The 69,690-nt window shown below is 38.7% G+C and overlaps 8 protein-coding genes across 14 annotated transcripts in view; 1 reads left to right on the top strand and 7 right to left on the bottom strand.

Annotated features, from left to right (window-relative positions):
• LOC149379398 (Duplicated homeodomain-like superfamily protein) overlaps nucleotides 1-3,224 on the top strand; it is a 7,678-nt gene extending 4,454 nt beyond the window's left edge. The window contains exons 5-6 of one of the 3 annotated variants that reach the window (XM_089602893.1): nucleotides 74-1,822; nucleotides 1,912-2,289. In XM_089602893.1, the coding sequence (XP_089459019.1) occupies nucleotides 74-1,822; nucleotides 1,912-2,024 (1,862 nt within the window). In that variant the 3' untranslated portion in view covers nucleotides 2,025-2,289. Of the gene's footprint in view, nucleotides 1-73 lie in introns of all 3 variants that reach the window. The other 2 variants (XM_089602892.1, XM_089602891.1) reach the window with 2 other exon arrangements.
• Nucleotides 3,225-3,288: 64 nt separating this feature from the next.
• Nucleotides 3,289-9,163, bottom strand: LOC149379397 (Pseudouridine synthase family protein). 2 transcript variants are annotated; one of them, XM_089602894.1, is made up of 14 exons: nucleotides 8,788-9,163; nucleotides 8,595-8,652; nucleotides 8,291-8,318; nucleotides 8,156-8,205; nucleotides 7,980-8,070; nucleotides 7,681-7,831; nucleotides 7,373-7,460; nucleotides 7,117-7,201; nucleotides 6,868-6,943; nucleotides 6,630-6,697; nucleotides 6,202-6,271; nucleotides 5,691-5,775; nucleotides 5,168-5,261; nucleotides 3,289-3,909 (listed from the first exon to the last, which is right to left on the bottom strand). In XM_089602894.1, exons 1-14 carry the CDS (start codon nucleotides 8,894-8,896, stop codon nucleotides 3,835-3,837), a joined length of 1,128 nt encoding a protein of 375 aa, XP_089459020.1. In that variant the 5' UTR covers nucleotides 8,897-9,163; the 3' UTR covers nucleotides 3,289-3,834. The 2 variants fall into 2 exon arrangements, with proteins under 2 accessions (XP_089459020.1, XP_089459021.1); XM_089602895.1 differs by having other exon boundaries at nucleotides 3,290-3,909; nucleotides 8,159-8,205.
• Nucleotides 9,164-16,216: 7,053 nt separating this feature from the next.
• Nucleotides 16,217-17,567, bottom strand: LOC149379396 (uncharacterized). The gene is made up of 2 exons (XM_089604353.1): nucleotides 16,532-17,567; nucleotides 16,217-16,254 (listed from the first exon to the last, which is right to left on the bottom strand). The coding sequence occupies exons 1-2, from the start codon at nucleotides 17,058-17,060 to the stop codon at nucleotides 16,217-16,219; spliced, it is 567 nt and encodes a 188-aa protein (XP_089460479.1). The 5' UTR covers nucleotides 17,061-17,567.
• LOC149379395 (uncharacterized) lies at nucleotides 17,067-17,567 on the bottom strand. The gene has a single exon (XM_089604003.1). It carries the CDS (start codon nucleotides 17,565-17,567, stop codon nucleotides 17,067-17,069), a length of 501 nt encoding a protein of 166 aa, XP_089460129.1.
• A 19,656-nt stretch (nucleotides 17,568-37,223) lies between these two features.
• Nucleotides 37,224-39,986, bottom strand: LOC149379394 (uncharacterized). Its single transcript, XM_089603515.1, has 4 exons — nucleotides 39,802-39,986; nucleotides 38,913-39,069; nucleotides 38,458-38,751; nucleotides 37,224-38,097 (listed from the first exon to the last, which is right to left on the bottom strand). The coding sequence occupies exons 2-4, from the start codon at nucleotides 39,045-39,047 to the stop codon at nucleotides 37,474-37,476; spliced, it is 1,053 nt and encodes a 350-aa protein (XP_089459641.1). The 5' UTR covers nucleotides 39,048-39,069; nucleotides 39,802-39,986; the 3' UTR covers nucleotides 37,224-37,473.
• A 3,353-nt stretch (nucleotides 39,987-43,339) lies between these two features.
• On the bottom strand, nucleotides 43,340-50,517 carry LOC149379393 (alpha-taxilin-like protein). Of its 4 annotated transcripts, none has more exons than XM_089603658.1 (14): nucleotides 50,398-50,517; nucleotides 49,358-49,789; nucleotides 49,158-49,246; nucleotides 48,619-48,727; nucleotides 48,381-48,448; nucleotides 48,057-48,134; nucleotides 47,426-47,490; nucleotides 46,431-46,497; nucleotides 46,157-46,339; nucleotides 45,557-45,613; nucleotides 45,362-45,457; nucleotides 45,052-45,180; nucleotides 44,836-44,935; nucleotides 43,340-43,549 (listed from the first exon to the last, which is right to left on the bottom strand). In XM_089603658.1, exons 2-13 carry the CDS (start codon nucleotides 49,782-49,784, stop codon nucleotides 44,879-44,881), a joined length of 1,425 nt encoding a protein of 474 aa, XP_089459784.1. In that variant the 5' UTR covers nucleotides 49,785-49,789; nucleotides 50,398-50,517; the 3' UTR covers nucleotides 43,340-43,549; nucleotides 44,836-44,878. The 4 variants fall into 4 exon arrangements, 3 of the variants coding, with proteins under 3 accessions (XP_089459784.1, XP_089459782.1, XP_089459783.1); XR_016294210.1 differs by lacking the exon at nucleotides 43,340-43,549 and adding an exon at nucleotides 44,433-44,694 and having other exon boundaries at nucleotides 44,787-44,935; XM_089603656.1 differs by lacking the exon at nucleotides 43,340-43,549 and having other exon boundaries at nucleotides 44,433-44,935.
• A 616-nt stretch (nucleotides 50,518-51,133) lies between these two features.
• Nucleotides 51,134-56,615, bottom strand: GTE6 (general transcription factor group E6). The gene is made up of 9 exons (XM_089602199.1): nucleotides 56,490-56,615; nucleotides 55,661-55,798; nucleotides 55,354-55,569; nucleotides 54,724-54,801; nucleotides 52,787-53,011; nucleotides 52,621-52,719; nucleotides 52,033-52,091; nucleotides 51,783-51,933; nucleotides 51,134-51,686 (listed from the first exon to the last, which is right to left on the bottom strand). The coding sequence occupies exons 2-9, from the start codon at nucleotides 55,778-55,780 to the stop codon at nucleotides 51,477-51,479; spliced, it is 1,158 nt and encodes a 385-aa protein (XP_089458325.1). The 5' UTR covers nucleotides 55,781-55,798; nucleotides 56,490-56,615; the 3' UTR covers nucleotides 51,134-51,476.
• A 7,929-nt stretch (nucleotides 56,616-64,544) lies between these two features.
• LOC149379391 (uncharacterized) lies at nucleotides 64,545-65,584 on the bottom strand. The gene has a single exon (XM_089603584.1). The coding sequence runs from the start codon at nucleotides 65,503-65,505 to the stop codon at nucleotides 64,873-64,875; it is 633 nt and encodes a 210-aa protein (XP_089459710.1). The 5' UTR covers nucleotides 65,506-65,584; the 3' UTR covers nucleotides 64,545-64,872.
• Between the last annotated feature and the right edge of the window lie 4,106 nt (nucleotides 65,585-69,690).

Genomic DNA, 69,690 nt, shown 5'->3' with positions numbered 1-69,690 from the left:
CAGTTAGACTTCAAAAAGCATAACATGCCTGTGATATCCTCTCTTACCAGAATTTTTTGAATTCATTTCGCAGCAGGAAGTATAAGTCTGGTACCAACAACTGAAGTTATTAATTTCACAAAGAAGCTACTGGAGGAGTCGCAACCAAAGCTTTATCATGACACTTTGAAGATGCCTGCGCTCATCTTGGACAAGAGAGAGAAGATTGCATCGAGGTTTATCTCTGATAATGGATTGGTTGAAGATCCTTGTGCTGTCGAGAAAGCAAGAGCTATTATGAATCCATGGACACCTGCGGAGAAAGAGATTTTCATGGAGAAATTCGCCATTATAGGGAAGGATTTTAAAAAGATTGCCTCTTTTCTTGATCACAAGACGACTGCTGACTGTGTTGACTTCTACTACAAAAACCACAAGTCTGATTGTTTTGAGAAGAAGAAGAAGCTGGATGTAAGTAAGCAAGAAAAGTCTTGTACCAACAGCAATTATATGATGACGTTGGGGAAAAGATGGAATCGCGAGAGGAATTCTGCTTCCCTTGATATTCTCGGTGCAGCTTCGGCGATCGCTGCTAAAGCAGATAGCAGTATGAGAAACCGCCATGGATCTTCAAGAAGGCTGATTTTGGGAGGGTGTGGCCAATCAAAAGCAGCATGGGGTGATGATGGAATTGCAGAAAGGTCGAGCAGTTTTGACTTTGTTGGGAATGAAAGAGAAACAGCTGCTGCAGATGTCTTAGCTGGTATCTGCGGGTCTGTGTCATCCGAGGCAATGAGTTCTTGTATCACGAGCTCGGCTGATCCTGGAGACAGCTACCGGGACTGGAAGTGCCAGAAAAGTTCCACATTCCGACGGCCGTTCACACCAGATGTTATGCAGAATGGTGATGATGAGACCTGTTCCGACGAGAGTTGTGGAGAAATGGATTCTACTGATTGGACAGATGAGGAAAAGTCTGTCTTCATTCAGGCTGTTTCTTCTTATGGCAGGGATTTTTCGAAGATATCTCACTGTGTTAGGACAAGGTCCCGGGATCAGTGCAAGGTTTTCTTTAGTAAGGCGAGGAAGTGCCTTGGACTTGATCTGATGCATCCCGAACCAGGGAGTGAGAGAATGTCAGTGGGGGATGGGGGAAATGGAAGTGGAAGTGGTTCTGACAATGTGTGTGCTCTAGAAGTGGGCTCGGGAGCTTGCAGCGATAAGTCTGGTTCCAAAATGGACGATGACTTGCCTTTGAAGCCTATGAAGATGAACCACGCTGTATCCGATCCCGCAGAGACCGTCACTTCACAAACTGCATTGATCGGAGCAACCTTGAAAAGCGAGGAACCTGTAGATCATAATTCAGAAAACGTTGGAGGTCCAGAACCTCACGAGTCTGATGGTTCCCAGAGCTGGGGTCGGCCTAATGCTGTTTCCGAGGGTGACAGCAATGTTGTGGTCGGTGTCGATGATCAATCGGAGATGGTACTTGTGAATGAGAGTGAATCTGTGTTGGTCAGTTTGGACTCTGGAAGGAAAGACACGACTGAAGTTGGTGCGGAATCACAGTCTACTTGTGCAGAGCCTGTTAAACCTGTACCTACAGTAGATGCCAATCCTGTTACTGACGAAATGGAGGTTGATGAAAAGAGAAATGCAAGTCCGGCTAGGCAGAGTAGCTCTCTATGGGATGCAAAGTCAGCAGGAATTGCCTCACAGTTTGCTGCTGATGGTTCTAGTTTGGCTTTCTGTCTGAACGGGAACTATCAGAAGCATCCTATATCTCTTGCTTCGGTGTCAGCACAGAGAGAGAACAGTGTGGATTTTCAGGCTAGCAGTGGTGGGTGTCGCGTATCTACTATTTTTAGAGATGAATCTCGAGAGCATCTAACAGGTCTGCCTTTGTTAACCAATGCTGAATCCTCCCAGGTAGCTCTCGGGGGCTTCCCTTCCCAAATGCCAGTTCAGAAGGAGATGCACGGAGTGGTCAGCTGCAGAAATCTCGGTGTAGCTCCGAGCCTCTTGACTTCCGACCGGGCTAGCGCTGACCCGTTTACATCGCACGCTTACTATCTTCAGAAGTGTAGCACTACTTCGAAACCTCCATGTTCAGTCGCCGATTTTCCGCTCGTGTCTCAGAAGATCGAACAAGCGATGATCGAACGCTCAAAAGCCCATTCGCGAAGTTTGTCAGATTCAGAAAACTCGAGCAGAAGGAGCGGAGGTGACGTGAAACTATTTGGCAAGATACTGAGTAATCCCTCGTCGGGGCAGAAGGCAAATGGGAATCATTGCGAGAAAGAAAGAGAAGAAAGAGGAAGCCTCACTCACCACCACCACCACAAGTTAAGCAACAAGTCCTCCACAAACCTAAAATTTTCCAACCTCCACAACACAGACGGAGCTGTCTTTAAGTTCGACCCGAGTAGCTATCTGGGCCTCGAAAACGTTCATATGAGAAGTTATGCTTACTGGGATTCTGCGATCGTACTCGCAGAGTGCCCCAACGGTTTCACCAACTTCACCACCCCCGGTGGGAAAATCGACCATACCACTGATCGAGGCAACGTGTTTCCGGCGAGGGAAATCGGCGGGAGTGAAGGGTTGGTCGATTTCCGGCGAGGCAACGGTGGGAAGGTACAACCATACACGGTAGATATGAGAGAGGCTTTGGCAGGGTTTCAGCACCCGGGGCGGGGAGTTGTCGGGGTGAACATGGTGGGGAGAGGAGGGATTGTGGTCGGCGGGACCGGTGGGGTTTCAGATCCGGTGGCGGCGCTGAAACTCCACTTTGCAAAGACGGCAGAGACTCGCGGAGAGGAGGGAACTAGGGGGACATAGCCATAGTAGTCAGGTCACATGTTGTACTGAGATTGGTTTTCCCAGAACAAGGAAAAGAAAAGAAATGGAGGCCTTTCTTTTTGAAGCAGCAAGTATTCTTTAATAGATTGCTGCTGTGTATTATAGTGTTTTTTTATAATTTTTTTTTTCAATGAAATGATGATAGGCGATAGATGGTTCTCTCGAAGACCAATGTCTTTTTGGTAAAAAAAAAAAAAAAAAAATCTTCTGTTTCTGCTCCGTAGGTGCTTTGTAATATTCTAGCTACTTTGTATTTGTTGTATTTGATGCCAGGGAAAAAAAAATACACAATAATCTGTGAAAGTTGGGGAGAGTTTATTTTAGGTTATTTACACATTTGACGAGGCACCAAATCTAACGTTGATTGAGGATCTATTCTCCGCCTGTTCCCCTAGAGCTTAGATTCTACAAAGCAAACACGTGAATTGCCCATTTTTTATTTTTATTATTACTACTTCCTGCTTTATTCCCTTAAATAAATGGTTGGTTTTGTACAAATTCCCCTACTGCTTAGTCGTACAGTAAGCAAGTCATTACTGACGTGTCCAATATCTGGTAATTAATGTATATTTCGACACTTGCTAGATCTGGTAACTTGCTACGATTGTTTTCTATAAACGTGTAAAATTCTGTAGTCTTTCATCCTCATACTAGAAAACAAAAAAGCTGTCAAGCCGTCATCACCCAGTTTAACATAATCATATTTAAATGGCACTGATTATGGCGACTCATTGAAATGAAGGTCAAATTCGTTCACGTCGAACTACAGGTATACCTATACACACTACATAAATAAAAATTGATCGATGAGGTATTTGCGTGCACGTCTAACTGTGATTTATTATTTTTTATAATTAGAGGAAATTATAGATTCATTCTTCTAAACATTAGACGAAACTTTAAAGCTTTTCTAAAATGAAATACAAAATTCTATCAAAAGTTTGATTACCCGAAAAAAATAAAGGCTGCTTTTGGAGAAACAGACTTCTTCTATGAATCTTTAAACTCTTGAGCTTCTTGGCTTGTTCGGAGATTCTGCGGGAGAGGTGCCACGATTCTGATTACCTATAAGTCACAATGCCATTAGAACTGCATTCAAGGATTTAATGTTCGCTTTTTTACTTCATCAGATTATTACTAAACAAATTCAGAAAAATGACTAGTCACTGGTTTGACAATATTGCTAAGAAAAGACTGCACCCAAGACCATGAAGCTGCAAGGCCCAAGACGTGTAACTGAATCTCGATGGATCTGCTGACCGGGGAAGTTTTAGCCCTAGTCCCTATTTCGTGATGAGAGCGGAATAAATCGACAATATCTGACATGTTTTCCATCCCAACCATCTCCTTCAGGCTCGACTTGAAGTTACGATATCATAAAATCCACATGCGCGGCAAAGACATTTCCGAACTCACGAAGACCATAATGAGTTATTAGTGATGCCACTCAGCCTTGCCAACGAACCAACCACCTTCCAAGCTCTCATGAATGACATCTTCGGCGCTGATCTTCGTAAGTTCTTACTAGTAATTTTCAATGCCATTTTGGTTTATCGTCGATACTTGCACGACCACTTTGGTCACTCGGCCACCATGGTGAAGGCCCTCAACGAGCTCGTATCGTATATGCACCACGAGAAGTCAGTCCAGCTCAAGTACACGTGCAAAATTTGAAGCCATGCTCCATTGGACTGCACCGGTTATCATAGGCAAACGGTGGTGCATTATGGTCCACAGCTTAGACGGATAACTTCCAGTGGAATGAGAACTCGACACGCTGTTCAATTGCCGAAACCCATAATGATGTTTGTGCCCGTTATCAGCTCCCAAAATACAGACGCAATGCAACACCACCGACCCATCGCACACTTTAGCCATGCTGTCACCACGAGGCCAAGCTAAAATTCTTTTTGGAGCGAGAATTGATGGCGATTGTCTTGGAACGACCTTGTTCGCCACAAGTTTACCACCCGATTGGCTCAACGGAGCCTCAGAGTATCTTTGTGAGCGACTCGTTAAACGTGCTCCGTCCTGGGTTGACACGAAGGTGACATTCATAGCTTTGACCATCAGCGCTCCCGATTGTTGGATCACTTTCTGAGGCCCAAGAGTCCCAGGTATTTTCAGATCTTAACGAGGATTGAGATCTAAGAAGAGTAGCAGAGCCTCTCGGAGCCTTCCTTGTACTGTTCTTTGCTTTATATTTTTTCCTCTTGAATATAATATCTAGCTTTTTCCTACTCGGAACATCTTCTATTAAATATTTCATACCTGATCCTTATCAAGTCACATGCACTGTCGTTTAGAAAATTATCAGGCGTACCTCATTAGTTGTAGGGTGAGACAGAGTGACTTGATGAGCATGTAAGCTATAGCCACAATCTCCAGGAAGGGGTTTAGCTGGCCTCAGAAAACCTCTGCACATATATGATTCATAAGATTGAGGTAGAAAAATAAATTATGTAATGAATGCCATTATGTTTGTCCATACTCAGACATTACGAAAACAAGTTATAGAGTTTGAATAATGCATAATGAAGAGAAATTTCTGAAAAGATACCGTGAGCCTCCAGGACCAACATTTCATGCAAGCTTTTATAAGCAGAGCATTTTTGTCAACCAACATTACGAGTTACGATAGTAACGTAGAAACATGATGTCTGTCACTCTGAAATATACTAACCTTAATATGCTATACATGATCACAAGTTGGATCAGCACCCAATCTAATTATATGTGAAAACTTACAATCTAAATCCAATCAATAGTGATTGGAAAAAATTACTACTAATTCTACATGTGTGCACGTTTGTGTTCATCTCAAATTTAGTTCTAAAAACTCATACCCATCTGGTGCAAAACTGTCATCAATATCCACAGATTCACAGTCAAAACGCTGCGGTATTCCACCAACATCGTAAAGAGGGTCACCTGTCAAAATGGAAAAAGACGATTTGTAAACAAAGAAAAAAAAAGGCTGATATAAAAAAGCCAGAGCTGCAATGCAAAAATTATTTTAATTTTTCACATTTTTTTTTTGTTTTTGAAAGAGACCTTTCTTTTCAATTAGTTTTCTACAAAAAATATTTAGTTTTTGCAAGAGACCTTTCTTTTCAATTAGTTTTCCACAAGAAATATTTAGTTTTGGAATGGAACATTTCTATTTCAACAAAGGTACCTTACTAAGACAGATGACAACTATTAGCTAAAACATATTTGTTTTTATTATTATAGTAAGATAATACATAACTCCTTTATGTCTATTAGTTTCTAACATTTGATGAAAAACACATCTATCATGTGACTTTATCCTCTCTTCAACTGAAAGGAACTACATCATAGGATTGTGAAGTTTACCCTTCAGGGGATGTCCAATGAAAGAGAGATGTATACGAATTTGATGTGGTCGGCCCGACTGAATTTCGACCTGACATAGGAACACGATAGGAATAGCTTAGGAGTCTAATGAGTATCCCAAAGAACAAAACACACAAAAATCCTTATTTAAACTATATCTTGAAGCAGCATTATAAATCTCAGGTTGTGTTATCTAAAGGAATCTACACACTGAGCCAATATGATGAATTAGCGCCATTTATAGTACAGTGTCATGGGAATGGCAACATTTATGTTAAAATTTATATTCGTTGCCAATATTATGGTGTTATAGGAGTTCTTAAAACTTTGTTATGCCTTGAATTACTCTACTGAAGCATCTGCAGAGTGTTCTCAGATCTCATTAACAAATCGTAGTAATTAGAAAATTAAAGTATCATCTGGAGCACCTGAACCAGCGTACAGTTTTTGTCTGCATCTCTCTCTAGGACTTCAATTTTGCTAAGAGCTTGTTTTCCTGGACAGAGACAAAAAAAAAAAAGGAAAACGTACGCATGATTCATCATTTGAGCAAATATAATCCTTATAAGCAAACACGAGGTTTTTAAAATAATAGTGCAGAATCATGGACTAGCAAGTGCTACAGAAACGGAAAATAATTGAAAGAGATAAATATATGGAAGTAACCTGAGGAAGAAGCGACATACAATCCTTTTGCGACACCGGGATACTGTACTATTCCTATTGGCTGGTCAACGACAACCTGGTGCATTTTTTTCATAATCATAATCAGAAAACAAATTATGAGTCATGCACAAGAAATTTACCATCTTTATGGATCATCAAATATCTACTTAGGAATGGAGATAGCATTAATAGCTTGTGACAAGAAGGGGCAGTATGTAGATAATCACTACTCAGGGCCAAACACTTTACCTTATCATCACAGACTATTCCCGTTACGAGTGCTCGATAAACCTTTATAATTTTTCTTGTTGCCTTGTGTTCCTTACTGGTTTGACTGATTTATTGAAGATTAAGGAGCCAAAGTTATCAAAATGAATAAACAAACTAAGCAGTTCAATTAAAAACTACAGGCTTTGTAAGAGTAGTCGGATTTAAGGTAATCAAGCACCAATTGCCAATTCAAATCTCATCATAAATATTTTTATACCGGACATCTTTCTTTTACCTTCGATCTCCAATACAAGAAGTCCCATCAGCAAAATATGCTGCAAGTTGACTTTTGGAAGATTTGGTCTTTGCACAAAGCAAAATCCCTAAAATAAAATTTTAAACAAGTTAAGAAAGCTTAAGAATTGCCAAATAAATTAGTCTCATTGTTTCAGTATCTAAGCATATCTTTATTACGATAGCTGTTCGGATTATATGTTATCATAGGACAAAAATTGATAATCTCCTACAGACAAGCAAAGCTTCACAATGGTTATAATAATCACATAATTTCTTTGTCAAGCGAAAAAAAACTGATCAAATCACCTGATGTACCCCTTCCAAGCCGGTGAACTGGAGCGTTATGTTGAGAAGAGCTCTGCTTGGTTGCCCGCCATTGGAGCTGCATTAGAACTGTCCGTTGCTGAAAAAGACCTCCAGGTAACACTTGTAGTCCAGATGGCTTATTAAGAGCAATCTGAAACGGGAAAGAGAAAAATCATGACTGGCACCAAAAAGAAGCATTTTCAGAATAGAACATGTTTTCCTACTGATAGAATTATTAAAAGCCGAAAGAAAGAAAAAAAAAAATCTAAAACTACAAAATATAGATTTCAGGATGTTACCATATCATCATCTTCATAAAGAACTTCGAGCATGTATGGAGCATCGGGCTCCCTCCAGGGAAGCCTGTGATATCCGAGCTTCGAACTAGTCCTAAAATTTACAAATTCTCAGAAACGTTAACGAATTATAATATTTCCTGGATTGTACAAGTCAAATTTAATGTCCATTAACAGACAACCTGAGGATTGTGTCAGGACACCTAACAACACCACCATCTACTGTTATCTGCAAATTAAATCGTTGTCGGAATCATGCAACGCCACGTTTCCAATACCGAGAAATGTTCTGCTTTTCAGTCCTTTTATGATACCTGCCCGTTCACAATTCGCTGCAACCAACTGCTCATCAATCAGACCAAGATGGAAAAAATATGAACACACTGAATATAATAGCGTTAGTTGCTTGTCCAACACTCCTTTCTCTCTTAGCAATATTCTTAAAAAAAAAAAAAAAAAGATAAATATCAATTTCCTGGTTAATAGTCATCGAATTGAACTTTGAAATAAATCTCTACATTGGCTTTCTGAAATGAAATTGATACCATTTAATCAAATTTCAATATGCTCGATTTAGAGAATCAAAAGAGAACAATAGTAGAATTTGAGAAAACCAACCCTTGTAGTGGAGCTGAATTCTTGTACTTCCTTGAGTAAAACGCGATCAGCGTCGAATCTGTAAATATTCACAAAGCACTGAATTGCCACGTATAAAAATCCAATACACAAGATATCGAAAAAAGAAGGAAAAAAAATCAGATTTTCAAGGCTTTTCTTTCTCTTGCGAGAAGAGCAGAAACGGGAGAGAGACCTGAATCGGAGGGACGAACGACGTCGTTGTAGGTCAAGCCTTCATTAAGATCTGGCCATGGCAATCCGAATCTCGCAACACTATTACCTCCAGAAGTTGAGTTCGACATTTCCGTACGAAAATGAGCATTAAGAAACAAAACCTGAAGTTGTGGCAACTTACAAGCGACAACTAAACTGGGTACGGAGATAAATATATTTATTTCTTTTTTTTTTGAAAAATTTAATTTGCATTGGTCAGTCCGGGGACTGAAGGCCGTAAACAGCGTCGCGATAGGTGATCATTGAATCTGGATCGTGGATTAAGATTATACCGAGAAGTCTTTGTTCTCTTCTGAATGTTCGTCGTATGAAACTTTAGGTTGGATATTTAATGACCATATTGATGATTTTTGTAAGTATAATTAAATATTTAATCGAACTCTTATCATTATTATTTATTTATTTATTTGTCACAAACGTATACAAAACTTAGTAAAGATTAATGAAATCTTAATATCAAATCATGTCAAAATAACTATAAATTTGTAAAATAAAAAATATCAGAAACGATTCTCACCCTCAATTCCCCTCCCCCCCCCCCCCCCGGATAACTGCTAGGTCTGTCATAAATGATAACTTCCATCTAGCGCACCCATATTTATATGGTGAAGATAATTGTTACAACGTTGTTTTGCTACCAAAAATGGCAACAAGTACTTCGGAATACAAACTTCAAAGTTCCTCCACTGGAGACTAAAGCTCGTTATTTGGAACTCGGAAAATGGGACTCTCGGAATCGTAAAAAATGGTACCGAGAAATCTCGAAACCATTTTTCACGGTACCGAGATTTCCCGGTATCATATTTCGCGGTTCTCGGATTCCCATATTTATTTATTTTTTATTTTATTTTAATTATGGATGATAATTTAGAGATGATGGAGTGTTGCATATAAACAAGTGAATGAATAATACAATAGTCTGGTAGGACTTATATAGTCATATAACCGAAAAACCCTAAATACAAAGATTACTAAAATACCCTTACACAATAATAATAATACTAATACGCTAATATCCCCCCGCAAACTCACGATGCTCGAGCAATAAGCATCGAGAGTTTGTCAGATAAGAAACAGAAACGCGAAGTGGAGTGAGCCTTTGTGAACAGGTCGGCAATCTGAAGAGATGAGGGAACGTAAGGCAATGTGATCGTACCAAGTTGTAAATGATGGTGTGTGACATGACAATCAATCTCAATGTGCTTGGTGCGCTCATGAAATACGGAATTACGGGCAATCTGGATAGCACTCTGATTATCACAATACAATGGCGTAGGATGGCGAATAGTAATTCCCAAATCAGCAAGCAACCACCGCAACCAAACAATCTCACAAGTAGTCGAGGCCATGACACGATACTCAGCTTCTGTAGAAGAGCGAGAAATAACATCTTGCTTTTTACTCTTCCAAGAAATGAGTGAATCACCAAGGAAAATGCAGAACCCAATGGTGGACTTTCGATCCGTAGGATCACCAACCCAATCAGCATCCGAGTAAGCGCGCAACTCTAACGGTGATGAAGAAGGAAACAATAGGCTCTGAAACTGAGTGCCTTGAAGGTACCCGAGGATACGAAGAATAGCAACCCAATGAATTGTAGTAGGAGCAGTGACGAACTGACTAACCACATGGACGGCGTGCGCAATATCTGGACGAGTAACCGTGAGATAGACCAAGCTGCCTACCACAGTACGATATAGGCTAGGATTAGGTAGAGGAGACCCATCTGAAGGAGAGTAGCGAGCATTGCTCTCAAGAGGTGAGCCGTCTTGTTGTCAGTAAGACGTGAGGTCGAAGTACAAAACAAGTGGAACCAAAGACACGCATGGAGGAATAATCAGGTGCGGTTCCAAACAGTTTTTCAAAAGGAGACAAACCTGAGTTGTGAGAGGTCGGGATGCTATTAATGACATGAGCGGCTGTATGAATGCTTCCCCCCATAAAATACTAGGAACCTCGGCTGACAACAAGAGCGATCGAGCTTTTTCAACAAGGTGACGGTGTTTTCTTTCGGCAACACCATTTTGTTGAGGGGTGTCGGTGTATGAGGTTTGACGTATGGTCTCATCAGAAGTAAGTAACTGAGAAAAATCGTTAGAAGTGTATTCACCTCCCAAATCACAACGAAAACATTTAATGATAGCAAAATGTTGTGTTTTAATAAGAGCTCTAAAGTCACGATAAATTCCCAGAAAATCAAATCGACGCTTCATAAGATAAATCCAAGTGTAACGAGTGAAATCATCAATAAATGAGACATAATATCTGTGGGAGTGGATATCGCCCCCTTCCACTAGGCGAGTTGGACCAACTAAGCCCAAAGCAAGTTCAACCCAAAGGGGATGAAGACAATCGTTAGGTCGGCCCAAAGCCCAGTTCGGCCTAAAAATCCCAGGCAAACACTAGTACAAAAAACAGCATTGGGTGCGACTTTTTTCGCACCTAAAGGTCAAAAGTCGCACCCATTGATACCTTTAGGTGCGACTTTGTCGCACCTATCGTCGCACCCATAAGTCAGAAAAGATGTTCGAAAAAGTCCGCGGGAAGACCATTAGGTGCGACTGGTCGCACCCAATGGCCTTCGCGCCAAGTCATTGGGTGCGACCAGTCGCATTAGTCGCACCCGATAGTTGTTTTTAAGATTTTTTTTATTTATTATTTTTATGAATTCTATAATTGTAATCAAATAACTAAATAGTTTATTAATTAGAAAATTCATTAATTAATATTTATAATCATAATAAAAACTAACCATTTGTTGTTCGATTACAATAATTATTATAATGTACGACAAATAATTAAAATAAATGTTTGCCAGTAGTCGTGCAAGAAACACCAGCCAACTGAGCGAGTATGTCTTGCGAAGTCAACTTCTCGGGTTTATTTCGTTTCTCGTGCTTATCTTTGTAGTGATCGTTGCTTTTCCTCAATCGGTGACGCCTTTTTAAGAACCGACGATGGTCGTAGTAGACGATCCTGTTTCTGACTTTTAGGGACGGCGTGTCAAAGTTGCACGTAGGGCAAGCGAGATACCCCTGGCCGCTCCATCCCGATAAATACGATCTAGCCGGAAAATCGTTTATCGTCCAAAGTAACGCGGCACGCAACCGAAACACTTCATCTCTGGCTCCATCACGAACGCGGACTCCATTCTCCCACAGTTCTTTCAACTCTTCAACCACAGGCTGCAAAAAAACGTCCATGTCTTTTCCTGGTGAATGGGGCCCCGGGATCAGAAGCGTTAGCATCAGGTACTCTTTCTTCATGCACAACCAAGGCGGCAAGTTGTACGCCGTAAATACTACAGGCCACATGCTGTATGATAGGCTCATATCCCCAAACGGGTTGAATCCATCCGCAGTTAGCCCAAGCCGCACATTCCGAGGCTCTGCAGCAAAACCTGGGTATCTCTCGTCCAAATTCTTCCACGCGGTACCATCAGCAGGATGTCGTAGAACGCCAGCTTCCCTGACGCGATCTCTTTCGTGCCACTCCATATGAAGCGCCGTGTGTCGAGATGCGTACAGTCGCTTCAATCGATCTTTCAAGGAAAAATATCGCAATATCTTCTGCGGTATCTTCTTACCAGTTGGCTTCCATCTACTCTCGTTACATATCGGACACACGTCGACGTTCGCGAGATGTTTTCGGAATAGGACACAGTCATTAATGCACGCGTCGATCATCTCGTATCCCATGCCAAAACGCTTCAGCTTCGCTTTTGCCTCGTAGTGCTTCTCCGGTATTCGATTACCGACTGGATGAGACTTCCTCAAAAGCTGCAGCAGTTCTGTGAACGACTTGTTCGTCCAATGGTTCGTGACTTTAAGGTGCATCAACTGAACCAAGAATGACAACGACGAAAACTCCTTGCATCCAGGGTACAATTCCGCTTCCAACTCAGCGAACAAGTCTTCCACTTGCTCCTCCGCACGCACATCGCTCGGAGACGGCTCCGTAACACCATCGAAATCCTCGTGATCTCTTATATCCTCCACAGCAGCATGTATTCCTCCTACTCCTCTCTGGGCTGTTTCTCCGATGGGGACTTCTTCAAGATGACCGACGGAACGCACGACCTCGCCATGATGATACCATTCTGTGTAGCCCGGGGTAAACCCTTTGTTTAGCAGATGATGCCTTACAACCCCAATGTCGTGCCATCTCACGTTGTTGCAAGGCTTGCATGGACATCGATATTCGTAATTATCGTTCGGAAATCTTCGTACAGCACGGATAAATTCATTAACTCCGAGTTTATACTGCAAGGACAACCGATTGTTCTCGGTGATCCAATCTCTACTTGGATTGGACATTGATTTCGCTAAACGAAAGAGAAAATTAACAATTATTAATAGTTGTTGCTAAGGGACGAAGACGACTGAAATCGATTACTTATGTTGGCGCTGATGCCGAATAGTGCGGCTTAAGGGTTATTACTAATTAAGGGACGAAGAACTATAAAGGTGAAATTATGAATTTTATTTTATTTGAAGTCGAATTGAAAAAATTAGAGTTTTGAGAATAATTGATTGGAAACTATACCGAAATTTCGGCAGAATTTCCCCTATAATTCTAACAAACCAAAAACCTGCAAACTCATTTAAAAATCATATACAAATCATCCAAAACTATCTTAATAATCAACGAAACCCTAAATCGAACCTCCGTGGCTCGATTACAACAAAAATTCAACAATATCAACTCATCTATCAAACATATGTAAACTAAAACTAAATTATACAATAACTCAACTAAATTCAATTTCATGATTAACAATTGAACAAATAACTTAAATTGTATGATATTAACTTAAAAAATTACTAACTAAATTAATTTCAATTACATAAAACATTTTACCAATTTTACTAATTATATCAAATAATTAATTTCAATTACATAATTAACAATTTTTATAATTGTATCAAATTAATTTCAATTACATAATTAACAATTTTACCAATTATGTCAAATTAATTTCAATTACATAATTAACAATTTTTATAATTATATCAAATTAATTTCGATTTCAAAATTAACAATTTTATCATACTAACTACATTATTAATACATATATACGTATAAAAGAATATTTAATTACCTAATTAATTAACAATTAGACTAATTATACTAATTACAATTAATCTAAAGTAATTAAAAACACAATTAAAAGGACTACGAGAGGCTAACCTGTAAAGTACGGCGAGGCTGCGAGAGGCACGACGGTGCTGCGATGGGGAGTTGAAGCGCGCGGGTCTCGAGCACAGCTTGGCGGGACAGCGGCGGTGCTGCGACTTCTTGGCTGATCGAGAGACTCACGGCCGGACTGAGACTTCTTCGCTGAGAGACTCACGGCCGGACACACATAAACACACCACACACATAAACACACACCACACACATACACAACATACATAAACACACACCACACACATAAACACACACACACATACCTAAACACGCCGAGCTGATAGACTTGATCTTGGCTGAGAGACTCACGGCCGGACTTCGACGGGTCGCGCGAGGAAGAGCGAGGCTTCAACCTGGACGTGGCCGGGCCGAGTGTTTTTCTCTGCAATAGAGCACACGGGAACACACACCACACACATAAACATACACCGGTACATAAACACACACCACACGGCCGGGAACACACATAAACGAACACACACACACATACCTGAGAGACTCACGGCCGGACTTCTTGGCTGAGGCTTCGACGGGTCGCGCCGGTTCAGATCGAGTCTGGCGCGAGGAAGAGCGACGCCGGCCGGTTCAGATCGAGTCTGGCGCGAGGAAGGAGCGGTCCGAGGCTGAGAAGTGGTGGCGGTCGGCGGCTGAGAGAGAGAGCGGTGGCGGTCGGAGGCTGGGAAGAGAGAGAGAGAGAGCGTTGGCGGTCGAAGAGAGAGAGAGCGGTGGCGGTCGAAGAGAGAGAGAGAGAGCGGTGGAAGAGAGAGAGAGAGAGCGGTGGCGGGCGGAGGCGGTCGGTGGCGGCGACAGGGGTGAGAGAGAAGACAAATCGGAGAGAGTGTTTTTTTTTTAACCTAAAAATGGTTTGGCTCGAATAAAATGAAAACCCGAGCGGCTGTAAAATTTATACAGCCTTACACCTTTGGGTGCGACTTAGTCGCACCCAATGACCTGTGTCAGTGGTTTCGGGTGCGACAAAGTCGCACCCATTGCCATTTTCTAAAAAATGGGGGAAGTTTTGGCCGCCGAAAATTTTAGATCATTTAGGTGCGACTTAGTCGCACCTATCACTTTAGATAAAGTATTGGGTGCGACTAAGTCGCACCCAATAGTGGTACCACACTTTTGGGTGCGACTAGTCGCACCCAACGTCAAAAAATTTCGCGAAAATTTCCCAGTGCTTAATTGATTTTTGGGTCCGACTATTCGCACCTGAAAGTCTTATTGGTGCGACTTTTAGGTGCGAATAGTCGCACCCAAAAGTCATCCGCACCGGAAAACTGTTTTTGTAGTAGTGAAAGGCGAGATCGGCCCAAGACAATAGCAAGGAATACTACATCAAAGATCGAATCCTAACTCGAACCGAGCCCATAAATGCTCCTAGACGGTCCCGCCAGTTAATCCAAATGGGTGGTCTCCTAAGAAACGGTCAAATCGCCTAAAGATGAGGATATATGCGAGATTGAAGGATCGAAGACCGGCTCTGCACGTACACTTGTATCGATCTGAAGAGGCAGGAGAATCAGCGAGCTAGCTATAAAAGCTCGTTCCATCTTCATTTGAAGTGGACTGAATATTTTTTCGAAAGATTGCCATATAATTTATGAGTTTATTATTTCATTTCCTGCTCATTCTCGTTCGAATTTTCTATTATTGTAAGTTACATCCAATAATCAATAAAATGAATTTCCTTTCGCTCTATCTATATTTTTACTCATAATACCTATTAATCTCTTTCGGATTTCGGTTCAATCTTCATAATCGGATTCTAAGACCCTCAACTTATATAAATAAATATACGAGATAATTCGAAACAATCTAGTATAGATTGTTGGGACGAGAAATCGGCTCAACAATATCTGGAACCCCCTTTTGTGGACACAAGAAAAGGTCCCCACACATCAGAATGCACAAGATCAAATGGAGCCAGAGATGATGAAATACTGTTTTGAAAAGGTAAAGCGGAAAATTTTGCAAGTTTACAACCACTACAATCAGAAAGATCATGAGAGTTCAAATTACCCAAAACTCTAGTAGATACTAAAAACTTTAAACGAGACGCGAAAACATGACCTAAACGAGAATGCCATAAATAAAAATCAGAAGACGAATGACTCAACCGAAAAGAAGATAAATCCACGGTAGAGGCAGCAACATCCGATACTTTGAGTTCGTCCAAGACATAGAGTCTCCCCTGCCTACGGCCTGTCCCAATCACCTTCTGAGAACGCGGATCCTGAACAAGACAAGAGGAAGAAGAAAAAAAAAAAAGCCAGATTCACACAATTGACTAACAGATACAAGATTTATTGCAAGATTAGGAATATAGTAGACATCATGAAGAGAGACAATAGACGTGACAACAAAACCAACACCTTCCAATGGCATAGGAGTACCATCGGGGGTCATGATAGACAAACTCAAATGTGGAGACAATGAAACAAAAGACGACAAATGGGGAGACATATGGTGTGAGGCATCCGAATCTAGAATCCATAGGGAGGGTATAATACCTGAGGCAGACGATGGTGACAAACCTTTAGAAGATGAGGCAGACATGGCATGAGGCTGCGAGGCAATGAACTGCTGAAACTGCTCTATCATAGACTGGTCCAAGGGTGGGGCAGCAACCGCACTAGTGAACAGAGGAGGGCGTGGTGTCCATGGAGCTTGAGGACGATGGTGGTGTTGTGGTGGTTGTTGTTGTTGTTGCTGCTGTGGTGGTCGTTGTTGCGGCTGCTGCTGCGGTTTTCCTCTGCTCAACAATAATGGACATTGAGCCTTCCAATGACCCTTCTTCTTACAAATAGCACACTCATCTTGGGAGACCTGCACACCCGACTTGCTCATGTGGCCACCAGATGATCTTTGCGGGACAACAAACGCAGAAGGTGGAGTGGGTGACGGAGGCTCCTTATCGATCTTAGAGTTGAGTCGAATCTCTTCGGCCAGCAACTCATTCACTACAGAGTCAACAGATGAAAGGGGACTGCGATGAAGAATCGCCCCACGCAATCCCTCAAAGTCATCACGGAGGGCCATCAGAAACTAAACCAATCGTTGCTCCTCCCGCCTGGCGATGTAAGGTGCGAACACCCGCAAAGCAGATGACTCAGTCAGTGCCAACTGATCCCACAACGAGGACATGGAAGAATAGAATTCCTGTACGCTCATCTGATTCTGTCGCAGCGCCCAGATATCACTCTCCAACTGGTACTGCTTCGCAAAATTGGACTGGGTATATATTCTCTCCTGATGATCCCAAACCTCTTTCGCAGTCTTATACTTAGCCAACAGAGCGCCGATAGAGTGGGTAACCGAATTGTTGATGCAGGTAATTATCTTCGCGTTCTCGGTCTCCCAAACATCAACCAGATTCGCATAGTTCGTTGCCTTCTCATCGATAGGCTTGACTCGGACACCTGTAACATAGCCCCACATAGATTTCCCACGCAAAAATTGTCTCATAACGTAGCTCCAATACGAATAATTTGTACCATCCAATTGAACACCGATCGACTGGAGAGAATCATCTCTACGACCTGCCATCTCGAAAAACGAAAACAGACCCAACCCCCCGAATATCCAAACAACCGTAATTCCTAATCCCAGCACAACCAAAATCAAGGTCACTCAAGGATACGGCTCTGATACCATGATAATTTAGAGATGGTGAAGTATTGCATATAAACAAGTGAATGAATAATACAATAGTCTGGTAGGACTTATATAGCCATACAACCAAAAAACCCTAAATACAAAGATTACTAAAATACCCTTACACAATAATAATAACAAATAATTGGCTACGTAGCCATCTTAAACACGAGCAATTTGGTTTTAGTCAACATTTCGTTAATTTCCCGTAAATAGCCATCTTGCTTATGTGGCATCTTATTAATTGAATTAGTTTTACACATTTGCCCTTATTTATTACGCCTACTAATTGAATTAGGCAGTTTTTTTTTTAATTTTGAATCTAACCGATTTGGAAATATTGTTAACGTGTATTTGGAAATTTTCAGCGTTGAGTTTAGCTAATTAGTTTCTATTTTCGTGGCAATTCATTATGGATAAAATCTGTTAATATATTCTTCATTTATTGATATTATTTGTTTTCATAATTTTAGAACGTCCAAATATTTTCAGATTTTTTTTTAAGTTTATTTACACGAATATACTGTAAATCATCTTTGTATTTACAATGCATTACGATGAAACAATTAGTATTAACTGTAAATCAACGTCGTATTTATAATACTAGATAAGAATTCACCAGAATCAAAATCTCAGTAAATTCACAATCACTGAAACAAATCTCATACACTCAAAACCACCAGCAATTCTGATGAAAAAGAAGAAGAAGAAGAAGAAAAATGAAGGATCATCATAATACAAGAAATCATGTCTTCCTTCCACCAATCCAATCCGATAGGCACAACCCGTTTTCCGTCACCATCGACGAGCGTCAACCGATGTTGTAGAGGGTGGACGAGTGTCGGAGCCGATGTTGCAGAGGGTGGAGCTTCGGCCGATGTTGCAGAGCGTTGATTTTGTTTTTATCGGTTGTGTAGAGATAAAGAGAGAGTATAGATATCTGCATTAATGAAGTTTTAAATGCTCCCTCAATTTGTGCGAGTAGTTATGGCCGAATATTTTGTTTTCTATTTGAATTAATGGGCTGAAAATAATGAGCGAAAATTTGGATAGAGTTATTTGAGGTCATTCACGTCTTTTAACATGCTGTAAATAGATAACTGTGGCTATTTACAGGAAGTTAACAGAAAGTTGGCTAAAACTAAAACCCTTATAACACTGTGGTTATATACCTATATAACCCTAATAATAATAATACTAATACGCTAATAATGGATACATTTAAAAAAAATTCCTATATTTTCAATAAAAAATACAATTTTAAAAATATGGTACTAAATTGTGTTAAACAGAGATCCCAATTCCGTCTCATTTCCCGGATGGTTCTGGAACAAAAGTCGTAGTACACATTTCATAATACGATTTTTTTTCATTTCCGTTATGGTACAAATAATACGGGAAATGGAATCTCGCGGCATCTCATATGGCCAACTTTAATTGAGCCCTTCATTCTCCATTGCAGCCTCATAATAACCACTACTTTGGCACCCACTTTTGCATCCATTTTTGTGATGTGATGCTCCCTTTTGACGTGTTTCGGTGTCCCATTCGACTCCTATTTTGGCGTATACCTGACAAGTGAGTTTTATACACATTATTTATGTACTTTCAAACTTGAATCGCATTAATTTCTCGAGTATTTTCTTTAATTTTTCAAGAGTTTTAGTAAGCTACAATGTTGGAGCTTAAATCACCAATTTTGGGACGTTTCGGAGCTATAGAACAAGTTAGAGCGAAACAAGTAAAGTGGCATAATTTTCTTCCTGCTTTCAGATTTTGAATGAAAGAATTTGAACGCTTTCACTACAATAGCAAATAGAATGTTGTTACGTTGTTTTATTGGCTTTATTTTTTAGTGCAAGTGGTATGGAAAGATGTCGAGAGTTATGTTTCCACTTCTGGATTGACATCTTTCCTCGTGTGTGCAGACATTATTTCAGGCAAGTTTCCAGTTTCGACAGATTGCTTCGCTGGTGACTTATTGCTGAGTTATTGCCTTGCTGCTGTCTTCATTACAAGATATCTGCCTCGCTGGAGCCTTCATTGCAAGATTTCCTCCGCTGCTATCTTCATTGCCGAATATTCACTTTGATGGAGTCTTTACTTTGTGATATTCGCTTGAGGCCGGGTAAGGAAACCCGAGATATCTTCCAGGATTGTCCAACTGCTATAAAAGCCATGCGCTCTCCCTTAGCAGCCTTGACACTTTTGATCAAACACTCAGAGCTCTTAGACGTGCAAGACCGGCGGACTGGGAGGCTGTGTGTTTTGGTTTTAAGTGGTGTATTCTCTCAAACACTATTCCACAGATTGAGTGTATGTGAGAGTTGGGTTCTTGTGCTTTTCGTGATTGAAGGTTCACGTACAACTGAAGACTGAAGGTCATCCGAGCCAGGAGGTTGCTCGAAGAGTGGAATTGAGACGGAGCTCAAATTCAGGGGGAGTCCCTGTCTAGGTGATCACTGGTAGTAATAGTCTCTTGGTTTGATTGATTTGTTGATTGTAATCAGATATAACCTTGTGTGTACTATTGACTACAAGATAGTGAAAATCCTTTCCACTGGCAGCGTGCCCCCAGATGTAGGTGTGATTCACCGAACTGGGTAACCATATCCTGTGTACTTTATTTTCTGCACTTTTTGTTGTTTATCCATATATGTGTTCAAGCAAGTTGTCGGACACATTGTCAACACATTGTGTGCGACATCTTGCCATTGCAACTAATCAGAATTTCAATTGGTATCAGAGCAGGCACCTTGATCTCTTAGGTGGTTTCCTGTATTTTCTTTCTGATTGCCTATTATGGATAGTTCCCGAGAAGGAGGTTCTGTCAATCGTCCTCCAGTACTCGACGGAACCAACTATGGATATTGGAAGGCACGCATGACCGCCTTTTTGAAGTCCCTGGATAGTCGAACATGGAAAGCTGTGATACATGGGTGGGAAGCTCCTGTGACTACTGATGACAAAGGAGCCCGTACTGGAACAAAGCCGGAAAAAGACTGGACCCCCACTGAGGATGAGGCGGCCCTTGGTAACTCCCGTGCTCTCAATGCTATATTTAATGGTGTTGATAAAGATGTTTTCAGGTTGATAAATACTTGCACTACTGCCAAAGAGGCCTGGGAAATCCTTGCTGTTGCCTATGAGGGAACTACAAAGGTCCGGGAACAAAAACTTCAGTACCTCACCACCAATTTTGAAGCCCTCACGATGCTAGAGGACGAAACTGTCGCTGAGTTCAACGTTCGCATTCGTGATCTCGCCAATGAATCATATTCTCTCGGAAAACCTATGACCGATGAAGATCTTGTTCGAAAAACCCTGAGAGCTTTGAGCTCTAGGTTCAAGATGAAAATCACGGCCATTGAGGAAGTTCATGACCTAAAGACGTTGAAATTCGACGAGCTAATGGGATCTCTCATGACATTTGAGCTCTCTCTTCCTAAGGTGGAAAAGAAACAAAGAGGGATGGCCCTCAAAAGTTCTGTTCATGAACCAAGGGATCAGGTATATTCAGACTCTGACAATGACATTGATGATACTATTGCTATGCTTGCAAAAAACTATGGCAGGGTCATGAAAAGACTCAACCAGATGAATGGGAAAAATGTCTCACAAGATGTCAAGGACAATTTCCAACAACGTTTCCAGAAAAATACTTATCCTCATAGGAATAGTAAAAGTGGTGAACGATCTGGGAAAGGCAAATGCATTCAGTGCCACGAGTGTGAAGGTTTTGGACATATTCAGAAGGAGTGTCCCAACTTCCTCAAGAAACAGAAAAAGGGATACAACGCTACTCTTTCGGATGAAGAAGATGAAGAGAGCGACTCAGATCAGATAAGTAATTTTGTAGCCTTTACTGCTTCTGTCCATACTCATGAGTCTACTAATGAATTTGGTGAATGCTCTCAGAAATATGTTCTTGATGATGAACTATCTGACGATGCTATGAATGAAGCCTACAATACCCTTCATACCAAATGGGTTGAGGAATCCCAGATTCTAGACAAACAGAGTGCTCTCATCCTTACCCTGACTGAAGATAAGGCAAGGCTTCTGGAGACTATTGTGGATCTGAAGAAGGATGTCAGTCGTCTGAATGGCGAACTCGAGCACATGACTAAAACTGTTAGAATGCTGAATTCTGGAACTGTCAGTCTTGACAAAATCCTCACCATCGGCAAACCCGCGAAGAACATGAAGGGACTTGGATATACCCATGGAGCTTCATCATCCCAGACTACATTCGTTCCTCAAAAGCAGACTAGTCAGATGTCGCGAAACTTGCCTCAACCATCTGGTAACAACAAATCTCATGACATTTCTCGATATCATCAATTTGGACCAAACAGGTCTCCTGTCAACAGACCTCGTTGGGTATGCCATTATTGTGGAAGAAAGGGACATATCCGTCCTTTATGCTATCGTTTGTATGAGAGGAATTTCCGTCAGCACAGGTCCATCCACAGAAATGTCTCTTCTCATCAACAACCTGCTACTCGGTTGGAATGGAGAGTGAAAAATGCCTCTTATCGTGCCAATATTGCCTACACCTCTCTGAGTGCTTCCACCGGGAATGACTGGTACTTCGACAGTGGCTGCTCTCGCCACATGACTGGGGATCACACCTTCCTGACCAACGTAAAACCTTACTCCAACTGCCATGTTACCTTTGGAGATGGAGTCAAAGCCAAAATTGTGGGTAAATGTCAATTAAACTATCCTGGTATGTCTTGTTTGACTGAGGCTTTGTTGGTAGAAGGACTTACTGCTAATCTTATTAGTATTAGTCAACTTTGTGATCTGAATTTGCATGTCAACTTTACTCGTGATAAGTGTGTGGTGATTAATGAAGACCAGGATGAACTTATGCGAGGAAACAGATCTCGTGACAACTGCTATATGTGGTCCCCCGTACCAACCAGCAATTGTCTCTTGACCAAAGTTGACGAAACCAAGCTGTGGCATCAAAAGCTTGGTCATCTAAATCTCAGAAGTATGCAGAAAATTGTCTCTGAGAATGCTATCATCGGTGTCCCAAACCTGAAGATTGTCGAAGGAAAAATTTGTGGTGAGTGCCAGATTGGGAAACAGGTCAAGAAGTCCCACAAGATGGTGCAACATCTTACCACATCTCGAGTTCTGGAACTTCTCCACATGGATCTGATGGGACCGATGCAGGTCGAGAGCCTTGGAGGGAAGAGATATGTGTTCGTCTGTGTGGATGACTTCTCCAGGTACACTTGGGTTGATTTTATTCGTGAGAAATCTGACACTTTTGCTGTTTTTGAAGCTCTATGTAAGAAGGTTCAGAGAGAAAAAGGAGAGAGCATAGGCAAAGTGATCAGAATCCGGAGTGATCATGGGAGAGAATTTGATAACATAAGCTTTGCTAAGTTTTGTACTGAAGAAGGGATAGCACATGAGTTCTCTGCTCCTATCACACCTCAACAAAATGGAATTGTTGAAAGGAAAAATCGAACCCTTCAGGAGATGGCTAGAGTAATGATGTTGGCCAAGAATATTCCACCACATTTCTGGGCTGAAGCTCTTAATACTGCCTGCCATATTCACAATAGAGTTACTATTTGTCCAAGTACTTCCAGCACTCATTATGAAATATGGAGGGGGAGAAAGCCAAATGTGAAATACTTCCATGTCTTTGGTTCGGTGTGTTATATTCTTGCTGACAGGGATCCACGGCGTAAATTTGACCCGAAAAGTGATGAAGGTATATTTCTTGGATACTCTAGAAATAGTCGTGCATACCGTGTTTTTAACAAACGCACTAAGACTATAATGGAATCGATAAATGTGGTGATAAATGATGATGATCATGATGTTACTAACAGTCCTAATGATGAGGACGAAGTTTTTCCTAGTAACCCAGATGTCAGGACAGATGCTGATAACCCTTTGGACGACATCTCCACTGGAAATCCAAATGTCAGGACTGATGCTGATGACAAAGTTAGCGACATTGTTCCAGATGAAGGATCCCCTCCTGAGACTGAACAGAGAATCCCTTCTCGAAGAATTCAGAAAAATCATCCTGCTCATGAGGTAATTGGCGAAATCAGTGAAGGAATAAAGACTCGTCCAAAACCTCCTGTTAACTACCGGGAAATGATTGGTAATCTCTGCTTTGTCTCTAAGATTGAACCAAAAAATGTTAATGAGGCTATTGATGATGAATACTGGGTTAATGCTATGCAAGAAGAACTGGTTCAGTTTGAAAGAAACGAAGTCTGGGAGCTGGTCCCTAAGCCTGACAATGTAAATGTCATTGGGACTAAGTGGATTTTTAAGAATAAATCTGATGAACATGGTAATATAACTCGGAACAAAGCTAGACTTGTGGCGCATGGCTATTCACAGGTGGAAGGCGTAGATTTTGATGAAACCTTTGCCCCTGTTGCAAGACTTGAAGCTATCAGACTTTTGCTTGGCATTTCGTGTCACCTGCAATTCAAGCTCTATTAGATGGATGTTAAGAGTGCTTTCCTCAATGGGTACCTGAATGAGGAAGTTTATGTAGCTCAACCAAAAGGGTTTACAGATCCCAGCTCTCCACAACATGTCTACAAACTCAGAAAAGCTCTCTATGGCCTTAAGCAGGCTCCTCGTGCGTGGTATGAAAGACTGACCCAATTTCTTGTGCAGAATGGGTATACCCGAGGTGGCGTTGACAAGACCTTGTTCGTGAAAAAGGAGAATGACAATCTCATGATAGCTCAGATTTATGTTGACGACATCGTCTTCGGAGGAATGTCAAACAAGATGGTGGCTCCTTTTGTTCGACAAATGCAATCAGAGTTTGAGATGAGTATGGTCGGCGAGTTAAACTATTTTCTGGGCTTTCAGATCAAACAAATGAGTGATGGTATCTTCATTTCCCAAAGTAAGTATGCCAAAAACTTGGTGAAGAAGTTTGGCCTGGAGAAATCCTCCCACAAGCGGACCCCTGCCGCTACTCACATCAAACTCACTAAGGATGAGCATGGAGAATCTGTTGATCAAAGCCTCTACAGGAGTATTATTGGCAGTCTTCTTTATCTCACTGCCAGCCGACCAGACATAGCCTACTCAGTAGGTGTATGTGCGCGCTATCAAGCCAATCCCAAAGCTAGCCATCTGGCTCAAGCTAAGCGAATCATAAGGTACATCTCAGGAACTGCTGATTTTGGTTTACTGTATACCTATGATACTTCTTCTACGCTTGTGGGATACTGTGATGCTGACTGGGCAGGTAGCACGGTTGATAGAAAGAGTACTTCTGGTGGATGTTTCTATCTTGGAAACAATCTCATCTCCTGGTTCAGCAAGAAGCAAAATTGTGTTTCCTTGTCCACAGCTGAGGCTGAATACATCGCTGCTGGGAGTAGTTGCACTCAGCTCCTCTGGATGAAGCAGATGCTAGCTGAGTATGATGTTGGACAAGATGTCATGACATTATTCTGCGACAACATTAGCGCCATCAACATCTCAAAGAATCCTGTTCAACACAGTAAGACCAAACATATTGAGATTAGACATCATTTTATTCGAGATCTTGTGGAAGAAAAGAAGATCAAACTCGAATACATTCACACCGAGAAACAGCTTGCAGACATTTTCACCAAGGCTTTGGATGCTAACCGATTTGAAAATCTCAGATCTTCTCTTGGGTTATGTGTTATTGATCAATAGCAATTACTGTTTATCGAAGGATTTTTTGGTCTTAACTTTTGCGCTAATCCTTCGCTGACTCTTGTTCGTGTCACTCTTGTGTTCTTTCTCTCATGGGCCCATGTATCTGATTGGCCCATTCGACTGGTTTGCCGGGCTAAAATGCCAATTGTTGTCTATCTGGGCCTAAGAACGATCAAGGCCCACTTGAAGTCGCGACGTCGTTTTTCTCCTTGCCATGATCTCGCTCATGCAGACGGTTACTCTCCCAAGAAAGAAATGGAAGTTATTTCCTGTTTGAATTTCGAAATTTCCTATTCTTCTTCGGCGCTCTTAAGATTTGTTTCCCGAATTTGCTTTCTTACCCATTTTGACAGTTATCTTTGTGGCAGCTTCCCTAAAATCTTATTCAAAATGGTTGGGACAAGAAGTGGGATCAGTACTACCACTTCTTCAGAGAAAGCCACGATGAAGAAGAAACATGTCGCCACAAAGAAACCTGGGGCTGAGAGTAACATGCATGGTGTCCGGGTTCGAGGTCTGAAACCCAGCATACGCGCCGATGGTCAGGCCGGAGGTGCGAACGCTGGGTCATCGGTTCCTCCTAAGAACCCATCTCTCTCTGCCGCCAGAAGCGCTATTCTGAAGAAAGCTGCTCTTTCCATCGCCGATATCACATGAGAAGCAAGCTCCAGCAGTTCCTCCTCTAAAAAGGGACAAAACGAAGCTGATCGCGAAGAAGAAGTAAGGTCTGGAGAGTCCCCTATCGAGAGCCCCCATAAGATTGTTCGAGGTAACCCTAAAGCTCCTAATATCCCTGATGGTAGTTCTAGGGATAAGAATTCGCGTCCTGATGTTCATGAACCTTCACCTGAGGATGTCATTGGAGGGATGATAGGCCTCAATAAAGATGTCACGAAAGATGTGCCCACATCTTCCCTGGGGCTAAAGAGGAAGGGAGACCAGGTTCAGGAGGCTGCAGAGGACATTCTCGCTTCTCTGAAGAAGAAGACTCAGAGAGATGAGGATGTGTGCTTGGCCACTCTTCTGTCTGAGAAGAGGAAGAAGAAGAAGTCTCCAGAAGAAAGCTCTTCGGCTGTCCCCATCCCGGCTCAGAAAAAGAAAAAGAAAAAGATGGGCATGATCAAGAAACGGGTGAAGAAGACGGCTCAGACTCCCCTGTCTCCCGTCGTTGAGGATCAGGTGATTGAAGAAGAAGAAGACTCTGTTATCCCTGTTGGATTGGGAAACAAGAGATCTGTAGGAGGCCAAAAGCTGCCAAAGAATATCCCTGCTGCTCCCATGGATAATGTCTCCTTCCACAGAGAAGACGGTGTTCTCAAGTGGAGATATGTCTATCATCGCGCCATTTTTCCTGAAAAGGAATTGTCCTCTGAGGCGCTGAAAATTGATGCCATTATGGAGCTTCTTCACGACGCCGAGATGCTGAGGACTGTCACTGGCATTGGTGTTTTCTATCCGGCGCTGGTTAAAGAGTTCATTGTTAATCTCTCTTCTTCCTTTGATTCCCCAGAAGACCCAGAGTTCAGGAAGGTCTTTGTCAGAGGTCACTGTTTTGAAGTCTCTCCTGATGTGATCAACAATTTTTTGGGCCGTGGGAAGATCATCACAGCTGATCGAGTTCCTTCTCTAGACGTCATCGTGCAAGAAATTACTGGTGATGAGACCAAGGTCTGGCCCTCAAAGGGAACTTTGCCCTCTGCCGAGCTCACTGTCAAGTACTCTGTCCTATATCGCATTGGCATCGCCAACTGGGCTCCCTCCTCTCATGGGTCCAGCATCACTGCAGATCTCGCTCGGCTCATATTTCAGATAGGTACTCGCTCCTCTTTCGACTTTGGTGATTTTGTCTTTGATCACTTGGCAAAACATGCCAAGTCTTTTGCAGTAAAGCTTCCCATCGGTTTTCCCTCTCTTATCACTGGGATTCTGCTTGATCAAAACAAGAACATCTTGAGGAGTTCTGATGTGGTGGGTAAGCGTCCTGGTGCCATTTCCTTCAGTCCCAAATTATTTGAAGGGAAACATGTTCAGGATCTTGTCAGACCTTCTGGCAAGACATCTGACGCACCTGTGAACAAACTTCACTTGAGTTCCATGTCTGAAGATGTTCAGAGAAACGTGGTAAAGGAACTCCTTGAAGAGGTTGAGATTCTGAAAAAGACCATCGAGACTCTCTCTTCCAGTAAAGTCAAGTGTGAAGCTCTTCTCAAAGACCTTACTACCCCGAGCGTTGCCACCTCTTCTCAGCCAAGTCCAGCCGCTGGGTCTCATGTCTCTGAAGCCATTGAAGACTCTGTTTCTGAAGATGATGTGTATGTCTCTGAGAATGATCAGGATACTGTTGGTTGATTCGTTTCTGGTCTGTAATATTCTCTTTTCTAGACATCTTTTGCTACTTTTCCTTTGTGCTTCAGACTGATATGTTTCGTTTTGGATGCTTTGTAAGACAGCTTTATCGTACTTTTTTCTGTTGAATGATATGCTGTTTTTCCCTAGTTCTCATTCCCTTTTCAGGCTGTTGTTCCTCCCTCTGTGTTGGTCGTTCCTTGCCTTTGGTATCTTTTTGAGGCAATCAGGGGGAGAGGCGTCATGAGGTCATTTATTTGACTCTCTTTCTGGTTATGACGCTTGTATGAGAACTGGTCCTGGATGTGCTTGCCTAAAAAATAGCCAAAGGGGGAGATTGTTGTTACGTTGTTTTATTGGCTTTATTTTTTAGTGCAAGTGGTATGGAAAGATGTCGAGAGTTATGTTTCCACTTCTGGATTGACATCTTTCCTCGTGTGTGCAGACAGTATTTCAGGCAAGTTTCCAGTTTCGACAGATTGCTTCGCTGGTGACTTATTGCTGAGTTATTGCCTTGCTGCTGTCTTCATTACAAGATATCTGCCTCGCTGGAGCCTTCATTGCAAGATTTCCTCCGCTGCTATCTTCATTGCTCGAATATTCACTTTGATGGAGTCTTTACTTTGTGATATTCGCTTGAGGCCGGGTAAGGAAACCCGAGATATCTTCCAGGATTGTCCAACTGCTATAAAAGCCATGCGCTCTCCCTTAGCAGCCTTGACACTTTTGATCAAACACTCAGAGCTCTTAGACGTGCAAGACCGGCAGACTGGGAGGCTGTGTGTTTTGGTTTTAAGTGGTGTATTCTCTCAAACACTATTCCACAGATTGAGTGTATGTGAGAGTTGGGTTCTTGTGCTTTTCGTGATTGAAGGTTCACGTACAACTGAAGACTGAAGGTCATCCGAGCCAGGAGGTTGCTCGAAGAGTGGAATTGAGACGGAGCTCAAAGTCAGGGGGAGTCCCTGTCTAGGTGATCACTGGTAGTAATAGTCTCTAGGTTTTATTGATTTGTTGATTGTAATCAGATATAACCTTGTGTGTACTATTGACTACAAGATAGTGAAAATCCTTTCCACTGGCAGCGTGCCCCCAGATGTAGGTGTGATTCACCGAACTGGGTAACCATATCCTGTGTACTTTATTTTCTGCACTTTTTGTTGTTTATCCATATCTGTGTTCAAGCAAGTTGTCGGACACATTGTCAACACATTGTGTGCGACATCTTGCCATTGCAACTAATCAGAATTTCATAGAACATAAGCATTCCAAAAATTAGTTATTTGCAAGAAATCGAACATCAAGGTAGATTAGGAAGTCATGACTCATTCAATCAACATATGAATCTGAAATCACCATAATGTACAAACTTAGACTTTTATTTTCCACATCTTATCATCAGATTGGGTTTTATATTGGTTTTATATAGATTGAGTTTTAATTTCCACATCTTCATCCTCTTCATCCTTTTTCTTTTTCTCCTTATTGTCTCTATATTTTATTGCTTATGGCTTATTTATTTGTTTTGGTCGTTATGTCTTTGCATTTGCATTGTGAACTAAATTTTTACTGGGCCTAGTAACCAGAATTTATGTTAGTTTATCATTCCTTAATGATACTAGTCTTGTCTTGCTTTCTGTTATAGGACTTCTTGATTTTAACTAGGGAAAATATCAACAGTATACCTTGTGTTTAATCGAAATATACGAGTTTTACTTTAAGTTTCCAGAAATACCAGACATATTCCTTCAGTTTAATATAATTGACATATATCTCCCTTACAAATATGTTATATTACAAATATCACCCTTTTTGTTTATTTTTTACAAAAAAAAAAAAAAATTGAACTCCCCAAAATATCCTTAATGAAATAACTTTTTATTTTCTATTCTATGTACAAAAAAATTAAGTTAAAAAATTTCTTTATAAAAAGTTAAGGATTTTTTTTATAAAGAGCTTTTGATTTTTTAAATAAAATGGGAAATAAATATTTATTCTATTAAGGGTATTTTGGGGAGTTCAAATTATTTTTTTTGTACAAAATAAACGAAAATGGTGATATTTGTAATTTAACATCTTTTTAGGGGAGGTATATGTCATTTATATTAAACTAAATGGATATGTATGATATTTCTAGAAATTGAAGGGATAAATCTCGCATTTCGATTAAACACGAGAGATACTCTTGATATTTTCTCTTTCAATTATTCCAAGCCTCCCTCCCTCTACTAGTCCCTATTTTGAGGAACCATATTATTTACTCCAGTATATTTAAAAGAGAAACTACCTCAAGTACTATCATTTCATAACATTTTTCTCATTTCCCACCAAAACCATAATTTGGACAAATATACTAGTTGGTCAAGTGTGTAAATACTCTTTTGCCCTCTCTTTATTTTTTTTCTCTCTCTTTTCCCATCTCTCTTTGTCTTCTTCACGTACTTTTAAAAAAACCAACCCAAAATCATCATCTTCTTCTTTTTCTGCCCAAATCCATCGCCTCCGGTCCTTCTCCGTCCCCTCGAATTCGCGGTGGCCGAGGTACAAGGCTTCTTGGTGAAGCTTCCCGATTCTCGATTGGATCCTCTCGTTCATGAAATCGATTCTGGTCACAAAGATAAAGGGCGATCTCGAAGATGAGAAGAATGAGATAGAGCCAGAGGAAGAGCTTCAGGAAGGATCAAAAGTGTAGAAAATTATATTCGTGTATTATTAGTTAGATTAATTAGCGGTTTATTTACTAAATATTAGATAAGCATTAGCGATTAGTTATTTCCTATTTTATAGGCTAAAGTATTTCTTAAGTTGTTATTTTATCTCACTATAAATGTAGATGTCGTACGGCTTGATATGAAATACGAAAAGTATTTTCTCCAAACTTACATGGTATCAGAGCTATAGGTTTCATCATCACGATGGAAAACAATAGCCCTAAAGCTTCCCAGTCACAAAATGTCTCTTTTCCTACTACACAAACTAGCCATATAGTAAACCAACAATCTTCTGTTCATTCGTCTATGCTCATCTATGGCCATAGATTGAATGAAAAGAATTATTTAGAGTGGTCTCAATCTGTCAAGCTAGCAGTCGATGGAAGGGGAAAGCTGGGATATGTAACCGGAGAAATCAAAGAAAAACAAAGCAGCGAAGATGGCTACAGTACCTGGAGGTCAGAAAATTCTTTGGTGACAGCCTGGCTCCTCAGTTCAATGGATGCATCAATCGCCAAGCCCCACATGTTCATGAAGACATCAAAGGAGGTGTGGGATTCCATCAGAGAAACATACTCAGATCTTGAGAATTCTTCTCAGATCTTTGAGTTGAAGACGATGCTGTGGCAATCAAAACAAGGAAATAGAGATGTCACGACTCATTACAATGAGATGATGTCTCTATGGCAGGAACTTGACCGGTGTCATGACGACAAATGGGAAAGCGCAAAGGACCTGGCCAGGCACAAGAAGAGATAGGAGAATGGCAGAGTCTACATGTTCCTAGCAGGAGTCAATCAGAGTTTGGATGATGTGAAGGGAATGATTCTAGGAAGGAAGCCCTTACCCTCAATCCGAGAGGTGTTCTTTGAAGTCAGACTGTAAGAAAGCAGGAGGAAGATCATGTACAACAATCCAGGACAGAACAATGAAACTGAAGACTCCTCGGCAATGATGATCAGAGGAGATGAGAAGAAGAAGCCTTGGTGTGATCATTGTAAGAAGTTGTGGCATACCAGAGAGACGTGCTGGAAAATTCATGGGAAGCCACTAAGGGCAGGAAAGAAGAAGTCCGAGAAAGCTCTCCAGACTGCCGTGACTGAGACTCTACAGGAGTAGCAAGTTAATTCCAATCAACCTAATTTCACAAGGGATCAGATCGAGCAACTTCTTCAACTCCTAACAGCCCAGAAAAATTCAAACCAAGCCACTCCTTCCTGCTCTTATGCTCAGAATGGTAAAATTGCATCATTTTTTTGTTTTGAAAATAAAAAAATTACAGGGGTCATTGACTCAGGTGCAACCGATCACATGACTTTTATTTCAAAACTCTATCTCTCATATAAACCCTGTGCAGGAGATAAGAAAGTGAAAGTTGCAGATGGCTCTCTATCAGTCATTGCAGGAATAGGAAATATCAAAATTTCTCCTTTAATTGATCTTTCTAAAGTCTTACATGTCCCAAAATTATCCTGTAATCTTGCCTCCGTGAGTAAACTAACCAAAGATCTTCAATGTTGTGCTAAGTTCTATCCTTCTTATTGCATTCTTCAGGATCTGGCATCGGGGAAGATGATTGGCAGTGCTAGGGAGGAAGATGGACTCTATATCTTTGATGAAGGGATTGAATCAAATAAAAGAGGTCAAAGAAATACTTGTTTGCAAATTTCTTTTTCCAGTGACAATGAATTGTACTTGCTGCATTATAGACTAGGTCATCCTAGTTTTTATTATTTGAAAAAATTGTTTCCTAAGTTGTTTGCTAATAAAGACCCTTCATTATTTCATTGTGATATGTGTGCTCTTGCAAAATACCATAGAAATTACTATCTTCCTCATAATTACAAATCTACTAGTCCTTTTACTCTTGTGCATAGTGATATTTGGGGTGCATGGTGCATCTAGAGTATCAACCTTAAAAGGTAAGAGATGGTTTGTAACATTCATAGATGATCATACTCGGGTAACTTGGGTGTTTTTACTTAAGGAAAAATCTGAAGTAGAAAATGTGTTTAGAAATTTTTATACTATGGTTCAAACTCAATTCAATACCAAAATTAAAATGGTAAGAAGTGATAATGACCGAGAGTATTTTTCTCAGAATCTAAACAAATTTTTACTGAAAAGGGAATTGTTCATCAAAGTTCTTGCATAAATACACCTGCTCAAAATGGAATTCCTGAAAGGAAAAATAGACAATTACTTGAAGTAACTCGTGCAATCATGTTTTCAACTAAAATTCCAAAATATCTTTGGGGAGATGTTGTTACATGCAATTACATGCTACCTATTTAATCAATCGGATGCCATAAAAATTTTTAGGATTTAAAACTCAGATTAGCACTCTTCAAAATTGCTTTCCGATAAATAGGTTAATTAGCTTTCTTCCTTTAAAAAATTTTGGTTGCACAGTGTTCATTAAAAATCCTGACAAAACAGCAAGTAAATTTGATCCGAGAGGAACAAAATGTGTTTTCCTAGGAATCTCATCAACACAAAAAGGGTATAAATGCTTTGAACCTTCGACAAAAAAAGGTGTTTGTAACTATGGACACTAGTTTTCTTGAAAATCAACCTTTTTTTGATACTCATCTTCATGGGGAGAATTTAATTGAAGATGCAAACAATGATAACAATGATAATGATCATCTTAATCTTGATTTTCTTTACATTAATCTAGATGTGCATCATACTAGAAATCTAGGTGCATAAGAAAATAGCCATGAAACAGAAGATAATGAGCAGAATATGACTGAAACAAGATCAGCAGATAATGAGATTAAAACAATTGAAACAATGGAAAAAGAAGAGCAACAACTAAGTAAGTTCTTGGGCAAAATTTATGAGATGAGATTTCCAAATAAAAGAATAGAGGAAGTCCTCGATCTTGCACCTGCTCATGAATCTGACTCGATGACAGCAAGTGAAGAAGGTAATAATTCCATTGAACTTGATTTGCCAATTGCTCTCCGAAAAGAAAAAAGATCATGTGCCAAATATCATATCACAAACTATGTCTCCTATTCTAGATTATCCTCATCATTTGCAACCTTCATCTTTAGTGTCTCTTCTATCACTATTCCCTCAACCATACAGGAAGCTCTATCTAAACCCGAGTGGAAGAAGGCTGTTTTGGAAGAGATGGATGCACTTGAAAAGAATCAGACATGGAAAGTTGTAGAGTTGCCCAGAGACAAACCAACAGTGGGATGTAGATGGGTTTTCACTCCTAAGTTCAAGGCAAATGGAACTCTGGAGAGATATAAGGCAAGGTTAGTCGCCAAAGGTTATACACAAACCTATGTCATAGACTACACTGAGATTTTTGTACCAGTTGCAAAGTTGAATACCGTAAGAATACTCCTGTCTCTAGCTGTTAATCTGGATTGGCCACTTCAACAATTAGATGTGAAGAATGTTTTTCTAAATGGGAAGCTTGAAGAAGAAGTAGACATGACTCCTCATCCACGATTTGAAAGAAGTTTCGGGTCAAAGGTGTGCAAACTGGAGAGAGCCTTGTATGGGCTTAAATAGTCTTCGAGAGCTTGGTTTGACAGGTTCACTTAGTTCATCAAAAGATAGGGATTTCAACAAGCTCAAGCCGATCATACACTCTTCATGAAGTTTTCAAGTAAGGGGGAGATTGCAGTACTGATTGTCTATGTAGATGATATTATCCTTACAGGAAATTATCATGAAGAAATTGAAGACTTGAAAAAGAAGCTTGCTCATGAGTTTGAAGTGAAAGACTTGGGAGAATTGAAGTATTTTCTGGCTAAGGAGATAGCTCGATCAAAAGAAGGAATCGTTGTCTCACAAAGAAAGTATGCTCTGGATCTTCTTCAAGAAACAGGAATGAGTGCATGTAGACCAGCGGACACTCTCATTGATCCGAATAAGAAGCTAGGGGATGTCAAGGATGGAGTTCCAGTCAATATCCAGCAGTATCAGAGATTGGTAGGAAGACTGATCTACTTGGCGCACACAAGACCGGATATAGCATTCGCCGTCAGCATGGTCAGTCAATTCATGCGCTGTCCATATGATGAGCATCTTGAGGCTGCTTATAGGATACTCAGATACTTGAAAGGTTGTCCAGGGAAAGGCCTATTCTTCAAAAAAGGCAATAGCCGAACAGTTGAAGCTTTCACAGATGCAGACTACGCTGCCTCTGTAACTGATCGAAGATCTACTTCAGGTTACTGTACATATGTATGGGGGAATCTGGTGACTTGGAGGAGTAAGAAACAGAATGTGGTGGCTAGAAGTAGTGCAGAATCTGAATTTCGAGCTATGGCTAATGGAATTTGTGAAATTCTTTGGATCAAGAGATTGATCAAAGAACTGAAGATGGAAATGGACCTGCCTATGAAGCTGTATTGTGATAACAAGATAGCTATTAGCATTGCTCACAACCCTGTACAACACGATCGGACCAAGCATATTGAAGTGGACAGACACTTCATTAAGGAGAACATTGAAGCTGGAATTGTGTGCACTCCATTTGTATCCACGAAGGATCAAATAGCTGACATTTTAACTAAGGGATTATTTAAACCAGTGTTTGATTTACTTGTAAGCAAGTTGGGAATGTATGATATATACTTACCAACTTGAGGGGGAGTGTAGAAAATTATATTCGTGTATTAGTAGTTAGATTAATTAGCGGTTTATTTACTAAATATTAGATAAGTATTAGTGCTTAGTTAGTTCCTATTCTATAGGCTAGAGTATTTCTTAAGTTGTTATTTTATCTCACTATAAATGTAGATGCCGTACGGCTTGATATGAAATACGAAAAGTATTTTCTCCAAACTTACAAAAAGTAATAAGTTTTTCGATTCGGTTTGTAGTCGATTTTTTCGCCGGCGGCGATGGAGGTGAGGCAGCCGGCGGCACGGTGAACTTTCAGGAGGAGGACTAAACTAAGGAGGACCCACGTGAGTTGTTCGACATTTTTGCCTCGGGCTTTTTCGTTTTTTTCTTTGTTGTTGTTTTTACCGGGTATGGGCTGGCCGGGTAGCTTGAGTTGGAGTTGTGGTGAGGACTGTGGAGGATAAGTCTTAGGCGGCAGATTGGGCTTTGAAGAGGCAAGTGCAAGACTCGATGAGCAGCGGGGTTGATTGGCTTCTTCTTGTCTCCGATGATTCGGATTTCTCGGAGATGTTGAGGCGGGCTCAGGTGGCGAGCCTTAGAACTGTGGTGGTTGGCGATTGGGACAAGGCGTTGGGCCGCTACCATCAACCAATTTTTTATTTTTTATTTTATTTTCTCTTTCTTTCCTATTTCTTCCATTTCTTTTCAGGATGAACCCTCTTTTTCTTTTTTTCTCTTTTACTTTCACATTTTCTTCCTTCCGCAGCTCGCCGGAGTTTCTTCACGGTGCTCACCGGAATTCACACACGCAGTTGGCCAAAATATCACAAAGGAGCTTGTCGTCTTTCCCTGGGAATAGGAACTTCGGGTCACGTTTTCCAGGTTTGAATCTTAAACCTAATTTAAAAGTCTAAACTTTAAATAAATTTGCTCATCTTCTTTGTTGGTCATCATTTCAATTTGGGTTGGGTTTGGGTCGTCTTCTTCCTTGCTTAGAAGCTTTGGGCTATCTTCTTTCTTGCTCAGGAGGTTTGGGTCGTCTTCTTCCTTGCTCGAGAGGTTTGGGTCGAGAATCAAAAATTTCTTCACCAGATTTTGGTTAGTTTGTTGTCCTTCTAACAAATAAGAATTAGTTTCAATGATTTATTAATTCGCTAATAATGAGGTTCCAATTTGAACTAGCTTCAGTGTCACGAAGTACATCCATTTCGTGACACATGTGTCAAGAAGTAGATGCATTTCGTGTCACATGTGTCAAGAAGTAGATGCATTTCGTGACACATGTGTCACGATGTACACTCCTTTTGTGACACATGTGTCACGAAGCAGATGCGTTTCGTTACACATGTGTCACGGAATAAGTTCATTAGTTACGCATAAGTCACAAAATGTATGTATTTCGATGATAACAACCTTGTTTTAAGACTTATATCATGTGAAAACAAAAAAAAAAATGTATGAGATTGTTGGCAATATTGGACCACAAGATGATTTAAAAAATATATCAATCATGTCATTTTATAGAGATACCGACAACATACAGGTTATTTCAATTTTCCATTTAAGTATGCTATTTAATTTTTTTAAAACATTAAATATATTCAGAAAAACTGCATTCCACATCCCTTTTTATAATCAAAGTACCAAAGCTCAACTAAAAGGCATGTCCCATGTCAAAACTTGTTACGCAGAAAGTAAAATAGTTGCAATCTTTTATACCTGCTTCGGAGTTTGAACGTAATAGATGATATATGAGTTGACCAAATATAGTATACCGACTCTTTCAATTCAACCAAAAGGAAAGTAACCTTTTGAATTCCCTGTTAAAAAAACTAAAAAGAAAAAAGCACAAAATAACAATAATCAATCTAACTACTATAAAAATATAGTGCATTTTATGTCTACCTTTCTCATAATACAATGTATACGTATTAGCTATTTTCTTAGATAATTAAATTATAATTTTAACATACATATGTCTAAGTAAATCATAGGTCTAGCTATAAAGGATAATAATGATTTATTTTACACCATACTTAGAATCTTATAATATTTCATTAAGCTTATAGAAACTTGGAACCACAATGTCGCCCGTCGAAATTGACCGATTCTTTTGTTGACAATCCATCCGTATAATTGAAAATGGCCACTGGCCCATTATTAAAAAACAAAAAAATTAAAAAAATGAACATGGCCAAAGTTTCAAACTTACTTTGGAAGCACTACCCTTCAAAAAATCAGAAAACAAAATACAAAATACAAAATAACAAAAAATGGACCACTTATTTTTGTATCTTTTTATTTTCATCACAACTCTTCAAAGCAACAAGTTTTTCATAGACGACCCGCAGAACAAAGAGAACAACCAGAGCCAACCCAATTACAACAGTTTTAAAAAAAAAAAACATACATTTAAAGATACAAAGAATAATAATAATAAAAAAAAATCAGCCAAAGACATCGGCGGACGTGGGCCTTCCAGCCGGCAGCGCGACCGAATTCCAATCTGCGACGCTTCCGCAATTCCCGACCGTCGGATTGACGATCTGGATCGGTCCCGGATTGGGATTGGCAGTCACCGCGAGGCCCGAATTCCCGGCGGCGAGAGCCTTGAGGCGGTAGCGCTCGGCTCTGGACCCGATGACCTGTCCCAAGATGGAGGCTCCGATGGTGAAGGCCATAGCCGACTTGGGCATCAGAACGGTCTTGCGAAGCATGGCTATGAAGGGCACGGCGGCGTGGACGGCGGCGAACCAGGAAAGCGAGAACTTGTCGGTGTGTTCGCGCCAAACCCCGAGCGGGACGTTGAGAGCCATTCCGAGCAAGCCGATCACAAACACCTTCTCCGGCAGAGGCTGCGGCCGGAGATTCTTGCAGAAGGCCGTCTTCGCCAGAGCCGCCCGAGCCGCCACGATCGCCGGCGGGCACTTCACGTTCATCCCCGCAGGAGGCTGCAAAACCTTCGCCACCAACGGAATTACTTTGCTCACCGCTTGGTACGACTTCGCGATTGGGCAGTTCCCGGTTTTTAGCCACTCGTTGCCCAATGCCTCGTGTTTCGAATTACCTCCCTGAAAAAAAATAAAAATAAAGAAGTTGAGGCTATAGCTATGTGTCTCGGCTTACCCTGGGCTTTGGATTTGAAATGAAAAGACGAAGGTCCATGCTCGGGAGAGTCACTTTTCCATTTTACCGAGTCCGAGTCTTTTTTGTCTTTTGTATCTAGTTATTTGTGTCTAGTTTAGGAGTTAGGTTGTTGTATCATAATTTTATAAACTTTTACTCTTTCCAGGGACAATTAACTCATTTAGTTGGAGGAAATTCCTCCATCAATAGAGTCTATAGCTTCTTAACTATACACATCATTCATAATACAGATTCTATTTCTCGAAAGAAAAAAAAAATAGCTAAGAGTGAGTGAGTGAGTATACCTGCTGCGACGAATCCTTCTTGGATGAATTCGACTTTTTCTTCTGATTCATGAATTTCTCGGAGAAGGAATCGAAGCTAAATGGCCCTCCCGGTCCGAAAGCTGAGAGACTAATCGTGGCGGCTTTTGCGGCCAACGGGTTGAACTGTGACGCTGCTGGTTCGGGTTTGACTTTCTTGGCGGGAACGTATGTCCTTCCAGCCAGAGGGACGACCCCATCGTTCCCGTGGAAGAGACTAAACGCCGTATCGAAGTTGGGACCATCTTCGAAAATAGGACCTTTAGCTCCTCTCTTCTGGACAAGAAACGCAAAATATGCTTCAATTAGTATTGGATTTGAGTCTCTAATGCTGGTTTGCAGCGACGCAAAATAAAACTTCCATTAACTATTGTAGACCTGAATACAGTTTGCTTATTTTAAAATTTATTAAAATCACGTAGTATAGGATAATTTACAGGCATCGGAAAAGCCAATGATGAGGCAAACGAAAAATTGGTTGGCTCGTTGATGTTCCTCAGGAACGGGCATCTTTGAATATCTTCTGAAGAAGACTCACATTCCCTATTCATTTCCCTGAAAATTTTCTCCATTGAATATCCTTCCAAAGTTGACCTGGCGAAAGAGGTAAACGAACATATGTGAACAGATCTCAACATGGCAAAAGGTCAACTCGCAAAACCCAACCAAATAAACAACGGTAATTCCTATAGGTTCCTGACAAGGATTTTGAAATAAATGAGGGTTTATTAAAAAGGGGATAATTTTCACTGGATAGGTTATTGGAAAGCAAGCTGAATAGCCAAATCATATTTGCATAAAGAACACCATGGCTTGAACCTTGAAGAAATTGATTTAAGTCATTCCAACATCAGACTAAGAAGCATTAATAAAATAAAAAAAAAAAAAAAAACAGTTTTCACTTTTTGATTTCTAAATACCAAATAACAACACACGCTAAGAATTATTCTGCGCTGTTTTACAATTCAACAAGGGGAATTGAAAGAAAAAAAAAATTCCTCTAAACTGTAACGAAAGTCAACATCCAATCTAGATTGCACTATGAACAGATTTCCAAAATCGAAGCATATATCAGAGAAATTACAATACACAGACAAGTATTTAAATAAATTTAACACCAAAAGTTTACAACACACGCAAACGCAAGGCAAGGGCAACGAAAGATGCATCCGAGAATAAATATTCTGAATACGACAATCTAAATTAACCGATCAAACAAAAGATTAAGCTGAATCCATCGAGCAGACGATTCGTAACAACTATCTAGAAGCCCCAAATAAATTAAACAAAACGAAAGTTTAAGCTTCGCAAAATTATTCGGCGTACCTTGAGACGAGAGAGACAGAGAGAGAGAGTTCTGCAGGGATAGAGCGATTTGCACGAGGGAATAGAGAGTCAAGAGAGAGAAGATGTGTATCTGTATGAGAGAGAGAGAGAGAGAGAGATTAATTAGTGAGTTAGGTGAGAGAGACGAGAAGAGGACGAAGAACGAAGATGCTTTTGGGGGTGTGGAGGATCAAATTGCAATTCAGTAAAAGATATGCTTGCGTGTTGACCACACGCTTTTGGGAGGAGTGGTTGAATTGAAGGGGCGTTTTAGTAAATTGTCAATAATTTTGGCTCTGCTCTACTCCTCCAATGTTGACTTTTGCGCATTTCGTTGGTCAACAAATCGATTAGGCCTTCGCTCGATTGCTCGTGTTAAATACGCTGTGTGTGCCACACTCTCTCTCACTAATCGCTTTGGAATTCGGATTAATACAACTTTTGAATTAAATGTAATATGGATAGAGTTTCAAGTTTCAACGTTTCAACCTGTCTCGTAAATTCTAGAAGTTTGGCATTTTTGTTTTTATTGCGTTACTAGTTTTATTGCGTGTGCTCCGCACGATGGAATATATGTCTTATTTCTTAGTAGTAAATACTTTCTAGCTTGGTCAATTCCACGCCACTTTTAAAGTGAGGTGTGGGATTAAATACTAAATAGACAACGAGCCTGTATCAAAAAAAAAAAAAAAAAAAAAAAAAAAAAAAAAAAAAGACAACGAGCCACAAATACCCTTGAAAAATATAAAATGAATATAAGACTATTGAAAAGTATTTAGCACAAATAGATTTTGAATAGCTTATGTAAGTCAAATGAATTTTTTTAGGTTTCAATTTGTTAGTAATTTGTAAGACAACTGCTGGGGAGATTTAATTAAAAGAAATTAATCACAAAAATACAAACAACTGTCTTACAAGTAAATGAATAAAAATATATACGTTACATATGCATTTGAAATAAAAATATAACTTGAAAACTTTTTACAATTTTAGATAAGCATGTGACACCACTTGATCAAAATCAACTATAAAGTAAATTTTTACAAAAAAAAAGAGAGAATTCGTGATCGATCTGTCATAAATCTAGCAATTTTGTGACCGATTAAACTTAGGGTATAGCAATATTTTCACAACTCATTTACTAATAAATCCGTAAACATTTACTTCATGGTTGATTTTAGAAAAATGATGTTGTAATGGTAATATTCATATAAATTTTAATTATTTAAACAAATGAAGTAGCTCGAGTTTAAGTAACACATGTGAAATGTTGCGTTTGTACCATTGGTTTTCATAAATGTTGGGTTTGTATTTTCAGTTTTATGAAAATGACGACATTATACCTTATAATACATAATTATGCCATATTTCTTATTTTTGTTGACTTTTTCTTTGTATATAAGTCTAAAAGTTAAACAAAAAAAATAAACAAAAGGAATAAAAGTAGTATAGTTATGTATTTAAAGATATAATATCGTCATTTTCATAAAATTAATAGTACAATCACGATATTTTCTAAAATCAGAGGTACAAATGCCGTATTTCACTTACATTCGGTGCATATATAAATATTTATATACATATATCTCTCTCTCTCTTTCCTTTTTGAAGAAGGTGAAAATAATGAGAGAGAAAAATATAGATAAAGAAAAAGAAGGATAAAATCAAAACAAAATAGAAGAGATTAATTAAAAAAAAAAAAAAAAAAGAGAATGGATTTAATCAAAGAATAAACTAAGGAAAATGAAAGGTAAAAGCTAATAAAAATATTGTTGACAAAAGACGCATGTCAATTCATGACTTAGACATGTGCTCTTATATAAGTGGCATTTGCGGCTGAAGTCACAACTTCAACTATTCCTTGCATTTGTGTCACTTATTTGCTAAAATTGCATCCGTATCACTTATTTGCATTTGTGTCATCTATAGAAAGTCTAAATTACCCTCTTATGATAAAATCAATCTCTCTCAAACTCCCCGGTCAGATCCGACAAGAAGAAGCTCGCCAACTCTCTCTCCCCTTCCTCATCTTCCTCCGCCGCCGCAAAGAAGAGGCTGGTTCCGGCGGAGACCACCGGCGACAGCGACGAGAACGCGAGGCCGTCGGGGATGTGGTCGACAACGAGGCTCTAGAGGCAGATCGAGAAGGAATCGGGAGTTTGGAGAAGATGATTCTCCGATCGTCGTCGTCGGCGAGGAAGAGGCTGCTTCCGGCGGAGACCACCAGTGACAGCGACGAGAACGCGAGGCCGTCGGGACTGTGGTCGACGGCGAGGCTCGGGAGGCAGATCGAGAATGAATCGAGAGTTTAGAGAATAGGATTCTCCGATCGGCGTCATCGGCGAGGAAGAGCCTGGTTTCGGCGGAGACCATCGGCGACGGCGACGAGAACACGAGGCCATCGGGGCTGTGGTCGACGGCGAGGCTCGGGAGCCAGATCGTGAAGGAATCGGGGAAGAAGAGGACGAAGGAATCTGTGTTGATGTATTTGTATTTGTGAAGGAGTCTACTTTTTGTTTTGAAATATTTGACTGCGAGTCTACTTTTTGTAATTTGTTCTGTGAGTCTATTTTTTTTCGAAATATTTGACTGCGAGTCCACTCTTTGTAATTTCTTCTGTGAGTCTACTTTCTTTTCGAAATATTTGACTGCGAGTCTACTTTGAAATCTGCGTAAGGGTATTTTTGTCCTATTTTTCATCAAAGTGACATCTATGCAACACCTTTTTTCGTCGTGACTCATTTGCAATTTGGAGCCGAGTTTGTGACTTTAATGCAAATCTCTCCTTATATAAGGGGGAGAGAGAATAAGTGGCTCTTATACTGTTTAACGTTATCGTGCCACGAGTCAGATTTTACAGGTATACCCCTTACCGCAAGAGTTTACGTAGGTTTTTCGAAGAAAAAAAACCGGTAGCTTTTTTATAATAAATAGATATAAATAATTTTTCATAAATTTTATTTATTTAAATTTATATTTTTTATTTAGAATTACTGTAAACTCCGATTTTCTCGCGGTAAACTTGGGTCAGACCGGTTTTTTGCATCACATGATTCTCTACCGGTATCGGAGCGGTAAACCTCGATTTTACGAGTATTTTTTTACAGTTTTGTGCGTTTCGTTACCTGGATCTGTCATTAAGCGCAAAGGCGGAGCCAGGTGGGGGCCAGAGTGGGCCAATGCCCCCCCTCAATTTTTGAAAATTATTTTTTAGACCCAAATTTTTATATTTTTTTATAATTTTACCCCTAAATTTTACTAATAATTATGTTTTTGACCCAAATTTGTAAGTTTTTTTTCAATAATGCCCCTCCTCAAAAATATTTTTCAAATTTGCCCCCCTTAATTGAAATCCTGGCTCCGCCACTGATTAAGCGGTATACCACGCAGTAACCCACCAATTACCCCGGTAAGTCAAATCTTGTATCAAACTACCTTCAAACTCTATTTGATTGTTTTAATTTAGACGATTTGAAAAACTTTGAGACAATGCAACTTTTAGCTATTGGTCTAGTGGACAGGTCTTTTTATAGGTCATTAATTCAAGCCCGCTTAAAGATACCCTCCTAACAATTAATGGTTTTTCCAATCCGTCCGGTTTGGTGAAGGATGTAGAGACTAAATCCTAGTTAAAAATAAAATTGAGACCATACAAGAAACGGTACGGCCAGAGACGAAACTAAGAATTTCAACGAGGGGAGCAAATTTGAAAAAAAAATAAAAAAATCAAGGGGAGCAAATTTATAAATTTGGGCTAAAATCATAAAATTTATCAAAAATTTAAAGTAAAATTTGTAATTTTAGAAGTTGAGGGGGGCATTGGGGCTAAAATCATCAAAGCCACTTGATGACTTAAACATCTTGCTCGTCAAGGGATGTTCATTGAAACTTTTTACCCCCGTTGTCCTAAAGGAAAGGAGTCCACCTTTCACGCCATTTGGAGATGTAGGGAGAGAGTGGATAATTAGAAGGCGCTTGGGTGGTTGAAAATGTTAAAGTCAAATTATCATGGTGAATCCTTTGGCCTCCTCATTCATGTGAAATCTATTCTATCTTCACAGGAGTTCGAGCTATTTGCAGTGTCTATGTCGAGTGCGTGGAATCGGCGAAACAATATGGTTCACCACAACCCCGGTGGCGACCATAGCGGAGTTTGTGAATGGCGCCATTGGGCTTCTCGACGACTTCCGGTGCGCAAAGTTGTTGCCTCATTCTCTCGGCCTTCCCTTCGTCACTTCCCATGGTGGCCTCCTCCGACTCGGGATTTGACGGCCGTGAGTGTCGATGCGGCGCTCAGTGTTGATGGAACGAAATGCGGGATAAGAAGTATTTTCTGAAACTCTATGGGCATGGTTCTTTTCGCCTTTAATACTCCTCTTGCCCGGTCTTTCGGTCCTTTGGTGTCAAAAGTTATGACGGTTTTGCATGAGCTCAAGAGAGCTCTTGATGTGAGTTTTTGTTGATTCCAAGGCTTTGTAATAGTTTGGCTCATAAACTTGCTAGAAAGAGCCTTCTTTTAGATGATGATGATGTATGTTAGAACTCTTACCTCCCTCTTGACTTACGAGAGGAGGCTTTGGCTCAAATGCCTGATGATATTTAGGCCTATGACCGATTTTACTCCAAAAAAAAAAAAGGAAAAGACATCACGTATATCATAAATATCCATTACACTATATGTCCTAATTCCTGAATACAATACAACCACCCCTAAAATATCAGAGGAAAGTATAGCTTCCAAGGCATGATAAATTTTTTGCAGCCTCAACTCACGTTTAGACTTTAGATAGTACACCTTTATAGTACATCCTCGACCCCGGTGGGAAACCCTAATCCAAGTTCTATGTTTAGATTCCTTATCCCAGTGTCAGAAGAATTTACAGCAAGAAAAACCTGTTATAAATTATAATTATGAAACTTGTACACAAGAACACAAAAAAGGATTCGGCAACACAAAAGCCTAAATAAACAAATAAAGGAAAAACCTGGAATATCTTAAATGGTTTCCTGTATCTGGACACCAAAGCACATCAAACAAAATGTGCAGCAGAACACAGTAGTTGATTTCATCACCCTTTCATAGAGGAATAGCTTCAGAACTGTCGCTCTCTGCGGGGCTCTCATTTCGTTCAACCTAGAGTGACAAGTCAAATTCAAAAGAGCATGAAACACTTGGATTCTGTTTTTCTGAAATCAATCCCCGTAATTATTTTGAGTAAAAAAATACACAAGTTTGACAAATTTTAATACCAGAGTAGAATCAGAATTGCTGGTCGCAGTGGATATTTGTTTCCGTTCCGCCTGAAGCGACCGACACAACGACTCAAGCTTCTCTTTCTGATTCTTCACCTTCTCCAACTGTTTCTTTAACTGCTGACGCTGGAAAGACAAACGAGAAATTTGATTTGAATAACCATCCCGAGATGGGATCTTTTCCAGAAGGAAATAGCGAGATTCATCAACTTTATCAAGAATTAAAGGGAAACCAGAATAGATATATAAACCGTGTATAAGAATTATGAAAAAATAAAAACAAATCAAACAGTACAATCAGCTATACCTCGTCAACAAGTTCTATAAGAGTGATGTCTGATTTCTGGGTCTTGTTTTTTAAGAAGGAATTTTCCTTCTTTAGTTCTTTGATAGACTTCGCCATCTGCATTCATATATGAAACAATCAGTAACAATTTCATTGCCAAAAGAAAGAACTACGAAAGTTGTTTCCAGACTAAATGTGATTCTTGAAAGCAAGTACCGTTTGAATCTCATTTTTAAAAGTTTCAAAAACTTCGTTGCTTTTCATCAATGCCTCCTGCACGACAGAAAGTAAAGTGTCAAACACATACATAATCATATTACAACAGTGATTTGGAGGGTCTTGTGGATAGGATTCTCTATAACGTAACTTGTTTCGTGCTTTATCTTAGGTCTAACATATTCGGGCCTGGTCTAGTGCTGTATAATTTGTAACCCTCTGTTCTGGATTATATGGGGAAAACGTACCAAATGCTTGTTTGAAAGAGACGATGAGAATCACAGTGAGTTAGTAGAAATCCTGACTATTGTATGGTACTTTGGTTATCTTGGCTATTGTATGGCACTTTGGTCATCAACTTCCTATAATAGAAGTCGGATCTAGTTTGAGATTGTTTTGGTCAATGCTTTATAATTTGGTGGCCTGTGCCAGAGTTTTCCAATTCACTTCCCTAGCCCTAAGACAAGTGCACTGTTCTGCAATTGGCTGCGTCTGACTTTCATCAAGTACAGCCCCTATTTATTTAATATTTAGTTTCTTTAAATAAAATAATAGTAAAGTCTATCTTAATGGGTCTTCTAAGTACTGGATTAGTTTGACCTGGAAGTGTTGAAATTTTTCTCCATCAGCTGTCAATTGTAGCCGCAAATTCTTCTCAGTTGCTAGTAACTGTGAAACCTGTTCGGCGTATAATTTGATCTGGGACTGTTCTTGCCCTGATTTCTCCTCGTGTTGCTTTATCTTCAACTCAGAAATCTGAAGTTCCAGCGATTTTTGCTTTAACTGTACAACAGTAAACACTGAAGAATTAAAAATTGCCTCGTTTATTTCCAAGTCAACAACTTCAGAAACATGAATTAAAGAGGATAATTACCTTCTGAGAAAATTGCTGTTCTGCAAGAGTGTACTGCTCAGCAAACTGATTTAGCTTAGTTCTTAGCCTGGGCACAGAGATATTCAAATTAATAAAAGATTCACTATGTCTATAAACTGATTACTTACTACATTTACTATCTGAACCCTCATTCATCTATTAAGTATTATCATATACTACTCTCAAAGTACCTATGAAAATTCAAGTGAGTTGGGTTCAATTTAATTGTTATACTTACTGTTATGAGGCAGTCGCTTTTAGTTGTGGAATTCAGTTCTTTTGACTGATCTCTATCGAGATTGACCAAGTGCAATTTAGTTTGTATTCTGCTTCAACTTTCATTTTTCTTCTTTTTTTTATATTTTATTTTATCGAGGATAAAAGATCTAATATTCCCTCTAGTTTCTGGACAAAAATTGTCAATAATGGCTTTCTTAGTACGCTTTTGGGTGCAAATAGTCTTATGAACTATTATGCTAGGGGCATTTTGGTCTCTTAACTATTTTAATGACCAAAATGTTCATGTAAGTATTAATTTTGCAGCATTCTACTCCTTTTACAGATACAAGTTAAGCTTTTGTTTGAAAAAATCTATCATGTAAGAAACTTAAAACGTATTTGCTAACTTAAATACTTTGTTAATATTATCTAAGAAATTAATTAAACAAAAAAAAAAGTTAAATAATTTATAATGTTTAGAGTAAGATTTTAGTTTATTGATACTTTTCAAAATTATAACAATTTATTTAAGCTTGAATAATTTTTTTTTTCTTTTTTTTCCAGTTGTTTAGGTGTTGAATTTCATTAGAAAATTATATTTTTATGAAAATAACTAAAATGCTACAACATCAATAGTTTGACCTTTTTGATCAAATTATTAGTTTATGGACCAAAATGCCACTCACATAATAGTTCAAACACTTCTTAAACTGAAAGACTGAATCACACAAAGCAAGCAGGGAAAAGAAAGAAAGATAATAAAGGCACTGTCTTACATCTCATTCTCTTTTAGTTGAGCTAGGCATTCATCCTTTTGCTCGTCTAGCTTCTTGCTCACATCCTATAATCAAAGGAAACATTTTATCAAGGAAGGAAATAGGAACTCTTCTATTTAAGCATCACTAAGATATTAGCCCGATAAGAATGATATATAACCCAACATCAAAGGCTTGACATATCCAAATTGAGGGTTAAGGTGTAGTGAGGTGTATTCCTCAGATTAACCTTTTAGAACATTTAAAAAGAAGCCTTAATAAGCCTAGATATAAATTTAAAAACACGGTATTGACACCCACGATATGTTTAGTAAATGAGGTGAAATCAACTGAGTCGCATGCATATATTTTTTCCTATAAAAGAAGCCTAAAATAAATTCAACTAAGTCACACTTTAAGTATTAATTAAAAACTAGTTTCTCTTTAAAAAAAATGGTGGAGAGAAGTTCAAAACTTGAAATAAAAAAAATTAAAAAAAAATATAATTGAACACAAATGTACATGTTCGAATGAGAACGATATGAGATGCCACAAACAAATCTTATTGTTGGTCTAAGTTCATTCCTTGTATTAACTAGCTTCCCCACAACAAAAGAGGAATAATCAGGACGCAAAACACAAAAGATTCAACCTTTATTGCATCCTGAAATCTGCTTGATAGCTCCATCCTCAAACCTTGCCCCTCAGTTGACGCCCTTTTGCATTCTTCCTGTGAAAAAACCAGTGCATTATTGGGCTATTAGTTTGGTTGGATCAACATCAAATTGATAATGAATAACAGGATACAAGAGGTTACAAAATCACTCAATGGACTAAGTTTACAGCAATAAACAGATGACATGGAACCATGCCTTGCAAAAAAAAAAATGACATGGAACCATCTGATGGTCCCCTCAAGCAACAGTAATAAGCCCACAATCAGCTAAAAAACAGAACAAAAAAAGTATTTACCTACCATTAGCACTTTATTTTGACGCTGTAACTCTCTACACAGTGACTCGAGTTTATCTCGAACAGAAATGGCTGCAAAACAGATAAATATTAAATTAATGTATTTCAGTTCGGAAATTTAGTTGCATACTTTGTCATCCACAAACCTGCTAAGTGAACCCCATACACCTGTAGCAACGAAATTTAATATAGAATTGTATAGGAAAAAGCTCAAGGTATTTCAATGAACGAGATACGCTTACCTGCATCTCTTTCTGCAATAACGTGTTGGTATCTCAAAGAAAACTCTAGGAATTCTTGTTCTTGTTTAATGTTGCGCTTCACACTCTTACGCTTGGCCTCGCCGGTTTCCTAGATTATGAAAAAGCAAAAAAAGAACCCTCTGTCCTTAACAAAGTTAATTTTGGGGATACCCACAAGCAGCTAGTAAAATGCACAAACAAAAGCCTTTGTTTTCTTTTCTAAGAAAAAACTTCATCTGAAAGGACATTGAAATAAGAGAACAAGGAGCCAGTATTATTTTAACTAGGTACTGAAATTAAGAGAAATCTTTATAATAAATAAAAACACTAAAATTAAGAGAATCTTTTCCCCGGAAGATTTAAAAATTAATTTCGGATGCTGATAATATACACAAACACTTTAGCTGACTTTACGATCCCTAATTTTTTTTTCAATAGTGAACAAGTAACATTTTCAATGCATGCACAATTTTCTTTCAAAACTAAATAAATAAATCAGACAAACTGAAACACAAATTAACTTCTCAAAAACTACTAACAGGCTTTTTTTTCTTCAACGTATTAACGTTCTCCACTGATGATGCTTCCTTAGCGCTGGTTGGGGGTGCATCAAAGTCTCCATCAATGGCTGCAAAAGAGAGGACAAATCAGATCATCAACCAAATGTCAAAATCATATGCATACAAAAACGAAAGTAAAATAAAATAAAATAAAATAAATCACAAGGAAATATAACTACATTGGTCTGAAATTTGGCATTTTTCTTTAAGTTGTTCATCTACCCCACAGCTGTCAGATAGCTTAACCGGAACTTGTGCAGAAGATTCAGCCGAACCCGACGCACTGACTGAATCCCCAACTTGCTCTGTACAGTCCTTCACTGACGAATCAAAATTCTCCGATTCAGATAATACAACCGGAAATGTTCTAAATCTCTGAGTCTTCTCCGTAGCACCTGGGATACTTTGGAACTCCTCCGCAGAAGTATCGCTTTGTGATGATGCATTCGAGCAATCGGCTTCTGTAGTGGTGTCCTTGTAACAGCCTAAAGCCTTCTCTTGATCAATGGTAGGAGTTGGAGGAGCTACAGGCTCTGCAGAGCCGTCTACAAACCCATCAGGCAATGCATCAACTTCCGGAAGCTCATTTGCGCCATGGTTCTCCATAATTACTGCACACGATTTCAACGCAAACCCAATCAGAATCACCGAGTTTCGTATTGAAATTGCATCTCTAGTTACTAGTTAGTGCTAGAAAAAAAGGGTAATTGGCGAGCAAAAAGAGCTAATTAATTCTTCAGTCACAGTCCATCTTAAAATCTCTTGAATGAACATATAAAGTCGGACAACATTGAGCATAGATTGGGACGTTGTAACTCAAAACACTAATGCCACACAAAAAGGTAATTTTTTTTTTTTTAATATACAATTCTAATCGGGATTAGAAAACCTAGAAAGTAGAAAGAAAAAATGCAACGAGCAAATTGAATTTGAACTGTTTTTTGAGCCCCAACCAGTTCTCTCGCTGCTTAATCCAAGAGATTTCTCTACTTGGTTCTCCGGCCAAAAAACAAGACTTGATTTCGCTTTGCTTTAATCTCCAATATTTATTTCCAGAACCAAACAGAGAATATGAGTGTTGTGGCTACAAAGAGAAACGGAAACCGCAGATGGAAAAGGAAATGGAAGGACTATCAACACAATTAGATCAATTTGCTAATAAGAGAGAATCAACATTTGAATGCTAAGAATAATGGCTGAGACTGAGAGAGAGATTTACCAGGTTTGTTTGAGAATGAGAGGGAAAGTGAATTGTGGCCGATATATCCTGCTCTGTGCGTCCCGTCAAAACTCCCAACTTATTTCTCTCTATGCCCCTCCAGATTTTCACAAAATAATTTTATTTTATAATTAAGAAAAGAAATATTGCGCTAATTTAATAGCTTCTTCCATTACCCTTTTTAAAAAAAAATTATAATCCTTTTAGCAATTTAGTAAACGTGCACTGTATAAATATTAGTAAAATACTAAGATGTACTACTAGTAAACTAGCTTTTTCAAAGTGGTAGAGAAAAAAAAAAGATAGCTTATTTTATTGTTATTTTGTGTCACTTATAGTTATAAGTAGCTTTCAAGTTTCTTACAATATTGGTTAATTAGTAGCAAACTATTGTTCCTGACCTTTAGCCACATTTTTCTATTTAGTTCATGATCTATAGTTTATGACTTGAGATGAGAACCTCACGCGACAGGAATATCTCACGTGACACTCACATGCTAGATTTTTACCCTTATATTCTTGAACCATCACACATTACATTCACATCTTTTAAAAAAATATATTGCTAAAAACTTAGGTTAAGGGAGATTCAACAAAGCCACAGTCTAATGGATTAAATGATTTTATGCGTTGTTTGAGTAAAATATTAGAAAACATTTAGCTAATTTAAAAAGGGTGTTTGGATGGTATTAGGTACTAAATTAAAATGTCCAACCATGAGAGATTTGAACCGAGCTCTCGTGAGTAACAGCTAGATATTACAGTGCATACAAAGACGTAATTTGTGACGGTAGTAACGTCTAAACCAGAGATGAACAATGGTGAAAACACTTGGTACAAAAATGTGTAATCACTAAAAAGTGTGTAATTTTTGCAGTCTACTTATTACACAGCAAGACAGAGCCTTTGCACCAAAAATTGGTATAAAGGAACAACACCTAATAACCATCATTCAACGCACGCCGAGAAATGATGGGTGGTTATTGAGTTTTCTGCTGAAATAACTCCCCCGGCGTAGCTCAGTCGGTTAGCTTTCTTTATTATATAAATATTAAATTTCGCAAAAAGCATAATCATGATCAAGAAGCGTTCTTTCTACTCTTTTTCTTGGCGGCTTTGGCAATGGCGTTTGAAATCTCCCGTTTCCGCTGCTTGTTTTTGTTGCAGTTGGATTTGATGTCGTTGCACGCGTTGTTATCGACTGCGCTCGGCGGCGAATCACAACTTTTGGCCTCAACTTCTAGGGCATCCTTTACAAAGAACTTTAGCCTCCACAAAGTAGTTTCACTCTGCATTGAGAACCGGTCTCTCTGTTATCACTTTGGCGGTTTCTTTAATAGGGCTTTGTTTGAAGAAGCAAAGTGAGGGAAAAAAAATGGCAAAACCTGGGCATTGATGTCGAGGTCAACCTCTTCGGCAGTGGCTTGGAACCCAGGATTGCTTTGAGCGACAATCTCCAATACTTTGCAAAGTCCTTCGGGGGACAATCTGGCAAGAGCTTCACCGAGATTTCTCTTCTCCTCTACCGAGAATTTCCTGAAATGATGCTCTGAATAGATTAAGCGATTATTACTATGGATAAGATTATATATATATGATCGTATACCCTCGGTCGTTGATATATCAACACCGTACCTGCAGTTTTGAACAACCATTTCTCGAAGTTCTTCTAAGTGCATATCAATCTCATACAGCTGAAATGACGATCATGAAAATATCATTTCCAGGCTCATTTAAATAAGGGAAATTCCACAAATTTCTCATTTTTCAGATGATAATTACCTGAATATCTCAAATATTTCATAAATATTTAATTTAGTTTTAATTTCTAGACAATTTTTCCGTTATGTTAAATGAAACTACAAACTAAAAAAATTAGAGCTGTAAAGAGTTAATATTATAAATTTAAATAGAATTGGTGTTATTTTGAGATTATTGAAACTAATAATATTATAAAATGCTCTCCTATAGAGTTTAGCGAATAATGGAACTCTATATTTAAAGTTCCACTATTCACTTACTCTAGAGCGAGAATATTTTGTCACACCACACTTCATTATAAAGTGGGTTAGAGATGCCCTAAACAACAAAGAAAAAACTGTAAAAAAAAGACATTCTTGAAATATGAATGCGAACCGATATATTCTCGACGAAGTTTTAAAAATGGCTTTTCTCTGGTAATTTCCACTTTAAATAATTTAAACATATATGGGTTCAGCGTACCTCATGGCTTACTTCTCTGGCCATTTTGGCATAAGCAGCCTCGTGAACAAGCTGCTCATTTAACTGCGCCTCTTCTTCTTCGGCTTCTCGCCTTTCTTCCTGCAAGTGTGAATATCTATCAATCGCAAAATGATAAAAACTGATATCTAGATGAATCAGCAAATACCTCTTCGATCACTTTAGGCAGAAATTGAAGCCATTTCTCCTCGAATTTTTTAAGCAAAGTGTTGGCCATGACATGAACGTTACTTCTCTCTTCGTTGTATTTCATTGCGTTTTTGAAAACCAATCTCACATCCGCGCATAGCTGTCTGACATTCTTATACCCGGTTCCGTCCTTCGCCTCCATCTGATTTTTTATGGTACTGAAGTCCATTGGCTTGTCAATAACCTATAAAGAGACATATCCAATGAGTCAATAATGAAGATATATTATACTCTTTAGAAACATGAGCATAATTGTGCAGTAAGAGGTTCATATCACAAACAGGCTACTTTTTGTTTCTTACAACCGGGCTTCAGCAGAGTTTTAGGATTCCCCTATTTTTTTTTGGCTCACTATGATTTTGAGGTTTTTCTAAATGCTTAATGCTTCGTCGATAATAGCAGCCTTTAATGGATCACATGTCACCGCCAAGTGGAATCTTAGTACTATCAAAGTCGACTTTGACTGCCTAAAAATCAGCCTCAGGTCTTGCCCTTTTATGGGGGATTTGGAGAATCCAGAAAGACCGAGCACATCAACATTGGAAAAGCGAACAAAAAAAATCACCATATCATCCAACTTAAACTCGTGTGATTATCTCCCACCCAAACTCTTTTTTTTTTCCCCTTGCAATCTACCTTTCTCTGCAACTTGGGCTCTCTGTTGTTCCCAAAATTGCACAAGATTGTACCATCACCTTATTCACGACTCCTTTATTATCGATCTTGACAAATAACTCACTTAATACTCTGGTCATAAAGATCTCCATTTATGTTTCGCCTAGCACGTATTCTAGTCCTACGTTCAAACTTCTCCAACCCGATCTGCTACTTGCTGGAATAAACAAGCTTTTGGTACCCCCTTTTTCTACCTCTAGGATTTTGATACACCCCTAAATACTTTCTAGAATAGTCTTAATTCATTTATGGGCCTATATAATGGGTACCTCTCGAATGCAATCAATCATCAATCAATTAAATGAAATAGTTTATAGTCTCTCTCTCTCTCTCTCTCCCAAACTTCCCTTCACACGCTACGATCTTCAGCGAGGGTCATATCAGATTCCCACGCAAACTACACGAAACGCAATTACTGATGCTGTTTCCCCAAGTAACACAAAACGCAAACTACACGAAGATTCTGCTAGTTACAAATGTGGTGAACTCAAGTACCCCAAGAAAGTTCTTAGAGTAAAAAGTTGAGTCTAGAGTGAAAATTACTAACACACGGGTGAGAAAGCCGTGAAAGAGACAGAGAGTCGATGATGAACGTCCTTAAGTCTCGGTACCTAAACTACCAAGTTTGAGCCTTGTCTCGGACATTAATTTTTTTTTTTTTTTTTTAACTAGAGTTTACTCATTTGATCCCACGCCTGACCCAACAACATCTGGGGAACTGGAAACACTAGCAATTGCTAGGTGGGTACCTTAGAACGCAGGACTCTTGGAAATAAACCACGAACCTGACCACCAGACCAACGCCTCTTAGGTTGTCTTAGGCATTATTACCATGGCCAAGTTGTGTAAAATTAAAATACTGAGTCATAGCATGAGGGAAGAACTATGACAAAGCGTGAGGTGGACTATATGACTGTACGACAGTGCAGTGAAGTCGTGAAACTTAATGCTCAGAGAGTAAAGTTTTATTATTTTTATGTACTTGTCCCGTATAATAACCTCACTGTTAAGTGACTAGTCAAACAGTTCCATTAATTTTCTGAATACGAACGTCTCAGAAGTATTACTGTGCATCCCTGGGTTGAAAAATAAAACGATATATGGGGTGCCTCTATAAAAGTTTTATTGGATACAAATAACTAGAGTTTAATATCCACATCAAAGGAGTTCACATAAATCAATACAATGGACATCATATGAATTTAAAGAAATAAACTTTACCTCATAGTAGTCATCCAAACCAAGGCCTTCAACATCCACAGGCTGCATAAAAGGCCATGCCCACTTATGCCGTGTTATCTGGTTGACAAATCCAGATAAAAAAAATATCAAATTTAAATACCAACAAACCATTTGGGTATTTGCACTGTAAGAAACTAGCACACAGAGAAGCAAAGGTAGACTCAAACTAAGAATACAAATCTCTAGTGTAACACGTCGAAATTCCATGGAGAATATCGTTTTCTGGAAATAAAATCAAATAAGCTCAACTGGGTGAACAAACAAAGAGTAAAAAAAGGGGAAAACTATCATTGAAATCCTCCGTGTTATAATGAAATGCTCGATCATACCTAACACTTTAAAGTCGCCCACAATCTTCCCTTCCGTCTTCTATTCATTGTTACGTTGATCTTATGTATTATTAACTCCTAAAATATAATCCTTAACTCGTGTTAATTTACCCAAAAAAAAAATATATATCTGTTCTGAAATTTTCACCAATGCTCGAGAGCTGCCACTCGGGCAAATTAACAAAGAAAAGTCAATAAAAAAAATGTCGAGTAAAAGATAAATTCTTAAGCATAACATTAATTTAACAATGAACTTAAAACATAAAATTAGCGGAGATGCCTGATTCAAAATGGTGCTAAAGTGACGCATGAGGTCCTGCATTCTCTTTGAGGCGGCGGCTTCTCTTCTTGACGAGTCTATCAGATGCTTTCTCAGTCCCGGAATGTGTTTCTCCTTTTCTCTGTCCTTTGCTCCGGAGCTGCATTTCGAACCCTTCGGCGGCTTCCGATTCGTAGCAACGGAGAACTGTTCTATCTCAGCCAACTGCTGTTCAATCTGAAAAACAAGACACATAGCAATTACTTTTTTTTACGACACGGTCGTCATATGAAAATGGAGGCCAGTGGTTTGGGAGGGACTCTCACACCTGGTCGACCCTCGTGTAAAGTTTCTCAACGCAATGCTGATACGTATCAACTTCTTCGCCGTTCTCGTATCCATTGACTGCCATGAAACCATTATCATCGTCCAACGCTGGTGCATCCATTAAGCTTACCTGTTTTAGCTGCGGTCAAATACATCGTAAAAAAAAGGGTGATGTAACTAAATAGTCAATTTAAAGTTATGAATTTGCAAAATAGTCAAGGTTTGTCTTAGTTTAGTGAAATAGCAAAAATGTGCAGTAATCTTGTTTCAAATTTTTTTTTGAAATCAAGATTAATTTTTTTGAAACTGATAAATTACTTATAATAATCGTCAAAAATTTTAATCTTGACTGTCAACAAAATTTTGAAAATGTAAATTTGGATATTTTGCTGAAAAGTTAAAACTTTGATTATTTTACTAATAAATAAGTTTCAAACGACTATTTTGTACAATTTCTCTCCAGTCCAGCCAACGAATCAACCATTTCAATAGTTTCAAGCATTGACAGCCATGAAATGGCAACAAAAAAAGAGTTTGTGTTCCTCTTGATTTCTCTTGCAATAAGTCCAGTAAGTGAAAGAACGCAAGCATTTCTTGCCAAAATTCATCAGCAAAGTACACTGAATAAACCCAACACACGTGAATGACTATTTTTGCAGGGACTGAAAATTCGAAACTGAGATCGTCCAGTTAGTGAGGTGTAAAGAAGAAAAATCGCCGGATAACAACAAATGGTGTTTTCATGAATTGTCAAAGAGAAGGCCTTTGCGATTATATAATAGCACGATAAAAAGTATCTTGAGAGAGAGAGAGAGTGAGAATTAGATTACCAGTGAATATGAGAATGAGAAGTGTCGAAAGCGCACGAGCTGTGCTGTTTTGATCTCGCTTGCGCTGCTCAGGGCTTCTCCTCAACGGCGCTGTTTTTTCTGTTTCTAAGTGTTAATAGTTTTTGCAAAAATGACATCAAATGCCCCTCATTTTATTTTTTATGCCCTTTCATGTTTTTCTTTCTAATAATGCCCCACTTTTTACACATCCATTTATCTCCTTGTTTTGGGTTATTAGATTTTTTCTTTATCCCTGTATATATTGAGAATTAGTCACTAATAAACCGTTTTAAATAACCAATTAAAATTCGAGCCAAGTTATAACTCATTTTAAAAAATATAGTCAGATGGTTCAAAATCCATTTAACATCTTCATACAACGTGTTCTTGTTAATGTTATTTTTTGGGTCTACACTCGAGAACGCTTGTGATGTTGAAGGGACGGACGTCATATATCAAATGCAGTAAAAATATTGTTAAATTATTTTTGTAGGACTCGAAAGGGTCGTTGTTATAAAACGGAGGACCCTATATGCCATTATCTCTTACGAGTCTTAGAAAAGAAGAGCTCATATGGCAAGAGTGAGAGCTCGATCGACGAGAGTTTGTTTGACGCATGTTTGTTTGAAGAAGGCAAGTGTTTGTTGACAAAGGCGACCGTCCATTCGGTGAAGGAGAACACTGCTTTGGGAAGAGCTCGTATAGTGAACGTTCGTTCAGAGAGGGAAAGCTCTCCTTCGGTGAGGGGACCGTTCATTTGGCGAGCTTCTCTCTCTCTCTCTCTCCCTCCCCCCCCCCCCCCCCCCCCCCCCCATTTCTTTGCCGAGCTGGAAGCAGAATTGTTGTCTTTGTCATTGCTAGTCTCATTTATGCACAACAATGTCATAAACCAATGGACGAACAAGTTGCTCATTAAACTTCTACAGTTGTTGAAGAAGTCTTATCCGGCAAAAAACACAATTTAAAAAAAACACTACAAGGTGAAGGCAATGATATGATCCTTACCAACAAATGTGATAAGATCCAATAACAATGATTGAAAAAGACCCCAAGATCTGCAAATGACTAGAATATTGAGACTTGACACAATATCTTGAGAGATAAGAACCAAGCCTACAACATATATGACGCCACACCAAGATACTCAAGATGAACACTTAAGAATCGTGATGATAAGTCAAGTTGCTGAACGCCACAAGAAAACTTGATAAGTTCAAAAAGTCTTTTCAAGAACAAGAAAGACACAAACTCACATATATTTCATTCAAAGGGGAATGTATATATGATTACATTCACCTAAACACTTATTTATAGCGTTGGAGAGGCTTTACAATCAGCCAAAAACTTTTTTCTCCAACAACTCTAAAAACAACATTTAAGACACTAGTAATAAAAACTGAAACCAAAATGCATATAACTCTCGGTCCTTATAACTTTGGAACTGAAAGTTTTGCAATAAAAACATACAAATCAACACACTAAATATGTATAAACACTCCAAATTCGTCCAACTATTCTGAGTGGTTACAAAAGTAACTCCCAAAAAAGTGAACAACCTTATTTATTGTTAAAAAATGTGGATCCAATGCCTAGAAACGACCAAGGCATTCTGATTACTCTTTAGAACCTTAGTCATTGTAGGCTCTCTTGCTTTAGATTTGCTTCAACATTTGGCCCAAATGAGCTAACTTGTTGAATCATTCCATTTATAGCATCTTTGAATTGTTTGGCCTTAACCCTTGTGATAGGCCCACAAAGCAAACTTAATGAATCACTTGAAAGTTTTATTCTAGTCATATCATGTTTACTTGCATTCATTTGAGTTCATTGATCACTTGCATCCACTTTAGCTCCTTGATTCTCAAAAAACTTAGTCATAAAATACTTGTAAGAACATAGAAATACTACAAAAATACCTAAAGAATCGTTTCAATTGAAGTCCGAGAACGAGCAATTTGTACGTATAAAACATACTCATCAGAGCTCCTGCTCTATTTATTGTTAGCTATATTGCTAAAAATAGACGGGAATAATAAGACAAATTGCATAACTAAATTAAATAAATAATCATGAACGAAACTAATAAAAATACATACATAGACATGAGAACAAGATAAATAAATTAAAATAACTAAACCAGATATCACCAAGAAACCGGTAATGAAGGGAAATGGAGAACACGTCGAGGCTTGTTTGACAATTTTTTTAAAGCGTTATTGCTCTCCCACCGGGTGTTGGAATAACGTGAGCAACCGCCTCTCAGGATACAACGACGTATGAGAAGAACAAAACATCAACTTGTTCATCTCTGGCGAACTTGAACGCATGCCAGAATACTACCACCTACATTGAGAGAATTGAGAGGAAAGAAGTAAATATTTTTGTGTGTGTAAACTCTAGTTTCAGCCATTGGCTTGGCTCATTTCTCTACTGCATAAGTTAAGGAGAAACTCTCATATTTCTCCTCTTTTTCTATCTCTTTTGAATGAGAAACCATTCAGCCTTTTATAGGCTTAGACAATAACTTATAGACATTTTGGTTAATATGCTCATTCAAACTCATTACTACATGGTAATAATGGGCATAGGTTACAATATCGAAACAACCGTTCGAGCATTGAACAACCCAAGGAACCAAAAAGGTTACACAGTAGCAATTTAATGGCCCATAATGCACAACAACATAAATGTTATTTTTTAATCAGCATAAAAGCCAAAAACGTCAGCCAAACCATAGCCTTCAAAAGCCATTGTATTCACAAAATTAAATACTCTTTAATTTCATTCAACCACACTTTATTCCAACAATTTATAAAGGTTTTTGGGTCGAGTATGTGGGGTGATCAGTCTCACGTTCTCGACGGTTTAAAAAGTAATCGTTCCCATGACGTGCGTATTGGCCCGACCTTACCCTTAAGCAACTTAGACAGTTACTTTAGGCCTCATATCTTTTGAAAATTAATAGGCCCAAATAAGACCTATTTTTGAAAAATCTCTCATATATCTTAACTTATTCGCGAGTCCCATCTTATCACATAAAATATATTTTTTTATTTTATTTTTGTGCGTCAAACTCAAACCATCATCTCTCTCTTTTTATTTTCATAGGCCCTATCCAATACTTTTTGTGCTTATTTAATGCTCTCTCTCTCTCTCTCTCCCTCTCTCTCTCTCTCTCTCTCTCTCTCTCTCTCTCTCCCCATCCCTCCCTCTGAAGTACACTCCGATACAATCTTTTTGCTTAAAGTGTAAATACCTTATAAAACAGTCAAAGAAAGGGGAAAACCCTTTCTCTCTCTAGAAACACACCTTCTCCCACGTAGATTTAGGGTTTCAAGCTTTTCTTCTAACCCCCCCTGGGTGTCTGGTCACCGCGCTGGTCTTACCAACGGTGTGCCTCTGACCTGGGGGGAGTTGTACCCGCAATGGGTTTTATTTTTATGGCTTAAATAAATTTTCCCTCTCTTGTTTCTACTCTCCGATGCCTGGCCATCTCTTCCGCTTGTCCACTGCTGGGTGGCCTTCGCCGGCGAAGCTTCTTGGCCACGCTGAGGTCGCTCTTCTCTTGCTTGGGTTTTTTTGCAGGCCGAAGTGGCGATGCAGAGCCATGGATCCTTTTGATGGGTGGACTTAAGATGATTTTGCTGGTGAACCCCGCCACTATCGAAGATATCATCGTGGTGATTGCCATCCCCGAAGACATGAGCTCTTCTTTGTCCTTGGATCTGGAGAAGGACCTTTGGCGCTCTGCCTCAAAGTCTCTCACCGGCCATCGTCTTCATCGAATACGGCAGATCCTCGTTGTGGCTTTTTTCTCCTCAGATCGGCGCCTTTTGGCACCGTCGCTGCCCCCGACGGTCTGGACTTTCAGTTGCCGACTTGTCACCTCTAATTCCGCTCTCTTTGTTGATGATTTGGGCATGTTTGTTCACGCTGATCTCGGTTCCACTATTCGCCTCGGTAAGGGTCTTTCTGCTGTCAAACATAGGCCACCAACACCAACCTCAACTTTCGGCTCTTGGGGGTCGTTTCTGTATGAGGCGGCTAGTTGTTTGTGTTGGAATTGATCTAGGGTTTAAGAAAAAGTTTAACACTTCCGTAAGCGGTGGAATTTTAAAAAATTTCTTTTGACAAGTAAAACGATTTTACTAACCTAGACAAAGAGCAAGCACATGTAAATAAAAACTATTATGAACATAAATAATTTACTAACCTTTTTAGAAGCTTGAACGTTGAGAAGCTTTTGGAAAGTTGCAACGTTCGTCTCCCTTGCAGCACGTCTCTCTTCGTTCCTCTCCAACTCGAGCAACCACGGAAGTTTCTATCACTAAATCACTCGAGAGAAAAGAAATTAGCGAGTGGAAACTTTTAAACACGACGACTCAAGAACAAGTCTTAGAGTCGAAGAGCTAAAACACTAGGTCAAATGAGGACCTAGGTGCCAAAACCAAAAACGAAATTGAATAGAGAAAGAGAGAGGAGTCGGCCAAGCTAGAGAGAGATGCTCTCAAATCTCTAAAACTTGGATTGAATGAAATGTGAAGAATGAGGCTCCTATTTATAGGAGAGGTCTCACCTTCTATAAGGTAGTTTCCTTTTCTATAGAATATCACATATTCATGAGCCAATTTCCCTTTACCCTTCATAGAGTCACACGGCCAACATAGGCTTCAATAAGCCTTGGATTTGTTTCCTATTTTGTTCCATGCCTTGCCTTTGACTCTCTGTTGGCAGAATATCCTCATGCATGCATGGGAGATTTGTTTCCTCTTTTTCTTTTGGCAAGTATCTTGATACATTTATGCACAAAATATTCTCTCTTTCTCTTAGGTATTTGGGCGCCCAACATCATTCTAGAAGGAGCTTCTAGAAGCTTCTTCATTTGTTCATGACAACATGAGAAAGACCCATTAAGAATTTTCAATAAAATTCTTATGAAATGAAATTAATCAACAAGGCCCAATTAATCTAATTTGGCCGAGTGACATTAAGTCATCAAATGACCTTGTCAAAAAAATTATTGACATTCATTTCATGTTATGTCTCAAAAAGACAAAAATACCCTTTTGACAATTTTCGTTCTTGTTTTGACTTAGCTTCCAGTTTAACTATTCCTACTCGATGTGATTTGTGACAGTGATCTCATGGATCCAAATGAACAAAGCTTGAGCTAAACACTTGGACTCAAAAGTTCACAAACCTTTTCCAAGTTTAGCTTAATATCAACTGACTCCACTAAAGAGTTGACACTTAAAATCTCTCGGTTCAAATGAATTTATTTTCTACTCAAGAATTCAACCAAATTATGATGAGCGGATCCACTGAATATTATCTATGTTTACCCTTCACGAATATCATCAGCTAGTCGGGATTTACGAAATTACCATTTTACCCTTCTAGTTGTTATTTCCTCAACTCATTTGTCGCTTGTGAATAAGTTAGAAACAATGTATTGACGAGGAGCTAACAAGTCACATTGTTTCATCCAAAAGAGTCAGGACTCAATTTGGACACTGACCAGTTCATTTATTCACATTCCAAGGAACAAAGCATGAGGTGATATACATTGCATTTCAACAATCTTGTACATGAATTCCATATCTACGAGAACTTCACAAAGTTACTCATGACATCTTCACTACTTAGTACTTCACCAATAGGCCCTGTTCAGAATCACATAGTGAGTCCGAACTCAAGCTTTCTCAAATGAGAATACGTAAGTTGTGAAATGGCATGTCTCATTTCAGGATTAAGGTAAGCACGATGCAATTCATACGTAGTGACTTCGAGACATAAGAGGTTAAATGATTTGTTCTTATTTTGTCTCTAGAAGTGCACTGGTCAATTCAGTACCTTCGGAAGATACCTAGAAGAACTATAGAGTCTCCAACTCTCAATGTCCCATAACCAGACATCATAGATTCTCCTAACAATCGTACTGAGGTCAATAGTCCTTTGACCCTTAGATTGCGAATATATCGTTTTAAGCAAACTACGAAGAGTTTGTTCATGCAAATCTACATTTGTCTCTTCGTAAGTTGTTAAGTTTGTTTATTGACTAAAGACTAGTGTTTTATCATAAAGCTTCAAACAGACAAGGAAGAATGAATGAACGTTTCAACTTTTTATTAATGAATAAGCAATTACAAGCAAGAGTCTTCGTGAGACTTTATTACATCAAATGTATAAAATAAAGACTACAACTCTTCTTGTGGGTACCATTGACAACAGTTTGTGGGTTCATGATGGGTTCAGAGGGTGATTCCTAGATGGTGGTGCTTATTTGGATTTTGTTGTAATTTAGTTTTTAGTTAGCTTGTTAGTAGCCTAGACTTTGTTGGTATGTCCATCATTCTTGGGTGGTTTTGGTGTCCTAGAGATGTTTTTGACTTCTTTAGGATGTTTAGTTCGAGTCCTCTGTTGGTATTTTGGCTGTACAGGTTCTCGAACGTCTTCCTCTATGACGGGAGGTCCTCGAGCGTTTTGGTTCATCTTTTAACCTCGAAGGGTAATTGGAAAGAGTCATTATTGTGCTCGATTAATAGTGTGATCAATCTTCCCCTTGTCGGAAGTCCACACATGATGTGCGTTCCCTTGTTGCTAGTTTTGAATCTCTATCGTTTTGAGGATTTTCTCTTCTTTGATAGAAGATATTCGAAATTTGTACTTTTGGGTGATATACCCTCTCTCTAATAGAAGCCTCGAGCTATCGTTAAAAAAAAATACTAAGTACTTGTTTATTACTATAACATTCAACTTTTTTTAATTACTATAAACTTAATTATTATAATTGATTTAATTACGAATAAGTAATTACATATTAAAAAACAGCTTACAAATAAATAATAGCTAAGATATATAAAAATCACGAAATTCAAAGTATTTTTTTAAACAAAATAGGTACAATTGTAACAGTTTATTCATTTATTTGGTAAGTAGTAAATATTATTTCCTATTAATTTTTCTCTATCATAAAAAATCGGTTTAACTGTTTCATTTATTCTTTATTTATAATTCTTTTAACTAATTATGTATGATAAAAAATTAGTTTCAACTGTTTAAATAAACAATGGACTAACATTCTATTTTTTTTTTAATCTTTCTGTAGTGATTTTATGGTCAAAATATAATTTTTTTAATTTTTCGTTATGAAAACATAAGATGATGTTTTAGTTTGAAAATATGTTTGAACTGTTTAGGTATTAAATAATGGCATATATAATCATTAAAAGGAGTAAATGCTATGAAATTAATAGATTATAGACCAAAATTATCAATATATATATATATATATAGATATATATATATATATATATATATATATATATATATATATCGTTACCCAAATGCTTAGAAGGTTATGAACTATATGCATTGAAAAAAATTAAGGCATAATTATTGATTTTCGCTTAAGGCCTCAGTATGTCTAGAGCCGACCCTGCGTGCGTAATGGGTGGTTATTCCTCGTGCGCTCGGCATATAACCATTGAGGTGTACGTTTTGCTTTAGTTTTAATTTATTTACACTTGTTTGTTTTGTTGTGACTAGTCTTTTATCTACCATCTTCTCTTCTCTCCGAAGTTTTGTCTGATAGAGCTCGTTCTTGACTTATGAACGGATCGTTCCTTAACCTTCATGAGCCATCTAACCTATTTGACTCGAACTCGGTACTGGATCCCTCTTGTTCTCGGTGCTTCTGACCTCATGCTCAGACTTACGCAATGTATACGATACACAAACAAAACTGGCCGTTATATAATACAAGGAAAAAAAAATATAATAACGTAAATCATTCAGGTCTTTAGTTAGCTATTTATAATTAGTCAAATAAGCCACCGAAAGTCTAAGAATTACTAGATAGCCAATCTTTTATAATTTTTTTGTAAATAGCCACCTCAACTTATTTACGGCACTCATAAAGACAAAAATATCCAAAAATATTTTCGCCTCTTTAGGGTTTTTTTGTCTTTTTGAATACCGTAAATAAGTTGAGGTGACTATTTACAAAAACGTTGGCTATTATACAAAACTCTATAAATGAAATGGCTATATATAGAGTACCACGGCCATGCATACTTAATTTGGACTAATTGTCTTAACAAAAATATTAATTTAATAACTGGCCACACAAACAAAACTAGGTGAATTTTTGACGCGATACAAGGAAGCATCCCTTGAAAAGTTGAAAATGGAACAATAAAAGGGAAGAAAACTATGGGAAATGGAACACATGACTCAGAAACAAGAAGATATAATGGAAGATCGATGAATAAATATATAAATAAACAACCGCATAACACATATTTTTCCCGTTCTCTTTTATCTTCTCTTCTCTGTTTCTCTCTGTCGACTCTCGTTCACACTCACTCTTTGCAATACGTAGTCACGCATGGGAAATGCAACAAAACGAGGCCTTGGTTATGGCGGTAACAAAGTGGACCCTACACCGGAGCGGCCTAAACAGACCCCAGTTATTATGACCGGAAGAACCCGACTCCGGCTTCCTGGCCTGACCGCCGGCGAACATGGGCACCGGACTCCGCCGCCGTTGCCTCTTCCTGATCTCGCTCAGCTCCATGGTGGGCTCCACTCTCACCAGCCCTATCATCATCCGCGGCTGCTTTCTCGATCCGCCGCTGCTGCTCCGGTAACAGCTGGAAGCCGCCGCCGCCGCCGCCCGGGGGGGCCCACCGAACCGGAACGAGCCCGAGCTAGGGTCGGACCGGCTGCTCCGAGATTTCTTGAACGAGTCTTTCCGGGCCAACAGACCTTTCTTATTCGGCTGCTTCGGGGGCTCGGTTTCGATGATGGGCTTTCCACAGAACATGATGGCTTTGCTCGGCTCGCACTCGGGGCTCGTCAAGAACTCGAACACCTCGCTGTCGTCGCGGTCTTCCTCGTCGGTGTCGCACTCGAAGAACGTGTCGAGGTCCGTCGCTTGGTTGTCCATTGGGAGGTCGCAGAACGAGAGAGTATCGTAGGAATCGTCGCTCGTGATGATTTCGTTTGAGGCCATTTCTGTGGTTTGATGTAGCTGAGGTTGTGAGAGAAAGTGTCTTATGTTGAGCTTGAGAGTTGAGAGTACTTTTGCTGTTAGGGTTGCGTATATATGTATATATATACGTATATATGCAATGCGGTAGGGTGTTGTCTTTTTATTTTCAATGCTTTGCAATTTTGTACATTTGAAAAAATGTCACAAAAAACGCGTTTTAGCATTAAGACTCATAATTGGTGTGATGTAGTACCGGATTTCGGAGAGAAAAGGGGAGAGATAAGGTCTTTGAGTGATAAGTATGTTAGAGAGAGAGAGAGAGAGAGAGAGAGAGAGAGAGAGAGAGATAAGTTCCTTTGGTGATAAGGATGTTCTACATATCGGGGGCTCGAGAAGCTGGAAAATGGTGACTGACACTAAAAGCGGTATTGAAAATTAAAAAAAAAAAGAAAGAAATATATATATATGTATGGAAGTATTTCGTTACGAGAGTGGTCTTATTTTCTACGTGAAAATTGATGGAAATAGACTTGTTAACGAGCCTGGTTCATTTTTCACGAGGTGGGTTTATTTTTCCGTTGGTTAATAAAAATGAGAAAATCGAAAAAATCATGGACTGTATCTATGTTTAATCCGAGATCCAATCGATCTCAAAGAGCGCTGTGCTAAGTATTGAAACTCTAATTCGGTTAGTTTCAAGAAGAAAATATATATATATATATATATATATATATATATATATATATCATATAATAAAATAATAATAGAATGACTATTATCAGATTGGCTGGTTTCTTACATATGTTGATAGGTTGGTTAATATATTTTAATCTCCCCTCTATTAAAAATCTCAAGATTACTAAAAATATAGTTCAATTAATCTGTATATCTCACATAATATGGCATCTACACTTAACTTAGTCTAGGCCATTTTATTAATTATTAGAATAAAATAATTTGTATACCTCACATAATATGGAACTACTGGTTTTGAATCTGGTACTGCTCCTTCGACCCATGCGATATTACGTTCCCTGAAGAACACAGTTACCAAGCTATTCATCCCTACAAAAACAACATCTTCGATCGTCACATTTCAAATAGCCAAGAGTTTGGTCTCCAAAATCTTCATCCATAATTGAAGCTTTGCCAACATCCTTTATGAAGCCGTCCTTGACTGCTTGCACCTCGATTGAGCCACTTACAAACAAGTCAAAACGTCCCGCTAAATTTTCACCGGAGAATACGTAAATGCAAATGGATCAATTGAGCTGGTCACATTTGGAGACATTGACAGAGCCCATGTGACTCACTTAGTTAGCTTTCGTTTGGGTCGACTAGCCAACCGTGTACAACACAATTATAGAACTATCCACCGTCAATCAGAGCCAAAGTTGAATTTAGCCTAATGTGTGAGCGGCGGGTCGGAATTACCCTCTCGATTGGAGATGCGGCTTCAACATCAAAGGTCGTTGAAAATAGAATTTAATTGCGCTACTATCGATAAATTTGCATGCCTACAAGATTTTGGATATTTTGTTGACCCACAAAATTTTTGAAGGCACCGTCGAGGCCTATTTTAAGAGTCGTTTTTTTAGAATCTTGTTGATGGCATCCACTTATCTATTGGATCTCAGATGAGAAACTATGAAGAAGTATTTCTTGATTTCATAGTGGTCATATAGTAAAATGATTTCTCCATTGTTTATTGCATGATCTTATTTGACACAAAGGAGTGTGGAACTTGAAAGCGATAATGGATTACATTCTCAAATATTTTTTAATAACCTTGGAGGTAGTCTTTCTCTTAAGGGCTTTTGCTTCTATAAAAAATAAAAAATAAAAAATAAAAAAATCGACGACCAATGTGGTCCATTCTACCGCTACCTCAATTTTTTTTTACACTTTGCCCGGTTTTTTATTTTTCTTTAGCCCCTCTTGAACTTTTTTTTTTGCATATTAGCCCCTCTATTCTAAAATCCTGGCTTCGTCGTCCCTGCTTGGATAGCTGAATGTTTGGCGGGAGAAGCCCTCGAAACCAACATGTGGGCATCTTTGAAAAACTATCGTAACCGGGCTCACTTGGTCGTTTCTTCTTGCACATATAGATACAGCTATGAATATCCTTGAGTACTTCTTGTTTGAGTAGTCAACGTAAGAGTGAAGTTTCATGGTCTTCTCCAAAATTTACTTTCTAGGTATGAAACGAATACTCACAAAACTTTAGGTAGTGTTTGGTATTCCTCTCAAAAACAATTTTTTAGTTTTTGAGTTGAAAAAATTAAAAACATGTTTGGTTTAAGTTTTTGGAAAAAAAATTCAAAAATTTTTGAAGTTGTTTTGCAAAAGAGTAAAGAAAATTGAAAACAAATAAAATGTGTTTTTGGAAAAAAATTTCTTCTCTTCTCTCCTCCTTCTCCTCATCTTCTCTTTTCATTCTTTCAAAAACAAAAATGAAAACTATACCAAACACTTTTTTCAGTTTTTTCACTTTCTCAAAAACAAAAATGAAAACTGTACCAAACAGCTTTTTGAAAACAACTGCAAAATAATTTTTCAGTACAACTACAAAAATTAGAAAATAGAAAACAAAAACTTTTTGAGTTAACTACCGAACACAACCTTAGTTATTAGTCCGGAATTGCGTGTCTAATATTGTGATTAGATTTGGAAAAACATATCTTTTGAATTTGTGAGAGAGAATAATTTTTATCTAAGTGATGGGTAATTTTCTATCGAGTGTGAAACATACACATAATTTTCAATTTTTTACAATAACAAAATTACTATAAGGTGTTCTTGAGCATATTTATTCAAATATCTGAGGGGATATTCTCTTTGGCTAGTAGTGTCACTCAATACATAAATGTCTATAAAGACTAACCACAAGAAGTACGTGGGATACCAATGTCGACTCCTACAAAATTTAATATACAATTTGAAACTAATATCAATTTTATCCTGCCGATGTGTATGGAAACTTCCCAGAAAGTACGGTGTTTGTACGGTATTGGTACTTTCAGATCAAACAATTAATCTTCGAAAACTAAGTTTGCCCTATATTTTAATTGCTGTACTGGATTCGTGAGGATGACAATAAACCCCAGAAGTTATCTACACGACTACACCTACATGGTTAGTTGTCATCATTTTGCCCACTATAATTACATGTCCATTTTATTAAATGTTGAAGATTTAGACGATCTTAATTTTGACCCCAAATAAAACTAATATTTTCTATAAGTATATATAATATAATCGATGTTTACAGGTTGAAATAGGCGATTAGGCCCCTTTATGGAAGTAAGACTTTTAAAATATTCTTTAATAGGTGACCGCATAACTAATTTTTTTGATAAAAACACACACACACACGCGCACACACACACACACACATATATATATATATACACTAATACACACATACATATACAAAGTTACAAACACATTAAAGATGTTTTTAAATGAGTGATTTCTATTTAATTATTTAACCATAGACAATAACAAGAGTTTTTGTTAGTAATCAAGGAAATATGTAAATAGATCTGAGAAACTAAAAGTTATTGTTTTTATCTTTAGTTAACTACGACAATATTATGACTACATTTTTTTCCCTAGGTCTTATATGATTAGAATATAGCCGAAATTTTTTACATTTATTATCCAAATATAGTAACTGGCCATCAAGTATATTAAGAAAAAAAAAAAGATTATGTAATTCAACTATTATGAAGCAAATGATTATTTAACATATATAATGGAGAAGGTATAATGTCTTATTAAAATATCAGTCAACATATAATAATCTATTAATTCTAGCTAGACATATGATATATTTAGATGTTATAAGTTGCGTAAGTCTAACTAACTATCTAATAATTTAAAAAAAAAAAAAAAAAAAAAAAAAAAAAAAAAAAGACCAAACACCACACTATTGGAGAGCCAAGCTATATTTTTTGCCAATCTTTAATTTTAATTGAGAGTGATCATTTGACTATTTCAAAAACTTTTTCAATAAGATTTTATAGCCGGTCTTAAAAGACAATAAGGCCTAGCTCATTAGCAAGTAGGTTGTCCAAAAATGAATAAAAAAATTGGTTAAAACAATAACCAAAATTTAGTGCCATATATCATCAAATAAAAAACTACTCCGGCTAATCTTATCCGATATATGAAACTTCATCGGTCAATTTTGGATATCGAAAA

The sequence above is a fragment of the Urtica dioica genome, chromosome 12 (assembly GCF_054948205.1).
Source record: "Urtica dioica subsp. dioica isolate 48M chromosome 12, U.dioica_male_clone48M_v1_H2, whole genome shotgun sequence".
Lineage (NCBI taxonomy): Eukaryota > Viridiplantae > Streptophyta > Magnoliopsida > Rosales > Urticaceae > Urtica > Urtica dioica.
This window is presented reverse-complemented; position numbering and strand designations above follow the sequence as displayed.

Bases quoted from the DNA above. Each gene is read 5' to 3' on its own strand.
- LOC149379397 (XM_089602894.1), bottom strand. From the start codon at position 8,896: ATGTCGAACTCAACTTCTGGAGGTAATAGTGTTGCGAGATTCGGATTG. The intron at 8,206-8,290 runs GTATCATAAAAG...TTTAATTTGCAG, and splicing joins AGCGAATTGTGAACGGGCAG to ATAACAGTAGATGGTGGTGT. The intron at 6,698-6,867 runs GTTACTTCCATA...GTCTCTGTCCAG, and splicing joins GTATGTCGCTTCTTCCTCAG to GAAAACAAGCTCTTAGCAAA.
- LOC149379396 (XM_089604353.1), bottom strand. From the start codon at position 17,060: ATGGCCCTCCGTGATGACTTTGAGGGATTGCGTGGGGCGATTCTTCAT. The intron at 16,255-16,531 runs GTATTATACCCT...TGTCTTGTTCAG, and splicing joins GTCACCATCGTCTGCCTCAG to GATCCGCGTTCTCAGAAGGT.
- LOC149379395 (XM_089604003.1), bottom strand. From the start codon at position 17,567: ATGGCAGGTCGTAGAGATGATTCTCTCCAGTCGATCGGTGTTCAATTG.
- LOC149379394 (XM_089603515.1), bottom strand. From the start codon at position 39,047: ATGGAGAAAATTTTCAGGGAAATGAATAGGGAATGTGAGTCTTCTTCA. The intron at 38,752-38,912 runs GTAAATTATCCT...TTTCTTGTCCAG, and splicing joins CATTGGCTTTTCCGATGCCT to AAGAGAGGAGCTAAAGGTCC. The intron at 38,098-38,457 runs GTATACTCACTC...ATTTTTTTTCAG, and splicing joins AGAAGGATTCGTCGCAGCAG to GGAGGTAATTCGAAACACGA.
- LOC149379393 (XM_089603658.1), bottom strand. From the start codon at position 49,784: ATGGAGAACCATGGCGCAAATGAGCTTCCGGAAGTTGATGCATTGCCT. The intron at 48,728-49,157 runs GTTAGTAGTTTT...TTCATAATCTAG, and splicing joins CGTTGAAGAAAAAAAAGCCT to GAAACCGGCGAGGCCAAGCG. The intron at 46,340-46,430 runs GTAATTATCCTC...ACTGTTGTACAG, and splicing joins AACAGCAATTTTCTCAGAAG to TTAAAGCAAAAATCGCTGGA.
- GTE6 (XM_089602199.1), bottom strand. From the start codon at position 55,780: ATGGATGCACCAGCGTTGGACGATGATAATGGTTTCATGGCAGTCAAT. The intron at 54,802-55,353 runs GCATCTCCGCTA...TTTGTCAACCAG, and splicing joins TTAGCACCATTTTGAATCAG to ATAACACGGCATAAGTGGGC. The intron at 51,687-51,782 runs GTTTTGCCATTT...TTCTCAATGCAG, and splicing joins ACCTCGACATCAATGCCCAG to AGTGAAACTACTTTGTGGAG.
- LOC149379391 (XM_089603584.1), bottom strand. From the start codon at position 65,505: ATGGCCTCAAACGAAATCATCACGAGCGACGATTCCTACGATACTCTC.